Here is a 72,089-nt window from a genome sequence, read left to right as displayed (position 1 = left end):
CGTTAACACTGGCACTGCCTTATGCACTTGGGAGAACTTGTGGACAACGATGTTTCTGCGTTGCAAAGCTTTCGGAAGTCCATTTGGCGTTCTTCTGTGTGGTTTGGCGATGAGCCATGCCTGCATGTTTCTTTTTCCCTGCATAATGCAGATGGGTTCTTTGAGGGGTCGTCTTGTCATCCTTGAAAAGCGCGAAGGGGGTCTTGACCCCTTACAAATTTTCAGAAGGTACCTTTCTATGCAGGATACTATTTTTCCACACTTCCTGATTTGTGGCTCGGCGAGACAGGAAAACTACCTGCACGCTCCTGGTTTATTTTGCGTCTCTGTTCGGGTGGTGATCTTGATCCAGCGCACACTGGTCGCTCAGCCTTCCATGCACATGGCATGGATCACTTAATCTAACAAATCCAACAAATTTTGGGTGAATGATACCTCTTTCTATTGAAATTAAGAACTAGTCATGTAGAAGATGTGAACTGAGGAGAGGAAAGAGAAAAATGGCGCGAGGTGGCTTTGGGGCAATCCTTCATGGAAATGCCCATGTGTAAGATGTACAGTCCGATGGACTCAATGGATGGTCCACAGCATACCAAGAAACAAGAATTTCAACACTTTCTTCACCACCATCCTCCCCTCCCCCATCCTAAGCTAGGGCTATCGGTTACGGCTCGCCCTTGCCCTTTGTGTCCTGCAAATCAGCATTCTGCGCCAGCCCATGTTGGGCCATGTCCACTACATTGGTCGGAACAGATTAGGTCTCAGTGTGAAGCGGAATTGGTAGGGAATATATTGAGAATGTTATCGTGAAAGTTCTTCTGCATCCCACCCTGATCATGGATCACTCGGTGTATATGATGGGTCCCCCTCCTGAAATCTGCTCGGAGCTGTTCATCACGCTCAGCTGCTGGCCTCTGGATCTAGTTTGGACTCGGACAGAGTTACGATTCCCAGAAACATTGGGTGTTGTATTGACCCTCATAATCGCATTGCCAGCATTATTGATGGATACGAGGCCCAAGGACCACTTACGAGGTAAGAAATCAGCTAATAATACACAAGGAAATGGTGCGGAAGAACAGGTGAGGGGGACTAGGCACCAAATCAGCCGCACGCCTATACTGGACGACGGAGCAGCGAGCAACTTCCGAACAGTACGTTCGGACACTCCCGAGGCCTCAGCAATCTCTTGTTGGGTCAAGATGTCTTTTGCGCTGCGCTCAAGATGTTTTCCCGTGTCAGCTAGACAGAGTTAACAGTTTGTTGATGCAAGGGCAATGAGTTTGGGCGCTTAAGCACCACATTCAGGGGGAGTTCTACGGTGCCATTGGGGTTTCCATTCAAATCCTGATTTTGGTAGCGGGTGACTCCACCCCAGATCGCTTCCGTCAAAATCGAAACCGGCAGATTTTTTTGCACTTCGCTGTAATGTAATTGAACATGATGCCCCACAACGCCGCCGTCCCATCGGGTTACATGTGCGGCTTCGGCTGTTACGTGCACTCGGTGCGGAGTCCATACATTCTTCTTAATTCAATCCAGACGAAGAGACTCCCCTCTCGCATCTTTGTCCCAGGCCCTCTGCGTCATTACCTAGGGCTTGCAACCCCACTTGAACTAGGGTTGTCCTCGTACAGTACGTGTACGTTTCCTTTTTTTCTTATGCTTTGCGCATGTGTTTAGTCTTCTATTGCTTTTCCGCAGGCCTGAACGATTCAACAATCAGATCGTTGGCATAGAGTTCCAAGTCCGCATCGCTCGCTTCTCACCCAACTTACCCACAATGTGCGCTGCTAGGAAAAATGCAACGACCGTTGCAACTATATCAACTATATCTTCTCCCAGACTTGCGTCAAGATTTCCCCATCCTCCTCGTTTCCACCTGCTGTTTAGGTAGCCGTCACCATTGACGCTGCATGCTTGCAATCAAGCCACTCAAGCTCGCCCAAGCTTTGCTTCGGGCTGCTATCAGGTGAACCACGCGTAAAATTAAAAGAGCCGAGGGGGAGCGGCAAAGAGTGGTGCCGAGCCCAAGTTCAGCTAAAGCCTATATTAGTCTCGTGAAATGAGAACAATTAATTTGCATCTGGAAATTTACCTCATTTCCATGTTTTTGATTGGTTAAAAAACGTGGCCATTTTTAACTAATAAATCTTTTTATGGTAAAAATACAGTGAAAAATGACGCCACTTCTAGTGGATTGAGTAAAGGCTGGGAGATGGTTGAGGATTGAGCAGCGATGAAAAGAGGTTCATATCCCAGTATACGGGTGCTGTAGACTCAGAGATAGCTGGCATCGATGTTTTCGTGACCAGGATGACACCAATATCATCGCTTGTCATCTTTGTTGCTCCCTGGAATAGAAAGTCAATGAAGTGGAAAAAAAAAAAAGGGGGGGGGGGAATAGTAGGCGTACTTTTCGGTTGGATAATACCCCAGTAGCGTGTGTAGTAGGTGCTTCCGGTTGAGCGCGAGCGGAGGATGGATGGGGCTTGCGGGTGCGTCCTAGGGACCAGGGGAGGTGGGATGGTACAGGCCCCCGAGAAGCGGGGACGGCCATCAGGCCAGTTGGACATCCTTCCGTGGCAGCGGCCAGCTGGTATGAGTGTGTCATCGATGCCCGGGACCCAGTTGGCGCTGCACCACCACGACTCCGGGCGTGTTGGGCAACAGGTAAAGTCCTCCCGGTGAGCATTGCCCGTATGGTTTCCCGGTCTTGGGCCTGTTGCCTTTCATACGACACTGTGAACATAGGATCAGGCTCTTGTGACTGAGGAGACCGGTAAAGTGTGCGGCGATTGATCCCCGAGCCTGGAGGATAGAGGTTCTGAAACCTATAGTGTCAGCCATGACAGGGGGCGTGGGTGCCAGTTGGCTCTTCACCTTGTTTCGTGCCTTGGAACAAACTGTACCTCTACAAATCTTGCAGTGGTTGTTCTCCATTCGGGACGGGACTGCCGTGCAGGGATGGGCTGTGGGAAGTTGTGGATTTGAGTAGTTGAAACGCTGCCACAAACACGGCTTTCTCCCTCAGCTCTTGCCGTCAGAGTACTCACAGTGCAATATCAGTCGCCTAATTCCCTTACCGACTTTCCACTTTCCATGCTGAGCTTCTGACGCCCGCTTTTAACATCCCAACCCCGAGTGTAAACTTGACGGTTCCTCATGCAGTGTGATGCTATCGGCTTTCATCTGTATGACTGACAGTATTTGTGACACGGATCGGTGTTCATTGCGTTTCCATGCCAGTATACGGAAGAACCTCATGGTGGCATCTTACGTTGTTACAGTGCAACAGTTACAAACCGCCTTCTCAGGAAGGAGCCTGCCTAAATGCTGTGTCGGTAATTTTGCGTTCCTTGTCGTTTCTAATGTCTACCCCAAATGCTGGCCGCGTCACTACCCCCACTCTAGGCGATGTGCCGAACGTACTCGTCAGTCGTCACCTACTGTATATTTGTACGGATGCAGCAAAAGTTGTGTGTCGGGTTATAGTTGGCACAACGTCACCAGACACGCTCATGTTGTGCTCCAGAATCTAAGCGCCACCTGGATCACCCAAAGTCCCAGCATTGGAGTGCTGCTCAGCCACACCAATCTTCTCTTCGCAACACTTAAACCGGCATCCTTGCCGCGGTTGAATCATCATTCTCACCTGGAGCACCGGCCTCGCTTCTGCCTGCTGAGACTCTACCACACCCGGCGATCCTCGAAGTCTCGTTCAACATATTAATATTATTACGGTACAATGTTCAGGTGTGCTTTTGGTTGCTTAATCATTTTACCGGTTGACAACAATTCGATGATGTGCCCTGACAAGATGGATAGGAAAGGAACATACAGCGGTGCAATTCCTTGCAACTCACTTCATTTCAGGAATGTCGACCCATGACGGAGCGACAGCATCTTTTTCCTTCTTCCCTCGTGCTTCGTCTATTCCATTACTGCCCACTTTTTTCTCCGATCCAGCAATCTGGTTTTTCTCCCCCCTTCATTTATAGACTTACACCCATTCACCTTTCTCGATCCTCATTAAATCCTTACCTTTGAACACTTGGAAGGGAAAGCAGGCAAAAGAATTTGCTGTGATGTTGAGTTGTCGCTGGTATGGTCATGGCTCTTAGGCTGTCATGCTCTCCCAACCATTGCGCTTCGTTGAACGTTTCACTTCCATCTGTGTCGCCACCAGCTACGGGACGACAGCGTCTGATCCACTCCATACCGAATAATGGTGATACCGAGACCGGCTCGACTATTACACTTGGCCACATGTGTAACATGAAGGAGGGACGCGAGAAGGAAGCTCGCAAACTGGAATGAGATAAGGAGGTTCCACATACAGGAGAACACACCCCCGATAGGAAGACCTAGCTCGGTGCCATCCATGCACTAGGTTAATAGGTACAAGAACAGTGTTTTCCCAATACAGAAAATACGGCGGCACGGTCTCTGCTAGAACCCTCTGATAGGACTGCAGATGCTGGGATCCAACTTGTCATAATACACGGGCCAGAATATAGGAATGACGAGATACTAACAAGTGGTGCGGCTTTCTACTTTATAGCTTCAGAGAAGAGCGAGCCAGAGAACGAAGAGATGGCATGTATGAGAAAAGAACTATTTACTGTTGATGCGTTGCGATCTGCTGAGTCATGGGTGGCTGAGAACCAGAGAATGGTACATGCCATTGAGAGCCGGTGCTCTAGAATGGTTGACCTGTTGCTTGCTATCCCTTAGGCTGCCACCATCCGAGAATTAGAGTCCCGATGCGGGTCTCAAGAGGATCGCTACCTTGCCATGCACTCTGTCCGTATCTAATACCTTTACGTTAAAGGAAATGTGTCAAGAACTGGACAGTCTCAGAACGGCTGTGCCAGGCTCTGGGGGTGTCGACCTACCCCAGATGCTGGACGATATCGCTCAACTTCGAAGACAGTCATCTGATGCTCAGACTTGTGAGTATTATTACAGTGCTTCTCTTACGATCAGGCCTAATTACTGGACACCTCAAAGTCGTCAAATCTCTTTTCGACACCGATGGAAATTACCGCTTCAAATTGCGTGACGTTCGACAACTCTTGAAAGAAGCGCAGGATGAGATTGAAATCCTGAGCCAAGATAACAATAATAATACGTCAAAACCCAAATGTTACACATTAATAAACTGCATCGATAACTTCCTCAAAGAAACTGAGGTGTTGAAGGTGGTTCGAGATACGTTGGAAACTGCAACTGGAGAACTCGTGGAACAGAAGGAACGCACCAATCAGCTCGAGGCTCTGAATGCACGCAACCCTGAGAATATTCAAGCTCTGTCGGAGAACTTTGTGCAGGCTCACTGCTGCAAAGTTGGATTACGCTGATTTGACAATCAGCGATCTACGAGTGCAGCATTCTGATCTCAAGGCTCATAATGCTTCCCTAGCATCAGACCTGACGTTCCTTAACGCAAGGGAGTCTGAAACAAACTCGATTATTCGCTCGATAGTCATTGCAAAAGACGAGATTCGAGAGAAGCTAGCGGAACGCAACCCAGCCATCAGCCAGTGCCACACCAATATCGCTCGATTGACAAGTCAACTAGAAGAGTCACAGAGCAAGATGGAAGAATACCGAGAGACGGTGCGTTTGGTCCCAGATCTTCAGAGATGCATATCAGATTCTCAGTACCAACTCGACACATTTGCGTCCCGATATCGGGCTGGCAAGGAATTGGTTGGTGTTTCGTTGGTACTTTGGTTCCAATGACTACCCCCTAGATCGAGTATAGCTAAAAACATCGTCACTACGGCGCAACGCGTGCAGCTCACTCTCCTTCTGCATTATGTACTCAATGTATACTTAATTTCTACTTCCTCAGCCGTTCCCGCTACACTTTGCTGTCCGTGATTAGTAGTTTCGGATAGACCTCGGCAAATCGAGAGCGACTCGCATTTGGTCTGTAAAACGTAAAAGGTTCCCCTTCCCAATCCTTTCAACTTTGGATAAGTTTCTCATTCCAACGGTAGGCACAGCTATTACTTAAGTCACCGTCGGTATGCCGATACAACTTCCGTTGGTTTGTTTCTATTTGGCATGGAAGTAAAGAGGCATGGAAACACACACAACATTGAAGTAAAGGGAGAGAATAATGTTAGGCGGAATGAGAAATAAGTGAAAATCATTAGGCCACCGAGGAAATGTGCTGAATGTGCCGAATGTACCGCAACATCTCCAGAGCTTCAGACAGCTCGACTGCAATTTGGCTCAGTCATGAGCGAAATCAATTCAGGTTCTCGAAAGAGAAGCCCCCACACATGGTCTATGGCACCAGATGAATGAAGAACCCATGCACAGGTTGCATGCAGGGCAATAAGACGTGGGTCAGGAGGGTGGATGACCTGACCATCTTCGGTCTTAGCCTCTTTGAAATTGGCAATTGGTCGAATCCCAAATTCGTTTAGCATATTACGTCCTCATCATCCTAGATAACAACAAGTCAATCCAAGAAATAAGGGCAAAAAAGTGGCAAAGAAACGTACTAGAGCTGGCACTAACCACAGGTCGAGGCTGTCGAACTGCTTGTGCGGTGTATCCGATGCTGTGAACGCATTCAATGGACTGTTCAGACGATGATCTAGATGGAGGAAAAACCTCCAAACCGCTCGATCAATGCCGCTGCCTTCTTTGCCCACTCGAGCTGAATTAAACATAAGGAGATACAGAGACCATGAGGCACGGAAAAAACCGACCTTTGCCTTTCCCGATTCTGGCTGGCAATCGATGTCCTCCGATAGTGACTTACTGACGATGTGAGCGACATGTGCCTCACTGGCCTTGGGTTTTGTCCCCTGCACACCCATTTCCATTTTAGCCACATTGACTCGCTGTCCTGCCACTTTGCGTTCCCCCGGTGTATGATGCACAAAGGACTTATCCAAAAGATACTCACGAGCGGCCTCAACCTGCTATCGGGGATCGAGGACCGGTGGAGCATAGGAGCCGCCCTCTCCTCTGCTTGCTCGAAGGAATCTCTGGGACTGACTCATTGACAGTGTGGGTGTGGGGACTTTGGGATTGCAAACTAGAAATAGCAACTTAGAGGCTGCTGGTGTACCGAGTTCACTCGAGCAGAGTAGTTGTGATCGAAGCGATCCCATTGGTCCGCCCCAGATTCTCGCGCTTTCTCCCACGCTTTTACGCCTGGCTTTATCACTGGTTCATTCCAAAGCGTGTCCGCTTTCCTCTCAACGACTCTTGCAACTGCCATGGTCTTGCCATACCGTCTACTTCCCTTTCAACTCAAGTTGCGTGGGGGTTGTGCATGCTTATGCACACATGCGTTTCGTGATTCGTTCATTGCCACAACGATTCTGACTGCACACGGGTCCCCTTGCCTTTCTCGCTCACTCATTCCGATTTCGGTGCTCCTCGTTCGCTGGGTTTTCGGCGGACTTTGACGACGATTGCAACGGCACACTGTGCACTCCTGAACCGTTCAATGTAGGGGAGTCGTCTCCGCGATCAGAGATCACAGCAGTAACTAACTTCACATTGGTGGCCACTCCACGCACTTCGACGATGATTCTGACAGCTCCTCAGTGTATTCATCCATATTCTGCCTCTCTGCACATGTATGTCAACCTAAGTTACGATGCTGTGTTAGCCACTTCATTCACTCATCTGGCGTCGCCTCAGAACCATTTTATCTTGCCCACTTGCTTCACATCAGCGGCCTCTCACTTGGCTTTGACTTCAGACCGGAGTTTGGCAGCTTGACGCCAATCTGACGTCCATCAGAACCATTTAAGTGCGTCCCAGCAGCAATGGAATATGACCGTCCCCACCAAATGCTGCCACCCCAGAGCCTGTCACTCCTTCCCTCGAGTCCCGAATCATATGCAGTTGTCCCTCCTAATACTTGAATGGTCAACGTTAATGCACGATAGCACTATTCCAGCGAATGCCCCCAGCAAACCTGATGAGTTCCCCATCAGGTGCGGACGTTTCTAACAGCATGCTCAGTCACTGACATGCCGCTCAAATGCATCGAACCATCACGGCTGCACAGCGCTGTCAAGAATATAAAGTCAGAATTATGCCATGCTGCCCATTCAAAACGACAAAGAGTCCGTAGCTAACATCGGGTTCTCATGCCTGCAATGCCAGAGGGTGATGATTGAGAGGAAACGGGAGGCCGAAGGTTCCTCTGGGATTTCAATCTTTATATTCACTCGTGTGGTCCAACCTGAATTGCTCATATTTTCCTTGCATTTTCAGTCGATCTCTCTCCGAATGTCAACATACCTCTTCCTCGTCTCGCAGACCGCCACGGATCCTCTCCGGCTTCTTTTTAATAAGCTCATGTCATGTAGAGGCTGCACCCGTCCCTCCCGGCCCGAAGTCCACACCACTGCTCTTTCGATCAAAGAGGCTCCAAACTCCCGATCCATTCGTCCTCGTCCGAGGATTCTTCCAGAAATGGAAAAGTATGGCACTATTTATACCGTCCAAAACCCAAGCAGTCAAATTTGTCGAAGGCTTGGGCGGCGCTAAACAGAGAATTACTCGACAAGACAGCCGCCAACACTGTTATTGCTAGTCTGAAATCACTTCCACCACCGTTCATCACCGTAGCACTCCTAAGCCTACAAAAACAACTGAGGCCACTACGACTCCTTTCTCCACTTCGATCAATCTTGTTTCTAAACCACCTAATCATCAGCCTGCAGCGATTGCCTCGACAACTGTGCATTCCGTTTGCCTTGAGTACAATGATGAAGATGCGAATGATAAGATATTCTCATTGTGGAAACCCTCAGATGACAGGACGGCCATCAATTCGTCATCCCCTCCACCGAGCTCAGGTTCTATACTATCTTCGCTCAATCGTATCGTCAATCCACTCTCGCGTGGCAGCATCGCCATTGTCCCATTGTCTTGGATAGCAATTCCCGGTTTCGGACTCCGCGCTTCAGTGAAAAAATATGTAGAACTCCATATAATTGCTCCACAATCTATACTATTCAACAATGTGGGCCTTGACGTGACGCTGATGGGAGCTATACCATCCCCTCAAACGATATTGGGAGGTATGAATGACGTATCGGCTCAACTCCTGGCGATGGGCTTGGGTGGACCGTCGGAGTCTCCGGGAGATGTGGCCTTCCAAGGATTATTGCCCAATCATAAAGGAATCTATCCTCCAACTGACAGGTTGTCGGTATTCACTTGTGACTTCCCTCACCCAAAAGTTCCGCGATAGTTATCACCTCGCTCATCAAACTTCGTTTGGACAGATTGGTACATTGATCTTTTGCAGATTATTTTTTTCTGCGTGACTTCGGGTCCCAATCCAGCTGGGGATATAAACTGGTGCTACCAGAACCTGCGATTCAATATTTATCAGTTGCGTTTAATGGGCGCCGGCGTGATGTTAACGTTCCAGAGTAACTGACCAACTTTCCTTTTCACAAGCGCCGAATCTATTGCAAACGTCATCATCTACATCCTCGCGTCTCGCTTTCGCCATAGGTGTCCAAGAGATTTTACCGTTCATCAAGTTCTTCACGACTCAGAATGGGGTTTCACTCAGCCCAAAGCGTGCCGTTTTGCGGTATATTTTTGACGCCTGACAGCCATTTCATTACACCCCCTCCCCATCTTAGGATCGCAAGGGGGTCGTCTGCGCTGCAACATGGGTGTTGCATATAGCACTGGTTCCACGCCCTTGGGACTTCCCGGACCCCCCTAGTGCCTCTAATGGCACCTCTCCATCGAGCGACCAACCCCCTTCCCCCTATTCTCGATAAAACCCAAGGGCCAGGTGCTGCAGTTCGTGGAACCTAGTCTATCGGTTTTGGGAATCATAAGCACCTCCCGCTTTATATATTTTAACTCATGTATCTTATCAGAGTCTGAGACTTACACGACATAGTCCTTATTCTAATAGTCCCCGTTTCACCTCAATGGTAGTGTCTGGGGAATATTCATGACAAGGATGTGTCGCGAGCGCGCTGCCTGGAACCAAGCCTAACCAAAAACACTCCATATCTTCGCAACCGGATGGGTTGAATGGTTGCGGTTTTTTGGGAAAGGTTCGTACTTTAACCCTTCAGACATCTCTCTAACCGATAACCATGGCTCTCATTTTTTATAAATATAGGTTTGACATGTCCCCCTAGGCAGGTTACCAGCCTCCATTAGTATGTCCAACGACGGGGTGGAATGGGTTCTCACATATATCGAAAACCCTTTTTTGGTTATCTAATTAGGTGTGTGTTCATCATGGTGCTCAGCGCCGTCCCCCCACTTTTCTCAACACAACTGAGTGAAATGGGATGAAATTCGGCAGTAAGTAAGCTATCGCGCCTATCTCGGGCCTTTTTAAATCGGGTCGTGTGCTCATCACAGTGCCCAATGTAGGTTTGACACTGTCCCCCCATGGGAAGAAATGAGTAAAATTAGCCATCACATGTGTCTCGAACCCCCCCCCCCCCCCTTTTTTTTTTTTAGTTAGGTTGCATTTGTCACGATGTTCAATGTAGGATTAGCACTGTCCCCCGACTTTTAATGGCTGGGTGGAACAGGATGAAATTTGGGTGGTGAGTAGTTATCATGTTTATCTCGAACCCATTTTTTTAATCGATAGGATTCTTTTTGCTCTCTAATTTAGGGGAAATCGCTTGCTGAGCGTGTATGTTTTGGGTGTTCTACAAACACAACAGTATTCGTCACAAATTGCGCTTTTCAGCCATGCCAACCTCCGACGCATTCGAACCAACCTGCGAGTACATGCCAAATATAAAGGCTCGTTTGGATTACGGGGAAGCATCGTCGTCGTCGAGGAGCCCTTACTGCGAAAGGCCAGCCTACAATGGCTATGGATCGCGTCACAAACACCTTAATTTTGTTGGCAAAAGGTTCACTTTAAACACCTTATTCGTCCCTCGCTGGGTCACTGTTCATATTTGAATACTTGTTACTCGGAACTGTCGCCTTCAATTCACACGCTTCCTGCCATCGCCCGAACATCGAACGCGGCTTTGCCATCGGGTCTTGGCGCAGGCGGAAAAGGGCTCCGTGTCGTTGCCTTCACTTGGAAGTCGACTATGACGAAGCAGCAGACGCCAAGGCCCAAGCTCAAGTCGTCAAGCCACCCAGAAAAAGGATGTTGGACATTGGGAACGACTATCTCAGTCTTCAGTGAGCGAACGGGCCTTCCTTACACTCGCTAAGTCCCTCAAAGCTTCCTCCCCAGTGGATTAACTGTGATTTGCGGAAATTCGATGCATCCGTCCTCGGAAATTTTCATGCCATCATGGCGGACCCTCCTTGGGATATTCACATGAGTGTATATAACGTAGATTTTTGGGGAGGGTATTTCAAATCATCCTGTCCGGCAGCTGCCATACTGTACAATGCATGATATTAACCTGTTAGCATAGGCCCAAGGCCAAGGAAACTCACACGGCAAATGTCGTTCCATTTGGCGACTAGCTGTTGCTTCAGGGAACGCTGACAGGTCTCCATCACGTCCTTCACAACAGCACGCTCTGCTTCGCTTTTGTACTAATGGACATCAGTCACTGGAACCAAAGTGTCAACGAAACATCAACCAATTCCTTTCCAGCCCGATATCGGGATGCAAATGTGTCGAGTTGGTGCTGAGAATCTGATATGCATCTCTGAAGATCTGGAATCAAATGCGCCGTCGCTCGGTATTCTTCCATATTACTGTGTGACTCTTCTAGCTGACTTGTCAATCGAGCGATATCGGTGCGCTGAGTTGCGTTCCACCAGCTTCTCTTTAATCTCATCTTTTGCAACGGCTATTGAGCGAAGAGCCGAGTTTGTTTCGGACGTCAGTTCTGATGCCAGTGAAGCATTCTGAGCCTTGAGACCAGTATGTTGCTCTCGTAGATCGCTGATCGTCAAATCAGCGGAATCCAACTTTGCAGCAGTGACAGCCGACAATTTCTCAGCATCAGCTGGTTTGGATTGGACAGAGGCTAGTTCGCTTTCGACCTTTAACATTGCTTTGGCCGCCTACGATGAGAAAGGATAGACGAGAGGCAAGCCTCACTTTGTCAATCTCATGACTGAAACTTGCTATGATCTCTTCTTTGCGGTCGACTTCCGTCTTCGACTGCGAGATGGTGTTTTGGTACACCTGTTTAGTTGAACGATATCGGAGACAAATCGAGTTACGAACAACATACTCTTTTTCTTTGCGTGCCAGTTCAGCCGCTTGCTGCTGGATCTCTTGTTCCAATAACTGCAACGCTCCATTGAGTATCACCCTCGGGATCGATGCGGATTTTGACAGGAACCTGAATTCTTGTCATACGGTAGAGGGATGCAAGATTGTACGAAAAGATCGCGGACCTCTCCTGATTTGCAATGGTGGTGCTCTCAACCTGAGCCACTAACTTTTCGGCTTCACTTTCCTTCAACGTAGTGCACTGTTTCGCCTTCTCCTGTCCCAATAATAAACTAGTCTGGAGCGCCTTCACCAGGTCATCGAGGTTGGCTATCTGTCCATTTGCTGGAGCAAATTGCAGTTCGACTCCCCGAAGACGACCAAGATCTGTGTAAATAGCTCTAATTCAGTCTTGAACGATGTCTTGGAACCAAGAAGCTCTTCGATTCGAACTCGAAGAGAAGGAATGCAAGCATTTTCAGCCTTGGTGATTCGAAGCTGCATGACCTCGGCCTCATATTCAGTTAACAACTGAATCTTGTGCTTCAGACTTGACTCGGATTCGCGCGAGGCATCGAGTTGGACGCTGACTTCGTCGCATGATTGCGAGCGGCTTTGAAGTTGGGTCTTCGTCGCAGTCAAACTGAAAGGGTGAAGGACAAAACGGGAACTCGGGAGACTCAAGCGTACTGCTGCTGGAGTTCTGACGCCCGAGCGAGCACTTTTTCCAATTCTTATTTCTCTTTATTTTCGAGCCTGATCTTCAAGTCGTCTGCCCTAACAGAGAGCTAGCTTAGCATAGTACCATGACATGCTCATCATTGCACAGCGGCACTCACATGCCCTCAGTATCGTCCAGTTGGTGCTCCAGAGTACCAACCCGCGTCCGCAAGGCTACTAGGTCATCATTGGCTGATTTGGCCAGGGAAAAGTCTGCGCCTGGGATAGCGGAGCACGAATTGGGATTTCAGTTCCAGAGATTCAATGGCCAACTCCAGTAGAATCTCGAGCTGATTGGTGCATTCCTTCTACTCCACGAGCCCCCTAGTTGCAGTTTTCAACCTATCTCGAACCATCTTCAACACCTCAGTTTCTTCGAGGAAGTTATCGATGCAGGTTATTAATGTGTAACATTTTCGTTTTGACGTGCTATTATTATTATCTCGGCTCAGGACTTCAATCTCATCCTGCGCTTCTTTCAAGAGTTGTCGAACGTCACGCAATTTGAAGTGGCAGTTTCCATCAGTGTCGAAAAGAGATTTGACGACTTTGAGGTGTCCAGTAATGTAAGCGAAGCACTGTAACAATAATCACGACTCTGAACATCCGCTGACTGTCTTCGAAGTTGAGCGATATCGTCCAGCATTGTTTTTTGCGCTTCAGATGAAGCCTAAATGGCCTATTTCACTGTGGATATCCCCGCTTTGGCTACCAAAACTCTATGCCTGCCTTTCCTTATTATTTTTCGATACTATTTTTTGGGCGCAGCCACACACTAGTGGGATAGTCCTTGGGCAAGTGCTCGTGATCACCACGAAGTTGGGATTTAGTCCTTCTCCCCCTCGCGTCCGCTGCATGCTTCAGGAAATCTGTACATATATCCTCTCGTACGCCATACCGGCCGAAGGCTCTTCACATACTGATCATCTGTGTATGGTCAGTTTTGCAGGTCTAATAGTCTTTCAATTCCTAGGCCATATTCGGTACGTTGACTTGCAGTATTCCTTTTTTCTTGCGTCCGCTGTACGCTTCGGCCTCTTGCCACCTTCTCTCCTCTCTCTTGCATCTGCTGCACGCATTGGGTCCCTGTGCCTTTCCTTTCCACTACTTTAGCATCCGCCGTACGCCTTGGCAATGTCACATACGCATTTAAATGTGCCTCTCAACGGAGTTCCAATGTCTGCTCACGAAAACTTAAGAAAAAACTACATATTCGATAGATTGTGGTGGGTGCGATAGGTGTGAGCTGCATCCATCTTCTACGGAATAATTTTCTTGACTCCATGAATACCTCGAATGTTTGTTGAATCGGAGAGGTTGTTCACCCAGTCCTTCTATTTGATGTCAACCAAAACTTTCTAACTTGATCGAAACGCAAAGTTGGTGGGGGTGTTCCAATGTCTTGCATGCTCGTTGCGCCCCCTAAATCTTCTCTAAGCTCCTCCCAACTCTATTCGCGATCGTCCACAGCATTGGACTGTTCCTTTGACTGAATCATATGGATGGACTTTTGAAGGAATCAAGGACTCCTCTACTACCAGCCTGATTCCCTTCACAGGATACTTTTGCCATGAACATATTCGAGCCAAATAATATTTGGGATCTCGCCCACTTACTTCCAACACGACAAAGCCATTGTGTACCCACTCGATCTCAAACCCAGCAACACGAGCACAACCAAAAAAAACCGTCGACAAGAGCCGCTTTCAAGCTAATTGTGTTGCCGGATTTTATGCAAACAGACCCTTTCAAATTAACGCGTTCTGCGATTTACTTGCTGTATAAGACTGCTGCCCCCCACCTGAACTTCCTGTAACATGGCTCCGCGCGACTATTCTTGTACCATAGCTTCGAGAATGTAGAGTGAAATAAAGAATGGAATCGCATGGCTGTTCCGAAACTCATTATACAGGGTGATTCGTCGAATTTGTATATCGGCCATTGCTCCCCTGAACTATTAGTGAATTGCAACAGAGTCGGCAATCATGCACGATTTCCACGCACCGTTTGATAGTGCATCCAGCCAAGGATCATCAAATGGATCCCTCAATGGTATCAGACACCTTGTGGATATGTGTGATTCTGGCATGGTGCGTCGTTGTGAGAGAGTTTCGAAGAAGTCAGACGGCAGAGTGTATGAAGGCACAACCATGCAAGAGTGGAGGCAAACTATTCCCGCTACTCCATAGCGGGTCCTGCAAATTTAGGCCCCACGCTGTGCACAGCATCAGCAAAAAATTGTTATGCTCCTGAGTGCTCCAGAGTATCGAGAGCACTGGGAGAATCAGGAGGAGATTGGCCGGTCCAGGAACAGCCCATTTCCTCCGGAGTTGGCTAGGTACTCCAGGGCACTCCCAGGAGGGCCTGGAGCATTGCTTTGTGCACAAACATATCCAGTAAATACAATTTAAATGCTTCAAAGTGTATAGGGGTGAGAAGCTTCTGGGAGCTCCTGGAGCATTTGAAAATGAAAAGGAAAAAAAGAGGGAAGATCCCCCATGAATACCTCCTACCACAAGACTAACACAACAAGACACTGCTTAACATTTAGATCAAACACTATACTATATATCAAGGACACTGAGACTCACCAATACACAATCAAAATTTATGGCCTGATATATGATTAATCTGGCAACTTAATCACTTTCCGGCTGGCAGAATATGGGGGAGAATGAGGGGGGGAAATGAGGGGGAAATGAGGGGGAGAATGAGGGGAGAATGAGGGGGAGAATGAGGGGGAGAATGAGGGGGGGAGAATGAGGGGGGGAGAATGAGGGGGAGAATGAGGGGGGGAGAATGAGGGGGGGGAATGAGGGGGGGAATGAAGGGTGGGGAATGAGGGGGGAATGAGGGGGGAATGAGGGGGGGATATAGAGGGAAATGAGGAAAATTTGAAAAATAGGGACTTCTAAAAAGTTGAAAAAAATAATTAGGGAAAAAATCAAAAAAATTCAGGAACTGTAGTGCCTTTGAAGTGCTTTCAGGATATATAATTATTTGCAAAATTGAGGAAGAAATGATGGAGAAAAATGGAAAATACTTTCGGAGACCCGAGAAATAATGAGAACTGAATTGATGGGAAAGTCTGAGAATTGAATAGGAAAGTGAGGGGAAGCCTTGTAGCATTATTATTTTCTGCTGTTCTAATTTTTCCTGATTGTTCTTGGTCTCACTCCCAGCTGCTACTGGATACTCCTGGATACTCCTGGAAGCTCCTGGGAGGGTCCAGGAGCAGCTAATGGAAAATACTTTTGGAGACCCAAGAACTGAATTGATGGGAAAGTCTGAAAATTGAATAGGAAAGTGAGGGGAAGCCTTGTAGCATTGTTATTTTCTGCTGTTCTGATTTTTCCCAATTCTTCTTGGTCTCATTCCCAGCTGCTCCTCAATACTCCTAGAAGCTCCTGAAAGCTCCTGGGAGGGTCCAGGAGCAGCTGGGAGTGAGACCAAGAACAATCAGGAAAAATCAGAACAGCAGAAAATAACAATGCTTACAAGGCTTCCCCTCACTTTCCTATTCAATTTTCAGACTTTCCCATCAATTCAGTTCTCATTATTTCTCGGGTCTCCGAAAGTATTTTCCATTTTTCTCCATCATTTCTTCCTCAATTTTGCAAATAATTATATGTCCTGAAAGCACTTTAAAGGCACTATAGTTCCTGATTTTTTTTTTTTGATTTTTCCCGAAATTTTTTTTTTCAACTTTTTAGAGACCAAAATTTTCCTCCCACTGCTCCTGGCACATTACATACTCCTCACCACTCCCAGCTGCTCCTGAACCCCTCCCAGGAGAACACTATTGGCTCCAGGAGTGCCCAATCTGCTGTTTTGTCTCCCACATGCTCCAGCCACTCTTGATGCTCCGGAGCATAACGGACTTTTGCTGATGAGGGTCCTCCATAACCTAAGGTCCTCTTTTCCCATTATGACAATGACAATATAATTCACTCCCCCACCGTAAGTATGACTTCTGCATGGAAAATACGGTTGTGAAGAATGTACTGAAGACAGTAGGGGAAGAGTATTCTGAAAGGTGGTAATGCAAAGAGCAAAGACACAATGTCATATCCATAAATCCAAAACCAAACATCGAAAGGCAGTTGTGAGGAGAGTGGCGGGCAAGTCGGATGGCAAAGTGCATGAATGCACAGCCATGCAAGAGCAGAGGCAAACTATCAACTTGATTTTCCGTCCAAAAAACACCTATTACTCATCACGGGATCAATGTAACTAGGTATCGTAGTCAGGGGGGGTTCCGATACCTCTAGGGGTCCGGGTGGATTGGATAGGATCGGATTAGGATCAGAAATCCCAGATTGGGACAACCTCCCAATGGCCAATCCGGATCCGCCGGATGAAAATCCTGGATGATCCTGGATGATCCTGGATAATAACATCATAAGATTTCTTTGTATTTTAACATGTATTTACCTGAATTCCGATCATACAATAAATTTGGAAGCTATTCAAATGGGCTATTCATCAATGTAAAGTGTGTTGACACTGTGGGAAACAGTCCTGACACCCCTTTACACAGTGGTCAGCATGAGTACAGACATTGAGTTACCCCAAAAGACTCGTGTCCAAAAAAGTATTTTGCATTTTTCTCGATAATTTACTGGTCAATTTAGTCTCAAATTGTATATTCTGGAAGCTATTCAAATGGGCTATCCATTGGTGTAAAGTGTGTTGACACCATGGGAAACAGCCCTGACACCCCTCTGGACAGTGGCCAGCATTGTGCACAGACAGTGAGTTTGGACAGCCACAAGTATTTGCAGACTCACGTCCAAAAAAGTATTTTGCATTTTTCTCGATAATTTATTGGTCAATTCACTCTCAAATTGTATATTCTGGAAGCTATTCAATAGGGCTATCCAACTATGTAAAGTGTGTCTAGACCGTGGGAAACAGTCTTGACACCCCTCTGGACAGCAGCCAGCAATGTGCACAGACAATGAGTCAGGAGTTAAAATATCTCGGATGACTTTGCTACAATACAATAATTTCGGAGGGGGGCCGTTAGTTGCATGCTAGCAATGGGACTCCATCCTGGATCATCTGGGATCATCCCGGATGCCAATCCCGGATCAAGAATACATCCTGACCCCCAATCCTAATCCGGCATCCGGGATTGAAAATTCCGGATCATCTGGGATAATCCGATCCACCCGGAGCCCTAGATACCTCCTTAGATACCAAACCACCTTTTCCGAGCATGCTCTGCGTGCTCTCAGAATCCTAGCCATATATAGATACTTCATACACTCTCAATATGGAATCACCTGTGCTCTGAATGCTCTCTGAATCCCTTGTATATATAAGGTGCTTCATACATTTTCTATATGAAAATTGCGTGCTCTGAATGCTCCCAGAATCCCAGCACACTGTATACTGTGTGTGTGTGTGTCAATTATACTAATTATACTAATAGACAAATAGTGCTGGCATCTAAACCATTTCATGACGTGTCTCTTCTCAGGTGTTGTCATCATCGTTGCCAATGCCAACTGTGCCCACGATGCCAAAGTGGAAAACTAGGCTTGTTAACACAAATTTCGTGACTGGTACACTGAATACAACCAAATCCAGGCTCATCATGTGCAAGACAGCTTGGAAGAGGTTCCAAGATGTGCAGTCCTCAATTCTCGAAGGTGACATGGCCTGTGGATAACGTGTGTAAGGTCATAATCGTCATCTTAGGTGTCTCCCCAGCCGTTTCTTCACTGGTAGATGATGTTAGAAATGAAGTTGACCTTACTGGAAGCAATGATTGGAGTGTCAGCCTCGATGAGCCTGTGATCGACTATTCCCTAGACGTGACTTGTGAAGAGCTCGCTGATGTAGTGACACTACTCCAGCCAAAGCAGTAAGTATCATGTTGTTTCTGTTTTAACTGTTACTCCATCTTGCATCTGTTTAGACGAACCAAAGGACTCTCATGGCGAAATAGAATCCAGGCATTGTAGGGGTGGTGGTCACAGACACCCCAGAACAGGTGATATATCGGGTCTCACATGCAGGATAAAATGTTAGAAAATCCTACAGTGGAAGGTTGGCTAGGAATTAGGTGATGAGGTTATAGTATGAATGGTAGAGAATATCGAGGCGATTCCAACGCACGTTACGCGAGGAGAATCGGTGAGATATTGACAGAGATATGCAGATTTCAGTTGTGTATCGTGATGCATGTCACATGTTCATTGCTCACACATGGGAAATGGGGTGCACAGATGGTCCCTGGCATCCCTCAGGCTTCATAAAAATAGGGATAAATATCCATTGTTTATGATATGACTGGTCGGGAGGATGTGCCAATTTTGGGACCATGGTGACATGTGGTTGGAAAGTTAGGAAAATGTGCCGGATATTCCCCACCTCAACGCTATCTCACTCAATTCTCCATCAAATTGGATGCGGTTTGTTGCGTTGGATAGCTGTAGTCTATGCGAGTTGGTTGACATAAAGGGAGCGCAGTTGTGTCGAGTGGTTTAGGCTGGAGATGCAGGTTAGGTTTTCCGCGGCCACTTTCTATTGTTTTTATATTGTGTTGCTTGTGATATTGTGTATCCTATTCTATTTTCTCTTGCGACATGACCAGACGAGTCATATGGAACATGCTGGAAGCTCGCAGATGCGTTTGCAGGGTTGTTTGTATATAATATTGGTTAGTTACATTTTGATACAGAGATTTCCTGTGAGGTCTGGGGGTAGCTCAGCACACAGAGCTGTAAGTGATACAAATGTGTGTATTTTACGGTAGTGTGTAAGCAGTTACCCGGAGGTTCCCGCTTACCCATGTGACTATATGTATCTAATTACATGTGGCTCGGGGTTCGGGGCTATTGCCCTGACATTCTCCCCCCTTGCATTGCATTTGTGACGCATACAAGGTTGATGGTGAAGAAAATAAAGTTTTAAGAATTGATTTACATTGAGTTTAAATTATCAATGAGTGTTTTGTTGTCACCACTTTAAAGTGGGTGATTTTTGTACATGTTGGTGAAGGAGAGAGATAGGGTTTAGGGAATAAGTGAGTGTGGGCCTGTCAGGGCACAAGCCCTGGGCCCCCATTACATGTAGTCCTGTTGTAGATTAGTGTCACGTGACAGGCAACAGGTTGAAACCTATCCCTTATCACCCTGTAATACCCACACCTTTGTGACACTTACGGCCTGGTGACCTGAGCGAGCCCCACAGACCTCACAGGGCCGTCACTTTGAAGTGAATGGCGATACATGGGTATTGCAGGGAGAAAAGTAGTGGAATTTGTCGAAAATGAATTTCGACCCAAAGGTTGTATGTCTTTGGTGTTCCTCACTTGTTCCATGAGGGTTTGTGTGTAAGTGGTGTTTACACATGAGCGGTGGTGGATGTGGGTCTTTTGATGGAGTAGAGATTTCCGCAATTGTTACTTGTGGTTCCTCGCATACAGTATTGTGTGTGGGGCCTCGAGTTGGGGGAAGGTGGTTTCACGGGCGCCTCGATGGCATATTACCATGTCACTTTCCCTTTCCTCAAGGGTGGAGTCATTGCCCCGGAGCTCCGGGTTATTCATCTGGACATCCGATTGCTGCGTCGGATGTGATGACATAGCCTGGGCTACATTGTCGGGCTGTGGGCTCGACGAAATGGGTGCTCCCTGGGTGGGAGCGGGTTGTTGTGTTCCTGAGCTACTTGGCTCAGGTGTGGAGTACGGTAGGTCTACTGTTCTTCCCATGGGGAAGGGTGGTCGTTGGGCTGGTTGTCCAGTGCAGAGACTTGCATCTCTTTCCCGGTATTTGGAAGCTTTCGCTTCCCACTCCACAGTTCTTGTGGCACGTTCCTCAGGAGTCCTGAGTGGTTTGAACTGGGACTTTAGATAGGCAGCTTTGCCTAGACTTTCCCAGGAGATTTTTCCCTTGTTCTCCAGGGAATTATACTCCTCTGCGAGTCTTGCAATACTTGGGAGTCCCAAGAAGTATTTCTTGGTTTCCTTCGCTTTTTCGCAAAGGGTTCTGTGTACCTTGCCGCTTTTGAAGGCGGCTTCAGCCTGTTCGTACCAGTGTACGAATTCTTTCCCACTCATGCTTGTCCACCAAGCGTATGTGGTGTCATGCACCGCTTCTGACCCCGCTATTCTCCTCATGGGAAAGTTGGGGTCGATTGTTACATCGACTGGAGCTTTGACTTTGCCGAACTCGTTGAGTTCAGCGGTCTCATATAGCATGTGGACACTTCCCTGCAGGGTAGCTTGCCCATAGGGTGCTGAGGTACTCAGCAGCCCGCTGCCTCTGGCAGTGGTCCCCGTTTTAGGGTCTGCCGTTGGTTGCCTACCACTCTCCCTCTTCCCCTCGATGTGGGTTTGCCCTTCTGAGGGCGGGCCCTCATGCAACCCAGACAGGGTCGCCTGCCCACGGGGTGGTGGGATAGTCGGTGCCCCACCCCTTGGTGCGCTAGCCCCATGTGGGGTCGCACCTCATGAGGCCCGGAACCGTATCCCCTCCCCCTGACCTGGGAGGCCCCTGTCATAATGGGTTTGGCAGTGAGGTCTGCCAGTGCGCATGCCTCTCTGAGCTCGCGTTTCAGTAATTTGATCTCCAAGAGGTTATCCCACCTCCGGCTCCGACACCACCTTTGGTCTGACTCCGGAACATTCCGGGTCCGACCTCAACCTCGACACCTTCCAGACGAGTATGCAACACCTATGCTCCCAACTCTGGACCTCCACTCCAGAATCCCATTCATGTCTCTGTCTCCGGAACCTCCGGTCTTAGCTCCGACCTCGGACTTTGACCCCACCTCCGCTTGTACCCATTGTATTGGTTAGCTCATTCCATTTAATTACGTTTCCAATATTCTGGAGTTTAACTTCCAAGTTTGGACTTTCCAGACTTACTTCGGACCTTGCAACTATTGCATTGCTCCATTTAATTCCACTATTCTCCCTCATTCCTATTTGGGCTACTGCTTCCTTTCTATTCAGTCAGCTGGCCATTCCCCACTCCCATCCTCCTTCCTTCCTCCTTGGGCCTTGGCCCTTCACTCCTCCTTTGGGAAACACCATTGAGTCAAACCCTTGACCCTTGGTGTTGTTCCTCCTTTCAGCTCCCTTTGTCTCCTTTCGGAGTACCCTTGCTCCTTTTGATTCCGGACCCCTCCTTATATACAATGTACATAGTAACTTGTAACCTCAGTCCGAAATCGACCTGAAATGCCCCCAAGAGACTTTCCCTCTGCTAGATCCAAAATTAGGGACCCCTGGGACAACCAGCAATGGCACAGCGCTCCACCTGAGTTGCTGAGGCTGAGGTCCTTCCACGCTAAGTCTCCAATTCCACTCTGGAGTCATTCGAATCCGCCTGTTCTAACAACCCATGTCAAATCCTTCCCCTCATGAAAAGTTGGGAAGCTGAGCCCAAACAAAGTCCCTACACATCACAGGCAGGTGATTTCAGTGGATATGGTGGGAGAACTCCCAGAGTCCAAGGGCTATAATGCCATCCTGGTGGTAGTGGACCATCTGTCCAAACGTATCCACGTGGTCCCCACTGTGATGACCATAGACTCGGAGGGTATCGCGTGGCTCTTCCTAGAGCACATCTGGAAGCACCACAGGCTCCTGGAAGAGATCCTCAGTGACAGAGAGAGTGCTTTCGTCTCCTGCTTCTCGAAGGAGCTTGCAGACCTCCTAGGTGTCAAACTGACCCCTACTGCCCCCAGACGGACAGACAGACTGAGCGGGTCAACCAAGAGACCGAAGCCTACCTTCGGGTCTTCATCAACCAACAACTGGGCAGATTGGCTCCCACTAGTGGATTTCTCCTACAACAACTGCATCCACTCATCCACCCACTGAACCCCTTTTGAACTCGACACCAGCCAGTACCCCAGAATGGGAACGGAACCCACACATATGTCCGAAGTGGAAGCCGCTGACATGTTTTTGTCAAGGATGATGAAAATGCAGGAGGAGGCAAAGGCTGCACTGGAACATGCAGCAGACAAGATGGCCTGTTACTATGACCGAGACCATGAAACGACCCTGTCAGAGACCAGGTTGAGATGAAGGAATGTCTCCATGGCGGAGGGCTTCGGCCTCAGCGACTTATGCCAGGAGCGCTGTGCCAAGTTACACGTCCGTGCCCTAATTTAACTTACTGGCAATGAGAACTAAAGGGGGGTCAACTCTAGTCGATTTTATTACTGAGGTGTAACCTATGGGACTGGGCAACTCAGGTTGTGTCCGTGTACCGCTTATGTAATCAGATTTGGGCAAAACATGGCCTCGCAAATGTTCCATCGATAACTCGTGAAACTGTATTCCAAGTCCCAACAAAAACCTAGAGAGTGTGAATATACAATGTAAAGTATGTACTGAGTGCTCAATCAGAAAAATCCACGCATTATAAAATGAGCATGTAAACAGACCAGTTATGGTACCTCAGATAGCAGATCCTGGCGACTCTACAGATCGTGCATTATAGCGTTTTACAATATCTTGGAGTAGTGCCTTCCGGGGCCCAACTCGTACCTTATTGACTGCTGTTCAATTAGGAATAAAGGTGCCCTTAGGGGCCAGCCAACGAGCTTGTTGATCTGTTCAATTAGCTTTTCCCCCATCATTGCAGCAATCACTGTAGCACCCAACTGGAGTATAGTACACTCTAGTTTCTCCTCCTCCACTCTCTTCTTCTCATCTCGTGCCTTCTGGGCTTCACGGCTGGCAGCGGCTTTTGCTGCCTCAACTTTGTCCATAGTTTCCTCTCAAGATTCTGTGTGTTCTCAATGCCGAGCTTCCTTCCTGAGGAATGGATGATGGGCTTCACTGAAATTTTCCCTTACGAAGCCCTCAGTGTTGTTACAGCTATACATCGCCAATGAATTAAATGGGCAGTTGATTTTGATTGTTTTGTATGCAACGAATTTTCCGTAATACTAATACCAATCGCTGAAAATGTAAAAGGGTATAAGGAGCATGGTAGGAAGTTGTTCTAAAGTCAGAAGAGCATCAATTGAGCTGAGTGTGCCCCAGGCATCTCCAGAATGCGCTATTGAGTGCGACGACGTACACACGAATAAATAAATGATCACCCAACAATTTCAGGCTCGTCACACAGCAGCTAAGCATGTAGAAATTCTCCTGGATGTGTAGAGGGTCTTTTTCTATAATTCGGACTGTTGGATTTTTATAAAACGCACTGGTTGTCGAGAACGGTTGTAGAGCCATGAGAACTCATTTTTTTTACAATTCCTCAGTCCAATTATCAGCTTTTACAATTCCAAGTAACTTTTGATTCAACTTTTTGTTGCATGAGACATTTGTGATGAGTTATAAAACTATACTTCCACAGGCTGCTCTGCGGCCAGTCTAGCTTACATAAGCAGTCCCGTGGGCAAGCTTCGCTTGCCCACCCCCATAACCTATTTACAAGTCAAGTATATAGTTACAGTGGGGGGTGGGCCCGTAAACAATGGGGCCGAGCAGAGCGGAGCTAACGGGGTTAAGCATTAGCCGATTGAATATTACCAACAAGTCGGGTTATGGGGTTAGCAGAATGGTAGGCAATAACCCAGAAATGGAAAGGAGGGATAGGCCTGAAGGTGGGCTTGCAGGGCAAGCGAATGTATTGCCCAGCGGAAGTGGGGGTGCACTGGAAGTTGATGGCTGTGGATGGATATGACACTTGAGAGTTCTCTGTCATATCCTGAATCTTCCACCTCCCTTTGCCCTATCACTACATGACTCCTATGACCTCCACCAGCCCTCCCAATCTCTCTCTGCTGCCTCCGGTTGATGCCAATGGCCCTAGGACTACCTCCTCTGACTCTCTCTGACTCTACAACAACAACATACCAGGCACAGCACTCCATTCCGAGTCGCTGAAGCTGAGTCCCTTCAACACCCCATCACCCTTGGAGCTCCGCCCCACCTCCAGTCTGTCTCCGACCCACCGTCAGACAACCCAGAACACCGAGCTCCACCCGACAGTGTCACCTGGATAGTGATCGGACCTATCCAAGGAACGTCTTCTTGACAGTATGCAGCTGATAGGCTGTCTGCACATCCTCAGCAATGAGCAGTGGGACCATCATTCCTTAAGAATGTAAGCTTCTACATTCCACAGCAGGACATGCCCCAGCTGTGATGGCAGGTAAAGATCTATGATTGTGTATCCTTGACACTTGGCCTTTCCTGTCAGTTGAACCAGATTCAACTTCATGACCTGCTGGAGTTGGGATCCTTCACTTTTGATATGATTGAATAATTCAGCTGACATCAGTGTGCATGCTGAAAGGAAGGTCAGTTGGGAGGTTCTAATGAGACCACCACCAATCTGTTCCCTGGTTCTTTAGCTTGGATGGGGAAGTGCACAAGTAGATTTGTTGTAAATATAGTACTAATCCAAGTGTTTTGGCTAAATTTCTCAATTTATCTAGGTATAATTTTGTGTAGGATCGTTAAATTTGGAATTTTAACCTGAAATAAATCTTCTACTTGGTGAATTTTCAAAGGTTTTACTCCATGAATGGGTTTGATTGTATCTGAAGTGTTCCTTGGCCTTTTCTTAATTTTGTCCTATTTTTATTGCTTGCTTTAACAGTAGCAAAATAACTGTTTTGTTTACACTTTTGAAGTCTGGAATGTTAACCAGCTCTCCTGTTGAAATATTTCCTTAATATTTTTCTCCCTGATTGCTGCCTTTTACTACAGTGTCAATCTTAACTGTATTTCACTTTTTCACACTGGAGTGATAACCAGAAATTCTTGAGAAAAATAATACTCTATTTTCTAACTTCTGTGTAAAGTTGCAGAAAGGGTCTCCCTTTTATACTCCTTGGGTTGCCTTCCTTTTTCACACTCTACCTTGTATTTTCAGGATTTATTTACAGTGTATTTTCCCCAAACTGAATAAAAAATGAACTTTTCACACTGTAGTTCCACTGCACTCAGCTGTGGTCAGACTGTGCCTAGAATTCTCATTGTCCTTCCTCACCTAAGCTATGTTAATGTTTTAATCAGAACTTGACTGCATCGCATTTGTCACAGTTTTTACCATTAAGTTTGCTATGACTTGGTCATTCTGAATTCAGACTGTGTGTTAGACACTGGTCCGGGGTCGGCACCGAGGGTCGCCTATGCGGGCTGCTATAGGCCGCGATGGCCGTGATGCCGTGACAAGGCCCGAGGGTAGGGCATTCGGCCTCAGCAACTCTAAAGGGAGTGCTGTGCCCCCTAGCTGTCTCTTGGCCCTCATTTCAGACTCACTGGGGTTGCCTTGTTGGGGTCAGGACTTAGGGGTCGTGGTCAAATCGATATTAGAGCTAAGGTACTATAATGTAGTATACAAGATATATATAGGAGGAAGAAATGAATGGAAGCGGACCCGGGCCGAAGGCCGAAGGGTCCGGAAGCAAACAAGGATAAGGAGCGGGGTTGGCCGCTGAAGGAGCGGAACTGAGAGTGCAGTTTTCCCTGTTCCTGGTTGTGGGGGAGTGTACCTGTTGAGTACGGTGCTGTGTTAGTGTTTTGGTTGCTTTTTCAACAGTTTAGTATGCTATAGAAAAATCAAACAATCAAACACCCTGCAGAGCTGTTCAAATAATTCTGTCTGTCTGAGCCGACTCTGTTCTGTTCAGCTCTCAGTCAGAATTCACCTAATTCTACCACTTTTTAGTTTAGGAAGTGATTACTCCTATGTGTGGAGAGATACTACTATTTTCTCCCTTCACACTGTCACTTTTTGTTCAGTAGTAACAAACTGCTTCTAAGTGTCTTACTTAGACGCCTATAAATCTCCTACCTCACTTATCACACTGTTGTTGCCTTTTGTACAGTGGCAAACTTAACTGTCTTATCACTTTTTCACACTGGAGTGAGAACCAGAAGTGCTTGAGAGAAATATTACTCTATTTTCTTACTTCTCTGAGGGGCTGCAAAGTGAGCGAAATCATGGTCCTTTTATACCTTTCAAGACCTTTCTTTCCCATGCTTTGCACTATTTACATGCAATAGAGTATTTACAAGCTTTTGTTCTAGAAAGCCCTAATGACTTGCCCAGATGACTTAGTCAGATATGACTCAACCAAAATGACTTGGTTAGATGTGATGGGGCTGTGTATGACTCAGTCTGAATTGGTTTCAGGCTGTGCATTTCTATTTTCAAGAAATGACTCAACCATATTATGACTCAACCAAAGTGACTTGGTCAAAAATGACTCAGCTGGAAATGACTCCATCAGAAATGACTCAGTCAGGGTGTCATATAGTTCTGTCTAGAAAATATTTCTAGGTAGTTGTTCATAGGTTCATATAATCCATATAGTGTAAGCATGTGAGGAAATGTTCTTCAAAGTATGTTTTAACATAAACAGTCCAAAAAAAAATGTCATAAAAATGTAATGCATGTCGGATCCCCCTTGTTCCACAGCCATGGGAACATCTGGTGAATGTCTGTGCACAGGGAAACTTGTGCCAAGACTGAGGCTGAAGTGTGGTCACCTTACCAGTTAAAGTGTTTAACTTGTCACATGACCTTCAACATGGTGTCGAATCCAAGTGATACACACAACCTTGATTGACTCCTTCAATTACTCTTTCCTCCCATTCCAACTTGCTATCATACAAGGGTCAAGTGTCCATGCATGTGAGGTCATTCTTTAGTTGTTGATGATGTCCTCGGAACTTTCCCTACACCGCATAGTGGCCGGCAATGACCGAGGGTCAAAACAAACAATAACAGATAAATAAAGGAAAGAGCGTAGGGCCACGATAGCGGTGATGGTATCATAGCGGCGCTGGACTCGGAGTTGGGCCGGAGTCGGGCACAGGGATGATAGTGGCCCTGTAGGGGCCAAGTGGGCGGGGTAGGGGAGTCGCGCTGGGCACGGTGCCGGAGGCGGACTCAGGGTGGGAAGGTTGGCGTGGCTGTGGGGAGTCGGCCAGGTGCAGGGGAGCCTAGGGGCAAGCAGGGGAGTGAGCAGGGAGTCCTCAGGGAGGATAGGGCGGAGGTTGGGGCTCGCGCTCACGCTCGCATAGCGGGAACGGGCTCGTGCGGCATCGGGACAGGCGGGGAACGGGCCGGAATGCATGGCCGTGACACTGTGCGTTACTGTGCATACAGCTGTGCTATGACTTTCAGCTGATTTATTCTATTTTTATCCAGTGACATTTAGTGGTTTTTTGTCCATTTCCCCTTGTTCCCATTTGTATTCTTGCATCCTAATCCCCCATAGGTATTGTTTATTGTTATACTAAGTCGTCCACAATGATCACATATTTTTATGAATTTTATTCAAGGCTTGGGACCTCTAGAAGTGACATCTTCAGGTTACCAACTTCATGTCCTTATATCTCACTCATTTCTTAATGGTTTTTCACATTCTTAGCACTATAAATTTAAATTTATTCCAACCTTTCTAACAATACAAAGGTCGTACTCTAACTCTCATTGTTCACCAAGTTGGCAAAAGTTCACACACACAGTGTCAGAGATGGGTGGGATTCTGTCTGAGTCGAGGTCAGTACTGGCAGAGGTCTGTCGGAGTGCACATGTGTGGATGTGTGGGTGGAAATATGCGGCACTGTGAGGTCTCAGTGGGTAGCTCAGCACACAGAGCTGTAAGTGATACAATGGTGTGTAAGCAGTTAACCTGGAGGTTACCGCTTACCCACGTGACTATATGTATCTTTAATTACATATGGCTCGGGGTTCAGGGCTATTGCCCTGACATTCTCCCCCCTTGCATTGCATTTGCGATGCATACAAGGTTAATGATGAAGAGAATGAAATTTAAAAAATGAGTTACATTGAGTTTGAAATTATCAATGAGTGTTTTATTGTCGCCACTTTAAAGTGGGTGATTTGTACATGTCAGTGAAAGAGAAAAAAAATTTTTGGGAATAAATGAGTGTGGGGCCATCACTTCGAAGTGAACAGTGATACATGGGTATCGCAGAGAGGAAAGTAATGGAGTTTTTCGAAAATGAATTTCAACCCAAAGGTTGTATGTCTTTGGTGTTCCTCACTTGTTCCGTGAGGATTCGTGTGTAAATGGTGTTTACACATGAGCGGTGGTGGATGTGGGTTTTTTTGACGAAGTAGAGATTTCTGCAAACTTGTGGTTCCTCACATACAATATTGTGTGTGGGGCCTCGAGTTGGGGGAAGGTGTTTTCACGGGCGCCTCAATGTTGTATTACTGTGTCACTTTCCCTTTCCTCAAGGGTAGAGTTATTGCCCTGGAGGAGGGTTTTCCTCCGGGTTGTTCATCTGGACATCCAATTGCTGCATCGGATGTGATGACATAGCCTGGGCTACATTGTCAAGCTGTGGGCTCGACAAAGTGGGCGCTCCCTGGGTGGGAGCAGGTTGTTGCATTCCTGAGCTACTTGGCTCAGGTGTAGAGTATGGTAGGTCTACTTGTCATATCCGTGCATACCTGACCCCGACCTGACTTCCGGACCTCCACCCTCTTCACCTCCGGAGTCATAACCTACCGCTGCCGTTCCGATACTCACCTTCGGTCTTGGCAACACACCCCTCCTCTTACCTCTCCGACCCCTTCTCCGTCCGCTCCGATACTCATCTCGGACCGAACATCGCCCCACTCGCCACCCTTCCTACAACTCCGCTCCCCCCTCACAACACCTCCACCCTCCCGTCATCCCCCTACGCTTCCCCCGTCCGTTCCGATACTCACCTTCGGACCTGACTACTCTTCCTTACCTGTCCCCTCTCTCCTTCTTCCGTCACTCCTCCGCCACCCTTCTGCCAAGTTACGACCGTCCACCGCTGTTCCGTACTTCACACTCGGACACCGTTCGTACCTTACTCCAAGCCTCCGTCATAGTCCCTACCTCGGACTTTGACTCCACCTCGGTCTTAGTCCATTGCATTGGTGACCTCATACTACGTAAACACCATTGCCAATATTCCTCGGACTTCCAACCCCGCCTCCGTAACCTCCGTAAGCTCCGCAACCCCCGAGCTTCGCGGACCGCCTCCGGCACTCTCGCCGTTTGTAATGTATTTCTCGCAATTCCCCCCTCATCCCTATTTGGACTACTGCTTCTTTCTATTCTAGCCAGTTAGTCATCACCCCCACTTCCCCTCATCCTCCTGCCCCTCTGGGCCTCGCCCTCTCTACCTCCTTTCGGACGTATCACAGGTCTTGCCCTATGACCTTCGGTACCGCTCCGCTCCCTCTACCCTTTGTTCCCGTTCGGACGTCTTCGTTCCGATTCGGTCACCCTTTGTTCTCCTTGTGCTTTTGCCCCTTCTTTATATATCGGCGCTTGTACATACTCGTCTGGTTTCAGTCCGAAATCGACCTGAAATGCCCCCAAGAGACTTCCTGCTCACCTACTGTGAAATTAAGGACCAAATGGACAAACAGCAATGGCACAGCGCTCCGCTTGAGTCGCTGAGGCCAAGGTCCCTCCACGCTAAGTCTCCGATTCCACTCCGGAGTCGTCCGTTCTCGCCTCGTTCTAACACTACTGTTCTTCCCATGGGGAAGGGTGGTCGCTGGCCTGGTTGTCCAGTGCGGAGACTTGTGTCTCTTTCCCGGTATTTGGAAGCTTTCGCTTCCCGCTCCGCAGTTCTTGCGGCACGTTCCTCAGGAGTCCTGAGTGGTTTGAACTGGGACTTTATATAGGCAGCTTTGCCTAGACTTTCCCAGGAGATTTTTCCCTTGTTCTCCAGGGAATTGTACTCCTCTGCGAGTCTTGCAATACCTGGGAGTCCCAAGAAGTATTTCTTGGTTTCCTTCGCTTTTTTGCAAAGGACTCTATGTACCTTGCCACTTTTGAAGGTGGCTTCGGCCTGTTCATACCAGTGTACAGATTCTCTTCCACTCACCTTGTCCACCAAGCATATGCAGTGTCGTGTGCCGCTTCTGACCCCGCTATTCTCCTCATGGGGAAGTTGGGGTCAATTGTTACATTGACTGGAGCTTCGACTTTGCCGAACTCATTTAGTTTGGTGGTCTTGTATAACATGTGGACACTTCCCTGCAGGGTAGCTTGCCCATAGGGTGCTGAGGCACTCAGCAGCCTGCCGCCTCTGGCAGTGGTCCCTGTTTTGGGGTCTGCCATGAGTTGCCTACCACTCTCCCTCTTCCCCTTGACATGGGTTTGCCCTTCTGAGGGCAGGCCCTTATGCAACCTGGACAGGGTCCCCTGCCCATGGGGTGGCAGGATAGTTGGTGCCCTGGCACCGTATCCCCTCCCCCTGACCTGGGAGGCCCCCATCATGATGGGTTTGGCAGCAAGGTCTGCCAGTGCGTGTGCCTCTTTGAGCTTGCGTTTTAGTAATTTGATCTCCCTCTTTTGGAGATCGACTTCTCTCTCTGTGTCTTTCAGAGAGGTGAAGATGCCCTCAGCATCTCTTTGTGCTCTGTTGTCTTCACACCTCCAATGGGCACAATTGTCGCAGGTGTCATCTGACGCCCTCGAGTTATCAGACCGTGACTGTTTGGACAGTCTGGACGAGGAGCTGCTGTCACTCCCTCGTCTCCCTCCTACGAGGGACTTCATCTCTTTCAGCTCCTGGTGGAGCTGACCTGTCTGAGCAGCTACTGCTGATGCGATGGCTGATTCCCAGCCTGCATTTGGCTGAGGTGTTGTTGGACCTGGGCTGAATTGGCCGATCCAGGGGTTGATCTGGCCAGGGAAGTTCCCTGGGGAGTATGCCTGGGGCTGCAGCAGCAAATGCTGCCCCTGGAATGGCACTTGTTGTGCCATCGGTGCAGTTTGCACCACGTATGGTTGGAAGCCCCTTTGGGGAGGCTGGGGGTATGCGGTGCCTGTTGACAACATGGATGGTTGTTGGTTTGTGGCACTCATTTGTGCCACATGCATCGTGTAGTCCATGGCGCTTATCTGCGCCTCCTGTTGTTGTTGTTCCGGGGAGCCTTGCTCCCCAGGTTGTTGTATCTCGATGTCTGGCAGCTTGTCTAGGTCAAATCGAGGGTTGCCTCCCCCGGAGAATGACATTTTCGTTGTTTTGTTTCTCGGGGTAGTGGGAGGAGTTTAGGTTCTTGCATGTGTGGGATTCACTGCAAGTGTGTGTGGTTTTACACGTGAGCCTGTGGTTCACGTGATCTAGGTAGGTTACTCCTAGCCCATGTGATGTCTAGCACATGGTGTGGCTGTCCAGGCAAGTTGCTCGCCCAGAATTTTCCCACACTCCTGGCTGTGGGCAATTGCCCCTTGGCTTTACTTCTTCTGCCTCCATTTTTGGAGGCATAGTGATGCCAAGAGTTCCCTATCTTCTTTGATAGGGAGGTTTTCTGGTTCCCTCACATTTTGTAATGTGAGGTACTTGTCCAGGTGGACAAGGTCATTGCAATTTCCTAGGGGTTCCCATGTGGTGTCCCCCCAGCTCCCATTTAACCCTAATCCAGAGGTTGTCATGATCCCATGCATGGTTTAAGATTTTGCGAACTACTGCTTCGTGATCGGGGTCTTCCACGAAATCATAAAATATGTTTACTTCCCTATTTGGGAAGATTTCTTGGTCATTCAGCTCGTGAGGCGCAAGCTGGGATATGTGGAATCTTGGGTGGATTCCACATTGTTCAAGTTGTGGTGGCAACTTGAGGATGTAGTTTGACGTCTCTGGAAATGTTTCCAGAATTTCATAAGGCCCTATAGACAGTTTGCCTGCCCTCCCTTTGGGTAGGTTCAGCTTATCCATGGATAAGTATGCAAGCTTGCCTTTCTCAAAGGCGGGTCCAGGCGTCTTTTCTTATTTGCCTGGATTGTTTGAGCAGCGTGATTGTGTATTATCACATCATGTGCTGCCATGAGGTTTTCCTTTGCCTTTTGGGCGAAGTCCTTTACTCCCAGGTAGTCCAAGGGTGGTGCTGTTAGGCACATCTTTGGCATGTGGCCACAGATTAATTCAAACAGGGAAAATCCTGTCGATGTGTTTGAGCTTGCATTGATCGTGAATTCTGCCATTGATAGCTTCACTGCCCAGTCACGTTGATCTGGTCTGACCATTGCGCATAGTATCTGTACTACTTTTTGTATCATTCTTTCCACTTGGCTGTCGCCTTGCAGGTGGAATGCAGTTGTGAATTTCAACTGCACACTGAGTATTCAGTGTAGTTCGCACCAAAATTTTGACGTGAATTTCGAGTCTTGATCTGATATGATTGAATGTGGTAGACCATGAAGTCTTACAACTTCACGAAGGAATACGAACACTAGTTCTAATGCATTCATTTTTGTTTTTATTGGAATTAAGTGGATGTTGGATGTCAACCTGCAGATGATTACCCAGAGGTAATCATATCCCAAGCTTGTTGGGAATGGACTTGCGAAGTCCATGGCTATTGATGACCATGGTGTTTCCAGGGTCAGGAGTGGGTGAAGCAGTCCGGGATTTCTCCTGGTGCTTTTCTTTGTTGTTTGACAAGTTCTGCAAGACCTGCAGAACTTGTGGGTGTCCTTCCTCATCAAGTTCCACCAGAAGTATCGATGGAGGGTTTCCATTGTTTTCTTGGATCCTAAGTGTCCAAGTGTTTCATGGATGTTTTTGAGGATTATTCCTCGAATGGACTTCCTTTTGTAATTCCCTTTCGGGACTACTATTTGTGTCGTTCCTCCTTCTCCAAGTCGGGTTATCAGCCCATCTTTTATGGAGAAGTTTTTGAAATTCCCCAGGTTCTCTAGGATTTCCTGGTGGATCTGGCTTTGCGAGTATCCAGATTTCATTGCCTCAATGAGGTCTTTTCCTTTGAATTGTTTTTGAAGGTTCTCTTCTGGAATTATGATTTCTTCCAGGTTTTGGGTGCTCCCCCCTAGAGTTTCCTCTAGGTTATCGCTCCCCCCTAGAGCTTCCTCTAGGGTATTTCTCATGCATATTGCTGCGAGTCTCTTTTTCTCTGAGTTTTTACTCAGGGCACTGCTTAGCAGCAGTTCCTCGTATTCCTCGATTCTGTCGGGGATAGTATCTTCTGCATTTTTGTCCAGATGGATGTCCGCCGACACATAGTCATCGAAATGCAGATCCTTGTCAGTTGACGAGTCATGGTACCATGAAAGTGCATCTGCCACTTTGTTCTTGTGGCCTTCCACGTATTTTATTTCGCAATTGAAGCTTGTGAAGAAGGCTTGCCATCTCAGGTGTCTTCCTGAGTTGTGGTTTTTCGCTTTGAAATATTCCAAAGCTTTGTGGTCCGTGATTACTGTGAATTCACGGCCTCCCATGAGGTTGTCTTGCCTTCTTTGCAGTGGTCCTGTGTAGCCACTGACATTTGGCATGAATATTGATAGATATTCCACCACTCCCAGGAATCTTAGGACTCCTGTGTGTTGGCTCTTGCCAGTTGCGGATTTTTTCCATTTTATCTGCTTGAGCATGGATGCCTTGTTCGTCCATGCAGCTTCCTAGAACGTCTAGGATTGGAGCAAATGGCCGGAATTTTTTCCACCTTATGTAAAAACTTCACCCCCTTGAGGCGAGTGAACAACCACAATAATGTTTTATTGTGGTTCTCCACTGAGCTTGTGCTGGTGAATATATTGTTGAACCAGATGTGTAGGCATCTGCCTACTTCTCCTCGTAGTTCCCAGGTCAGCACGTGCTGGAAAGTACAGGGAGTGTTGCAGTCTCCTTGCTGCATCATGTTTGAGTTGTACGTCCTGTAGGGCATAGAGAATGTCATCCTATGGATGTCATCTGGATCCATGCATATTTGTTTGTACGCATCCAACATATCGATCTTGGATCGGTATGTTGCTCTGGTGACTGATTCTTGGATCAGTTGCATGTCTGGTGTCATATCCATACAATTCCGACCTCCGCTCCGGGCTCCCGGAACTCCGAACCTGACTTCCGGAGTCTTACTTCCCTTCCGTCACCTCCTCCTTGCCAACTCCCAAGAGGTTATCCCACCTCCGGCTCTGACACCACCTTCGGTCCGACTCGGGAACATTCCGGGTCTGACCCCAACCTCGACACCTTCCAGACGAGTACGCAAAACCTATGCTCCTGACTCCAGACCTCCACTCCAGAATCCCGTTCGCGTCTCCGTCTCCGGAACCTCCGGTCTTAGCTCCGACCTCGGACTTTGACCCCACCTCCACTTATACCCATTGTATTGGTTAGCTCATTCCATTTAATTACGTTGCCAATATTCCGGAGTTTAACTTCCGAGTTCGGACTTTCGGGACTTACCTCGGACCTTGCAACTATTGCATTGTCCTATTCAATTCCGCTATTCTCCCTCATTCCTATTTGGGCTGCTGCTTCCTTTCTATTCAGTCAGCTGGCCATTCCCCACTCCCAACCTCCTTCCTTCCTCCTTGGGCCTTGGCCCTTCATTCCTCCGTTGAGAAACACCATTGAGTCAAACCCTTGACCCTCGGTGTTGTTCCTCTTTCCATCTCCCTTTGTCTCCTTTCGTCCTACCCTTGTTCCTTTTGATTCCGGACCCCTCCTTATATACAATGTACCTAGTAACTTGTAACCTCAGTCCGAAATCGACCTGAATTCCCCCCAAGAGACTTTCCCTCTGCTAGATCCAAAATTAGGGACCCCCAGGACAACCAGCAATGGCACAGCGCTCCACCTGAGTCGCTGAGGCTGAGGTCCTTCCACGCTAAGTCTCCGATTCCACTCCGGAGTCGTCCGAATCCCCTGATTCTAACATCTGGCATTTGTGTGACATCGATGATCATGTTTGAGTTACGATTCCTTGCATCTATTACTGTGCGCAAAGATCCATCTGCTTTGTGGATACACAGTAGCAGGCATGCTTGCTCACTGTTTGCAGGATACCACCATCCTGCTTTTACATAGCAATCTATTTTGGTCGCTAGTGCTTCCTGCAGTGCTGCAGGACATCTCAGGGTGTTTTCCCCAAATTTCTTGTTTGGATCCTTCAACAGGATTCGATGGGGAGGCATTTCTAATGGCACTGGCACCATTATGGTTTCAAATTTCTCTCTCCACCACTCCCTGAGTATTTCGAACTCGGGGTTGTTCATGGAGAGACCTTCCAGATGTGGTACATTGTAACGGGTCTATCACCTAGACTCGAGACAGAGAGAAGGGGGAGGGTGGTAGTGTGTGCAGGTGTGGTTCGTGGAGCCAGGTTTTGGTCCTGGGGCGCTACTGAGTCTGCAAAAACCTCAAACAAACACTCACCTACGTCTCTCTTGGATGTCAAGGCTGAGTGTCAGAGACCAGGTTGAGATGAGGGAATGTCTCCATGGCAGAGGGCTTCAGCCTCAGCGACTTATGCCAGGAGCGCTGTGCCAAGTAACATGTCCGTGCCCTAACTTACTAAACTGGCAACCAGAACTGAAGGGGGTAAACTCTAGTCGATTTTATTACTGAGGTGTAAACTATGTACAAGTTGAGTATATATATAGTTACAACAAGGGCAGGTCCGCAAATGGTGGAGCCAAGCAGAGCAGAGCTAACGGGTTTAGACATTAGCCAATTGAATATTACCGACGAGTCGGGTTACGGGGTTAATGGAAAGGTAGGCGATAACCCAGAAATGGAAAGGAGGGATAGGCCCAAAGGTGGGCTTTGCAGGGCAAGCGAGTGTATTGCCCAGCGGAGGCAGGGGTGCACTAGCGGATGTCAGAGCTGTCCGGAAGTCTTTGGGGCTCTGTACTTAGGGAGGTGTAGGTAATAAATTGAAAGGAGGGGGTGGTGACCATCAAGGGGTACCGAGGGGATTGCAGAATATGGGAGCTCCAAGGTTAGTGGAGAAGGAGCGGAGGTAGACTGGAGGGATCAGAGGGATCGGGAGTCGATGGCCGGGGATGGATATGACACTGAGTATTATGATGTGAGGGGTCTTAGACGTGAGCAACTAGCTCAGAGGGGGCGTTAGAGTTGTGGATGGCGTCTTTGCCCCTTGGATGCAACTTCTGCTTGTCCCTTCATGGGTCTATTCAATACTAACTTGTTATGTACAAGCTGTTATTTAGTTTATATATGTTTGAAATGGAATGAATGGCATGGGGGAATGTAAACGGGCCGTTAGGCAACCGTAAATGATGAATATCCAATTGGGAACAAAGAAACAATAAAAGAAATATGAATGAATGGGGAAAATGTGACAACGGGTCCGAAATGGGAATTGTGAAAATTCACTCCGCAACAGTTCGCCACAGCGCCCGCCTATCCTCCCGTCAGCAACCTCCTCGTCTCCAGCTTCCCAACGAGCCCCTATTCGTTCCATTTGGTGCAGTACTTCTTGAGATGTGGCCATTGACAGGTGCTGTCAAGACCACATGAGAGTATACTCCGTGCTGAACCATCCGGGTATGGGATTGCCATTCTGGAAAATGCTCTGGGGGTGAAGAAGGGTGGTAGAGCATCACTATCGGGTGGAAAAACGGCTGGGTTGTGAGTGTGGGTATGGAGGTCTGGAGAGGGGGTGAAATTGGCAGCATGGTTGGGCATGGGAATTTTGCTTGGGGTTGTCGGGAATGATGGGGAAAATATGGAAAAATATGGAGTGAGTGTATGGAGTGTTGGATAGTGATAGAATGAGTATCGGGAGCGTCAGCGGATATGTACTGCGTGTTGGTGACCAAATTCCGCAGAATCCGACTTTTTGCGGTACACGGAGTTGTCCCCACAACATATAGGCCTTGCTCTTGATCGTGGTCCCTCACGATATCCTCAACATCCTTAATGTATAAATAAAACGAGTCACGCCGGATAGGGCAAAGGAATGTGCATGTCGCATCGGCAACGGATAAATAGATGAGGGTACGCGGACGCCCCTTCTTTGGAATGGACTCCTTCTTACGGCTAACCTTCGCCTCTAGCGTCGTGTTTGAGATTGGCAGGGAGCGCTGGGGACAATTCTGAATTTATGGTATCATTGACAAACCATTCAACAGCGTTGGAGAAAGCTCTGATGCATTTACTTCCATTCACAACGGGTTCAAGGTCCGAGGATTCAGCTTGTGATGCAAGTTTAAGGTCCAATGAATCTATCGATACTGCGTTGGCCGCTAACCCCATGAACCGCTTCACTGCTTCTTCAGCGCCGTGCATCCACTTGAATTCGTTGCGAAACATCATTCCGAGAAATCCTTGCACTTTGGACGGGTTTCTAAGCTTGACGGGTTTGGCAGTAACACCGTGGAATACATGCATGCCATTAATGGAGATTATAGCGCCCAGCATGGCCAGTTGTGGTCTGGCGAGTACCATTCTAGTACCAGAGACTTCCATTACAATGTCTAGTTCTCGGTATGCTAACGGTTCATGTGGATTTTTCGCATATTCCCACTCAAATCGACGAATCGGGGGGATTTCTTGCGAGAACTGATTGATATAATGGGATCCATTGAGTACACAGTCATCGATGGAGACATCGGCCATGTGTCTGGCGTCAAAGGTGGCCAAATCTCTTGAGGGAACGACTAAAGCGTAGTTATCTTGATCAAATACACTGTAAATTGAGGGTTCGGCTAAGGAATTGAGCACTCGGGGCATGGACATAATCTCCTTGTCCTGAACTTGTGGAATTTGTGGCGGCTCTACTTGCCAAGGGGTATGGAGTGCGAGCTGGTAGGCGACGGGCGACTTCTGTGGTTCCACATCGACTTCCTTTCTGTCAGCGGTGATGTCTGCGAAGGGTTCCCAGATGGCCATTTGATTGGAAGGGGAAGTGGGCGTTGCAGTCCGCTTATCGGGTGGTTTCTTCCTGTGAGGGAGCTCTGGCTTGTGCGATTTCGATGTCTCAGGCATGTTACTGTGGTCGATGAACATGTTGGCAGGTAGGGATCTGATCGGAGCAAGCTCTTCCCTTGAGATCGACTTGAGGGCGCATGGCCGATGCAGTGTACTGGGACTAGCGCTGCAAGGAACAGCTTGATTATCGATCTCTGGCTCTGGTTGCAGGATGGAAGATCGACGATGAGCACATTGGTCAGAAACACTATTGTCATAACTGTTGCAGCTAAGCCCTCGGGATCGGCATGGATAATGCCCGTGGCTCCTACTAGGGCGTTCGCAGTTTTCTGGCGGGCGTATGACTTCAGTGACTTCGGCGTGGACAACGGGCTTCTCTTGTGCAGTCAAGAAGTTGGCAAGAAAACAGATTTCAAGTCCAGTGAAAGACTTTGGCGCTATGCGAGCTATCATCGCGGCTTCCGTTGATTCAGGCTTGACAGCGGCGCATCCAGTCTCTGAGTTCTGAACAATCACAGGCGACGACTCCACAGCAACGGGCTCATAATGTATGTGCGGGAAATCTTGAGCTGTAGCCATTCCCTTAGCGGTACCGGCGTGCTCGACAAATCCCGTGGAATTCGGACCAGATAAAGCCAAAGAACCTCCAGCAGCTCCTGAATCCTCAGTATGGGCTGCTTTCTGATCTTCTAGCACATAGTCAAGGCCGTCAGGCCTTGGCTCTTTAAGCTTTTGCTCCGGCAGTCCAGAATCGCACATGGAGAATGGAGGGAATTCCATTGCAGTGGGCGTATAACAAGCGGCTGTGGTGTTGCGTATGAAGGTCTCCGACGTTTCCTTAGCTGGGACTGAAACATAGCTGAGGCTGTCAGGCCTTAGCTCTTTAAGCTTAGTGTCTGGTGCGGTGAATGTTGACATAACATGACTTAGAAATTCTGACGGCAAGGAAGCCTGAAGGTCCGTTCCAGGCTCAACGACGTTTATGTCGCATCTAATAGCAGGGGTGTTGTAATGTAGGGATTCCTGATAAGGCAATCCGCTTGCTTCAGCGGTTATACTCGCGAGACCAGAGGTAAGCTAGAAAACTTTCTGATGATTCTGCTCAACGCACGTCTGTGCGTATTTATAGATACACGAAATGTATTACAATGATATTATAGGTAAAATAAGTAACTGCGCAAGCGCGCGTATGCAAGCACAGACTAAGCGGGAATATTCTAGCGATTTCCCACAATAATCCAGAATGCCCCGGAAGGTTCCGGTGACTCGTGGCTTCAACACTCCCCCTCAAGTCATGTATCCTGTACAATAACGGATGCAAACTTAGTGAATAGGGCTTCGGGAAGTGGCTTTGTAAAAATGTCAGCCAAGTTGTTGGATGAGCAGACATGATGAATTCTGAGATCGCCGTGTTCGATTAATTCCCGAATAAAGTGATGCCGTATGTCAATATGTTTGCTCTGGCCGTGAAATTGGGGGTCATGAGTTAATGCAATAGCCCCACGGTTATCGTTGTTGAGATTGAATGGGCGCTCCGCATCGAATCCGAGTTCCCGGATGAGCATTTGGTGCCATAGTATATGGCGTGATGCGTGACTTAAGGAAGCATACTTGGCTTCCATGGTTGATAGGGCAATAGTCCCTTGCTTCTTAGCGCTCCAGGTGACAGCTCCCCCTGACATGATGAATAGGTTACCAGAAATAGATTTCCGGTCCTTTTGTTCTGCCCAATCCGCGTCTGCATCCCCAATTGCCGTTAATCCGGAATCCGATTTTGAATAGGTAATTCCGTGATTGATTGCCCCCTTTAGATATCAAAAATCCATTTGACTCCAGAAATATGTTCTGGACCACAAGAATTATTGAATTGTGCAAAGTGATGAACGGCAAAGGCAATATCTGGGCGCGTGCATAATGCAGCCCACATAAGCGATCCGATCATTGTTGAATAGGGGTAATCTGGGCGCGGGCCTGAGAACTTTTCATAGGCCTGTTTCGGGTGCATTGGGGTAGGCACTGGATTGGAATCAATCATTCCGGCACGTTCAATTATGTCACGAATGTATTGTTCTTGCGAGATCGTGATTGAATTGTTGCTCCGGTCTCGGGAAATTTTAATCCAAACAAAGTGATTTAATTCTCCAAGATCACGGGTGTCGAATTTTGACTTGAGTTCATTTTTAACGAATTCAATATGATCTGCAGGGGCAAATATGGTGGAGTCATCGACGTGGAAGGTGATAATTGATATTTTCCCGTTTTGGTGATGCATGTAAACACAGGTGTCAGTGAATAAGTGCATGTAACTTAATTCGGTTAATGCCTTATGTAGTCGTCGGTTCCACACCCGCCCCGCCTGTTTAAGGCCATACAGAGTCTTGTTTAGGTGAAGGACCCTGTTCGTGCCATCCTCGTACTTCGGGATTTGCTTCATGTATATTTCCTCCTCCAATTCTCCATTCAGATACGCCCCAACAACATCCATTTGATGTATTTCGAGGTCCAATTGAATTGTGATAGCCAATAAAACCCTGAATGACTCTAGTTGCATCACTGGTGAGAAGGTTTCATCAAAATCCATTCCTGGAATTTGAGAAAATCCCTGCATGACAAGCCGGGCCTTGTATTTGATTATTTCCCCTTCTGTATTTCTTTTTGTGGTTAAGACCCATCGGCAACTGATAATTCTACGATCTGCTGGCAGAGGGACCAATTCAAAGGTGTTCAACTTTTGAAGTTGGGCCACTTCGGCATCCATTGCTGAGCACCAATCCTCAGCATCATAGCGCTGTAATGCTTCACGGATATCCGGGCTATTGGATTCTGTTGCAGCCATTGCATGCACAAGGGAATTTTGATTTTCGGTTCTGACCGGTCCATGATCTGTCCTAATTTGGACTAATGGGGATTGAATTCGTTTCAATTGGCTTCTCGTTCGGATTCCCATGTATTCATTTCGGCTAAGCGATGAATTGGCTTCCGTTGCTTCCACAGATCCCGCTTCTTTTGAATTGCCAGGCACCTGTTCTGCTTCTTTCTCCTGGTTTTCCACGTCCGTCTGCGGATCATTTGACTGAGGCTCCCCCTCAGGTGGACTGGAAATGGGAATGGGAATTTCGACATTGGGGTGGGGGTTATGGGGATGGGGAAAAATAACATTCCTTGATTTTGCAATTACTCCACTTTCTGGCTTGTAGTAGTAAATTGCGCATGTATTATCGGTTAATCCAATAAACCTATACTTGTTGGAACGCGGGTCCAGTTTCCCCTTTTGGTCTTGGTCCAGCACCCAAACATCCGACCCAAATATGTGAATTGAATTAATGTTTGGCCTCGCATTGAAAAACATCTCATAGGGAGTTTTTCCATCGAGTGCGCGCATGGGAGAGCAATTTTTTAAATAGCATGCATAAGCGATTGAATATGTCCACAATGTTTTTGGTAATTTAGAATCAAACAACATTGCGCGAGCATGATCCAATAATGTGCGGTTTAACCGCTCTGCAATGCCATTTTGGGAAGAGGAATGTGGAGCAGTGGTTTGATGGAGTGTTCCCTGGTTGCGTAAATGGGTAATGAATCTGTTGTTCAGGAATTCCGTGCTGCTGTCGAATCGAATGCATTTGATTTTGCGACTGTATTGAGTCCATAATCGGGATTCGAATTGTTTGTATGCCTCGAATGCATCGGATTTCTCCTTAAGGAAATCAACTACTGAGAAACGTGTTGCGGCATCCGTGAATGAAATAAAATAATTGACTCCCCCTTTTCCCATGACTTGCACTGGTCCCCAGAGGTCGGTAACTGTTACGGATACGGAGTCTCCAACGACCATATCCGTCACATGGTCAAAGACTTCTCCTCTCTATCGTTCCTCCCCTCTTTCTCCCTTCTGTCCTCTATCCCAATACCCTATCCTCCTTACCTGTTCTACCCCTTTCCCCCCCCTCGTGCAAAGCTTTCCCCAATTGGGGTTTTGGTGCTGGCCGAGGTTATTTGTGTTTCGCAGGATTTCCCGCGACCTTACCATTTGTAGATAGTCACGCACCTTGTACGGAAACCGCCGAAGGCGGTTCCCGCTAACTAACAACTGCTCTACAACTGTCTCGTGTACCGTCTTCTGTAACAACTCTCTCTGTGACTCAACTGAACCCGTGTGATTGTACAACTCTCAATATGTCTTATATGTCTGGTTATATTGAGTCCTCTAACGGCCCTCACCGTGAGAACTCAAGGTCGCGAGTCGAAGACTCTCGACCTGAATTTCGTCCTTTGGAATATGTACCCTATGGGTCCTCTTCACTACGCTCTCCCCCCAGTACTCGACACACGATGTCCCGTCATGATCATGGAGATCGTGAACACTCTGAGGCCCACTTACCCGTGATGCCGGCACGTTCGCTACGCGAACGCCAAGTAGCTGCCCATCCACCATCTGTTTCTTCCTTCGCCAGTCATCATGTTTCCCTGCCAACGGTACGTTCCCTTTGGGAACGCCAAGTCACTGAAGGCCCTAATAGTCAGTCCTCATTGCACGCCTATGATATCAACCTGCTACCAGTACGTTCGCACTGCGAATGCCAAGTACCCGATGGCAACTACACGAAGTTCTCACCCATCTCACAAGTCGTGACCTCGCACACGGTACGCTCCATTGAGGAGCGCCAAGTACCCGTGGCTGACCCGTCTGTCCTGGTATCTCCGACTACCTATCATCAATCCCTTAATAGCTCACTACATCACCAATCGCGATCGATGGGAATTCGATCGTCCGCTCCCAGGCAAGACTGGGATCACTCATCGATTACATATCCCGTTATGGTACAGACTAGACATGACCCTTGTCATCCCACTATAAGAACGGATCGAGGAATGGGGAATTTCCCCCATCCCCGTAACAGTAACGATAAGTTCCCTGATTTCCTGGTACTTTGTATTGGATTCCCAGGGCACCGGTTGCGCTGTGGATTTGCCTTGAATGCATGCTTCACATTCAAAGTTTAATGGGGATGGGATTATTTTCATTCCATCAACATTTCCCTGTTCCATCATTGTTTTGAGGGACTGGGGCGTGATGTGCCCCATTGCCCTGTGCCACTCCTCCCATGTTCTTCCTTCCTTATCCCCTCCTGTAGTTCCTGCCATCGCAATCGGCTTCTTTAGAATAGACATATTCATTTTATACAATGAATTGCCATTTGCTTGTCCTGTGCATAATTCTGAACCGTCTGGTGTGAACAATTTGATTTGGTCGGACTTAATTTGGATTGTTCCGCCTGTGTGGTCAAAACATCGCAAGGATAATAGGTTACCATCATTTGATGGGATATGGTAACAGTCCCTAAGCGTGGCTGTATGGGATCCTGAGTCCGATTGCAAGGTAACGAGAACGGTTCCGTGGCCTTGGATTGGAGTTCTAATTCCTCCAACTCCATTTAAGAATTGGCCTGAAATGGGATGGTATTCATTGAATGAATCGCTATCCCGAACTATATGGTGATTTGCGCCGGAATCACCAATCCAAGAATTCCCGAAGTGCGTATTCGCTCCAGCAAAGGCAAATGATTGCGTATCATTTCCATTGTTGGACACGATATTTGCATTTTTCTCTCCACCCTTCCTCTTTTCATCTGCAATCCTTTTTCGGCACTCCTGTATCCAATGTCCCTTCTTGTGACAGTACCAGCACTCCGAGTTAGATTTATCCAGCTTTGTTTTAGGATTTCTTGTGTTGGAATTGGTTGAATTGAAGGCTGTAGGCATGGTAGAATTGTTTTGTGATTTGCGCCAATTGGATTCCCCCCTGATTCTGGAGATAATCGAATTAACTGCTGCCATTCTCTTTTTATCATCCATTTCCGCCAGATCTGTGAAATCAATTGAGGTGATAAAGTTGTCCCAAGATGATGGAAGCGATGTAATAAGAGCCATAGCAAATTCCGATTCCGGGAGCGTGTCCCCGGCAACTCGGGGATCCTGATATATTTGGCACAGTTTTAAATGGTGGGTATTTAGATCATCTTCTGACATCTGCATGCTATAGAATTGCCGCCGAAGATAAATGCGTGCAATACTCCTGGAATCTTCATATTCGTTCCGGAGTATTTCCCAGGCTTCTTTTGCATTGCGGACCGACTCAATATATGTTTGAACATATTGATCGCATTGGATTCGCATATTCATGATAGCCTGCTTATTGGATTTCTTGATTTTCTCCTCGTCAGTTTGATTGGCAGCAACAAGGTCATCAAGCGATTTTTCTATGTGAGGTAATAAGTCCATATCCTCCAGAATATCCTTGATGTTGCTCTTCCAAGAACGGTAATTATCCTTGCCGGTTAGGGCCAGGATTTTATATCCGCCGAGAGAAATTCCTTCTTCTTTAGTTGAGGCCATAATGAATATTTGAGAAGTTAGATATCTTTATTGAGAAGTCAAGCAAAGATCCGAGTATATAGAGTTAACTAGGTATGACCCTTAGGCTGGGCTCATAACCATAAAGGAGAATGGGGAGGACTTAGTCAAAGTCCGAAATGACAAATGGGGAAACACCGAAAGGTACCGAGAGGTACCGAAAGGTCCCGAACGATATCTTTAACGGGGAACCGAGGTGTCGGGCCAAGGAGGGTGGAGTTGGAGGCCGGAAAAGGAATGGGGAAGACAAATGGACAAAGGGGGTTAGCCGACTGAATGAAAGGAAAAAGGTAGTCATGCTAAGAATAGAAGGTGACTAATAAGTGATAACGTGAGGGAGATCACCGAGGGATGCGGGTAGCCCCGAAAGCGGAGTTGCGTATCCAAAGGATGTTAGGTGACTCAAATAAATGAAATGGGTGGGGGAGAGGTTGAAGGGCATGTCACGGGATGTCGGAGGTCCATCGGGATATTGGAGCAAATCCGGGGTCTCCGAATGTTCCGACTCAGGACCGAGCTTCCGGGATGGAAGTGGCCAAGGTTCGGTGGGCCGCAACCAGACCGGAGCTGAGACAGTCAGGAGGGAAGGTGACTTGGGGAGTGGGGAGACATGGTGTAGGGGATGGTGAAGTTGTTAGGAAGGTGTGGTGTGGTGGGAGTGCACGGGGTTGGGATTCCGGGATATGACAGTTACCCTTCTTCTCAACTCATTCCATGTGAAGCCCAGGGCAAGTCCCCTCAGCAACCTTGAGGAACTAGTGGCTGGAGAAGACTCTCCAGTGCCACTCCCAGACCTCCTGTCAGAGATGGGCTGGGTTCTGTCAGAGTCGGGGTCGGAGGTGATGCAGAGGTCTGTTGGAGCGTGCACATGCGGATATGCAGGCAGAAATATGCAGTGCATTGAAAGAGGGCTCATGGCTCTTGATGCCGACTAAGCTTGTGGGGCCAAACTCTCCAAAATCCTACTTTCTTGACTAAACTTTGCTATGCTCGATCCTTAACTCTGCGGTGGGTTCTCCAGGATTTCCGCAAGGTCCAGGCTCAGCGTCCACTACTCACTCGTTGTGAGCTAGACAGCTGCCCTTATTCCTACTGTTGGAATTCCACTCACTCACACCCACTCTAGCACGTCCTAGCACCTTAGAGAAAATTGGGGGAGGGGAGAACTTCTATTCCAGAATCCGGTATGTACAGGATACAAGGAACAATTATTTTTAAAATAATTGATGGGAAATATTAGTACCATATGGCACCTGCATACCTTATTAGGCGAAATAATTGAAAAGGGTAACGGCAGCAATAAAAGAATATCAATCAATAACTGAAATGATGGTGAAATATAAAAATAAAAGAAAATAAGCGATTTCTCAGCGGATTTATGGAATTAAGGGCCGAAATTGGGGATGAAGCCGGAGATAACTCTCACGCAGTCAATAAGCATTTTTACCAATTTATTAGACGCCGTGGGAATGAGTGAGGCTGGAATTCTGGGTTGCTGCTTGAGATTCCCACGCCTGCACATGCCCGTGCCTAACTTGCCAACATAGAACTCCGTCAATTCTCCACCGATTGGGACGTTTTTGATACCGTCAGAATCGTACAAATTAGCACTATTTTTAGGTATCAAATCCGTACCAAGTCATCGCGTGAATAGAAGTGGTTTTCTAATCATGGAAGCAGGTATCCAAGCTGGCTCTGCACGTGGGCGATTATCCCACCTACAGCGTCCGGAAGCACTGTTCAGGGTTAGCAGAGTGGGATCACAGCCTCAGCAACTCAAGTGGAGCGCTGTGCCCTGAGCTTGGCATCTGGGGGAGATCCCTTATTTATGACTCACAATTACAGCGGACTTCAAACAAGACTTGCAGGTGGAGCGGGCCCATAGGAGGAGCACGGACTCTGCGAGCATGGACTCAGAAGGGGGGAACAGAAGGAGGGACTCAGACCAGACAGGGGGGGGTACTCTAGTTGATTTCAGACTGAGGTCCCCGAAAGTATTTACAAGGTATAAGTAGGTAAAAGAAATCATAAGACGGACCGGTTGGTCCGGTGCAGAAATGAGCAGGGACTTGTCAAACTAAACCAAGGACAAGAACCCAGGAAATGGGAGGCAAGGAATGAATAAAGTCAAAGTGGATCAAGTACCAATATTGACAGATTAAATGAATGAATTGGAAGGTGCAATAACACACGGATCAAATGCCAATATTGGCAATGAAATGGGTGAACAAAATAGGCACTCGGCAAGGAATGAATGATATGATGCCAAGTGGCAAAAGGCCAAAGGGAAAGCAGGGCCGGCATGCGGCACTGACACAAGTCCGCGAAATGGGGCATGGGAATCAGCGTGGTGCTGATCAGTCCGCAGACAGAGGGTGGTCCATCAGTGCTGTCACAAACAAGGACAGCATGATGGCCAGCAAAGGTATGGAGTGTTGACCTGACCACAGGGTGTGGAGGGCAACCAGGAGCGGCAGAGGTGCAGGGGTGCAGAGGTGGGCAGAGGTCCGGATGTGGGGAAGGTCTGGATGCAGTGCATGGCTGTGACCACATAGCAGAGGATGGGTGTGGTTCAGATGGAGACGAGGCAAGGGGAACTAGAGGGACTGGTGTCAGGGCACATACCCTGACTTAGCCCGGACCTGGACCCGTGTCCGGACCCGCTCCACTTCCCACGCACTTCCTGCGCCGCATGCTCCGTGCGCCACATGATCCGACCCCGGATCCCACCTCATGTGACTTCCGGGTATCCCCGGAAGTTTTCACCATATTGGGCCACTGTGGGAAAGTGAGAAGTTAACCTTCTTCTCACTTTCTTACCCACAGTAGGCAAGTGTATCTTACTTGCCCTTTATCTTATACACTTTCTTACCCACAGTAGCTATGCCCTGAGATGGGCTGTGTTTACAGGCCAGACTGTGGACTGTAGAGAGGGGTCATGGGGACCCGGGGTCCATCCCCTGACAACTGGATGCCAGGAGCACCAAGGGCTTGGGAACTGGAGGTAAGGTCGGAATGCCAGCAGGGTCCAGGGTCTGATTGTTGGCCAAGTCTCACACAATAGGGCAGTGGGGCCAGACATCGGATTGAGGGCTGGTTAGATTGGGTTTCAGGTCAGCAGATTCGCCTATCGGCATTGATTCGCCACTGACGGAGCCCTGGGATTTGTCAGTTGTGACACCTCCTCACTATGTCCCCTTGGACAAGGGATGGACCCTGACACTTATCAGCTTCACAACCAGCCAAAGGCAGTTCAACTAGTTGGTATAAAAATGCAGGTATTTTACAAGAGTGATGGACTCATCAGGTGCTGCGCCCAGCAGCTGCCAAACTAGCAAGAAAGTGAGCTTCTGTGTTGCAGCAACCAAAATCTAACATCAAAGTATCACGAAATGCATCCTCATCAAAACTAGTGGTCTGCGATAGGCAAATGATGACCGCAATTTTGAATGGTTCTAGGTATGCAGTCAAACCCACACATGAGGGCATCCCCAATGAGTCGGTTACCTGCACCGACTTTGCTGGTGATTTATCACTCATCTCCCTTTGATCTATTGCAACAGTGTTCAGGTCAGTACAGGCAATCTCCAGAGCAGCAACAGGCACTAGTGCCTACAGCTCACCAGTCACGTTCTCAGCAATCCATGCTTTGATCATCCGACACATCTCAATCACAAAGATATGTCCAGGAACATGAAAATTGTTTTTAATTCTGGCTGTCCGAGGATTGGTTCCCAATCTAGCGTGACATCAACTTTGTGAATATCGGCTTATGAAATACTTAACTTGCCTTGGTGGGTGTAGGGTTCAATAAAGGCAGAGACAAATGATTTACTGACCTCCCGATTCCATGGTGAGACTCCTATATTGCTATAGCTACCCAGGATAAAAGCATCGAAGATTCTTTGGGTGTTCAGGCGCCATTCTTCCAAGGCTTGGTCTGGACCACCGAAAAAATAAGTTGCCTGGAACTATAAGATCACCATTCACTAACCATCGAATATCATGTATGATAACTGGAAGGCGTTGGGAGTCAACTTCCAAAATTTAGAGCATGGGTCGCCTCAAACTCAACGGCGGAACGAGCCGAGGTTGATCTGAGCTCTTGAGTGCAACAACGACAATGCAGAGCAATCATGAAACCGAAATTCGGCAATATCTGTACGGTGCCCTGGAGAAGTACATGAATGAACACATTCTAATTGGCCATGTCACTGAGGTGGGAGTGCTCCGAGGTGTGGCAACGCGTCTAATGAGTTCCCACTTCCTCTAGCTTCTCTCTCAATGCCTTCCACTTGCGTCTTCGGGCTTCCGGAGATACCCATGACTAGACTATTTCATGTTTGCAATGTGGTGGAGATCCAGCCACCTGCTGTTGAGCAATGGACTATGGATTCTGATGATCAACGGTATCTGCGCGACCATCTAAAGTGGAGGGCCTCTTTTCAGAGTTCAAAACGGAGTCCATGCGTATAATAATAAAGTGTGATCCAGGTGCGGTGTTATCAATGGCATCTTATCCAGAATGCGAAACTGATGATAGAAGGCCCCTATCTCCTCCTTTGGTATCGAGGCAGATGGTGCGGAACATGAGGAAGGCTTGCTCCTTGAAGCCTCTCGGAGTGGCTGCCATACTGGACGATGACACTTTGATGAAGAGTTGTTAGTTACCATTTCTTCTGGATCCAAGGATTCGTCGTTCAACTCGAACACTTCATGGTCAGGAGTCGGGAAGTTGATCACGACCCAGAAGAAACTCGGTACACGGAGCCGTTTCAGACCCCATTGCCAAACATCACCTGAACTGGGATACCTGGAGGCTCGATTCCGCTTGCTGTCCGAGATTCCCTTTTCCACCCAGACTCACCTCCCACCATGGCGCCTCGCCCAATCACCCCTCCTCTGTTTCTGCGGGACAGTGATCCTCTTCGAAAGCGATGTCGAGTACCTCATTCATCTCCACTGTCAGCCTCAGTCCGGGCGCTGGGTTTATCAGAAAGACCCCGAAACTTGGAATCACCTGCGCACCAATCGCACGCCGTTTCTGCATTTTCGGAACCGAGTGGGAAGTTCATTCCTCGTATCAAGTTAGAAGACCCTGAGACCAATCTCACAAGAGAGAACACGGCAGCTGTGGATGGGTGGAGTAACTCTTATTTTGTTTGGTGGGTATCTCATCCTGTTTCATTAGTTGCGTATGTTCCCGCCGCTGCTGACTTCGTCACCTCAGATCAACCTGTACCTTCTCTAATTGCTGACCAGAGCGCAGATGACCCCGGGAGTGATAATATCGATGGAATATTATGGGAACAATCGCCCGAGCCAGAAAGGCACTCTTTTTAACAATCATTGTTGAGTCCCGCATGGTCCGTCAAATTGCACACGGAACGATGTCTCCTTTAGTTCAATCATTGAAAAGGAGGAAGAAGGAAGAGGCAGCGGTGAGGAAGGTGAGTAGTAATGGCAGTCTGTCATCCATTTGGCGGAAAAACGCTGACTGATTTTATTATTATTTTTGATTAGTATAATCTGCTGCAATGTTGACACCGTCGACAAGTGATTGGCCCCCTGCATGCAGGCGGTGCCTTACTTGCAAACTCGAGTGCCGACCAGGTGGGGAAGGATCAGGCAAGTCGTCGTGTGTGGCATGTCATGCCACCAAGGTACACTGTGACTGAGTACTACAACATGCCGAGGTCGCATTGACCTATCGTCCTGAGAAGCGTGTGAGGGTGGAGGAAGAGGTGGAGGAGGATACGCTGCAGAAGGTGAGTGTCTGCGGTTTTGATGAGGGATGCCATGGGGTGGCTTGCTGAGATCAGCGAGCAGCTCCGAGTGCATAACACCCTGCTGAGCAGCACTTTGGCCGGCAGGTTGATGAAGGGGTCCAGTGATTCGGCCATTGTCGAGGCAGTTATAGGGGGGGTTTGGGGAAGGATCTGGAGGATGAGTTGGAGAATTGGATTGTGGGTTGGGGGTCTCAGTGTAGCTCATGCTTCACCCAGCACTACCAACCCCTCGTCCATTCAATCTTAACTACCCTCTTGTGTGTGAGCAAATGCGACAAGAATAGCGTGGCCTTGATTTGAAGCGAGCCGGTAAATACAGAGATAAGCAAACAGGAGGCAATGGGCCAGGTGGAGGGTAACAATGAAGACGAGTGAGAATAACAACGGGGATTCAGACAGGAGGGAAGAAGTCAAGTTATAAAACAAAGGAATCAGCCGAAAGGAAGGGCCACCGTAAACACCCGGGATCCAACTTGCAAAGGAAAACCGAGGCTATACTGCCTTAACCAATGCAAAACCGGACATTCAACGGCAACCTAACCAGAACTGAAAAGAGAATTAGTTAAATAATAAACGACGAAGTCATAGAAAAAATCTAGCATGCGCGGATGCAAGAAAGTGTGTTTTGTAGCGTGCAGCGGATGCAAGAATGTAGTGGCTGAGAAGCCTAAGCGTACTGTGGATGCAAAAGAGAAGGCACGGAGGCTGAAGCGTACCGCAGACACGCATCAAGAAGAAAAAGATAAATTGACGTACCGATCATGCAGCAGAAATAAGAACCAGACGTGCAAAATCAAGAAAAAGTAAACTGAACATCACGGATGATCAGCCTAGAGGCATCAGGCATTGAGTAATGTGTACAGAAGATGAGGTGTAGCCAAGGGCACGGTGGATACCCAAGAAAACGACTGAGGCACTGAGGCCGGTGCACACAAGTCCTATTTAATCTCATTCCTCCATTAAATTTAAAGTTGTACATTGTTCTTCTCTTTCTTTTTTTTTGATTACCAAATGACATCCCCCCCCATCTGTACCGTGCATCCTGAGTGAATTTGAGAATAAGGTGCAAAGGTGGAAGGTGTCCCTAACTGGCTCTAAGGGAGCAATATGGTGGAAAGTAAACAAGGGTTGTATCCAATGGAGCCTCAAGCATATGACCTTGGAAGTGATCATGAATGCTGAGATGAACAAACAGTGTCCAGAAGATCCACAAGAGGTGGGGAAATGAGCCTTGAGAGTCGTAATAGGAAGAGTGGAATCATGGGGAATTCAGGGGTGTCAAGTGAGGTTGGTGGATAACCAGTGGTTCCAGGAATTCCGGAGTGATGATACTAGGAGGGGTCCAAATGTTCCCATTCATCAAAATACTCTGAGTGTGTGAACTTTTGCTGGGGATCTGCAAGAGTCCCAGTCACATACTGATTCAAAGCAAATTTAATCTAAAATTGCACACATAGAGTCAGAAACCCGTGAAGTATCACCAACCAAAACTTACCATTGTCAGTGCATATGCGAATGTTGCAAGGCTAAGACATTGCGATTCTTCAACTCGGTATGGGCCACTGGAAAACTGTGAGGTCTCAGTGGGGTTGCTCAGCACATGAGGCTGTAAGTGATACGATGATGTGTATTTTACAGTGTGTGTAAGTGGTTAACAGATGTTCCCGCTTACCCATGTGACTTTATGTACATCATGATTACATATGGCTTGGGGTTCGGGGCTATTGCCCTGACATTCTCCCCCCTTGTGTTGCATGTGTGACGCATACATGGTTAAAGAGGAAGAAAAAAAAGGAAAGAAAAGAGGAAATTACATTGAATTTGAAATTATCCCTGAGTGTTTTGTTATCACCACTTTAAAGTGGGTGATTTGTACATGTCAGCGAGAGAAATTGAAGGAGTGAATGAGTGTGAGGCTGTCACTTTGAAGTGAATGGCAATACATGGGTATCGTGAAAGGGAAAAGTAATAAAAGAAGAAGAAAGTTTCAAAAATAGATTTCAACCCAAAGATTATACATCTTTGGTATTCCTCACTTGTTCTGTGAGGATTCATGTGTAAATGGTGTTTACACATGAGTGGTGGTGGATGTGGGTTAGATGGAGTAGAAGTTTCTGCAATTGTTACTTGCAGTTCCTTGCATACAATATTGTGTGCAGGGCCTCAAGTTGGGGGAAGGTGTTTTCATGGGCACCTCAGTGGCATATTACCATGTGTCAGGGCCCAGCCTCGGACTCGGAGGCTCCCTGACCTCAACCCCCATCTAACCTGTCCTCACACTATGTAGGGCATGAGATGTATAGTAAAAAGGAAAGATAATATATACACTTGCCTATGCAGGGTGTGAGATGAGAAGAAGGGTAAAGGTCTCATCTCCCCGCATGGTTGCTATATAAAGGAATGGGTCACATGCCCACAACTATACAGCTCCTAGAGTTGTGCAGTGTGACCCGGAGGGAACATCCAGGTGGCAGTGCCCAGTAAGCGTGGGAACATTCTGGGCGAGTTGCTCACCCAGAACTGTGGCTGTGACCCGTGGGAACATTCTGGGCGAGCTGCTCACTCAGAATGTTCCCACGCTATCCCGTGCGCGCGCGTGTACACAATGCACAAAGGCAACAACAAGGCAACAGTCAAAGAATAAAAGGGGGTAAAGTAGGTGGGGAGTCCGGGGCACCCTAAGGCAGGGTGCTGAACCCTGACACCATGTCACTTTCCCTTTTTTCGAGGGTAGAGTTATTGCCCTGGAGGAGGGTTTTCCACTGGTTTGTTCATCTGGACATCTGATTGCTGCATCAGATGCGATGATGTAGCCTGGGCTATGGTGTCGAGCTGTGGACTCAATGAGGTGGGTGCTTCCTGGGTGGGAGCAGGTTGTTGTGTTCCTGAGCCACTTGGCTCAGGTGTAGAATACAGTAAGTTTACCGTTCTTCCCATGGGGAAGGATGGTCGCTGGCTTGTTTGTCCAGCACGGAGACTTGCGTCTCTCTCTCAGTACTTGGAAGCTTTCACTTCCTGCCCTGCAGCTTTTGTGGCACGTTCCTCAGGAGTCCTGAGTGGTTTGAACTGGGACTTCACATAAGCAGCTTTGCCTAGACTTTCCCAGGAGATTTGTCCCCTGTTCTCTGGGGAATTGTAATCCTCCACAAGTTTTGCAATACTCGGGAGTTCCAAGAAATATTTCTTGGTTTCCTTCACTTTTTTGCAAAGGATTTTGTGTACCTTGCCACTTTTAAAGGTGGCTTCAGCCTGTTCCTACCATTGTACAAATGCTTTTCCACTCATGCTTGTCCACCAAGCATATGTGGCATCATGCGCCACTTCTGACCCCACTGTTCTCCTCATGGGGAAGTTGGGGTCGATTGTTATGTCAATGGGAGCTTTGACTTTGCCAAACTTGTTGAGTTCGGTGGTCTCTGTCAGAGACCAGGTTGAGACGAGGGAAAGTCTCCATGGCGGAGGGCTTCGGCCTCAGCGACTTATGCCAGGAGCGCTGTGCCAAGTAACACGTCCGTGCCCTAACTTACTAACTGGCAACCAGAACTGAAGGGGGGTAAACTCTAGTCGATTTTATTACTGAAGTGTAACCTATGTACAAGTTGGATATATATATAGTTACAGCAAAGACGGGTCCGCAAATGGCAGAGCCGAGCAGAGCAGAACTAACGGGGTTAAACATTAGCTGACTGAATATTACCGACGAGTCAGGTTACAGGGTTAACGGAAAGGCAGGCGATAGCCCAGAAACGGAAAGGAGGGATAGGCCCGAAGGTGGGCTCTGCAGGGCAGGCGAGTGTATTGCCCAGTGGAGGCGGGAGTGCGCTAGTGGATGTCAGAGCTGTCCGGAAGTCTTCGGGGCTCCATACTTAGGGAGGCATAGGTAATAAATTGAAAGGAGGGGGTGGTGACCATTGAGGGGTACCGAGGGGATTGTGGAATACGCGAGCTCCGAGGTTAGTGAAGAAGGAGCGGAGGTAGACCGGAGGGATCGGAGGGACCGGGAGTCGTTGGCTGGAATACAGTGTCTGTGAGAATAAAAGCAAGTGGATATCCTCACTTGCTTAAATCCTCCTATGCACCTGCCTTTTCTATTCAATCCTACTATGACAATAGTGCAAGTGGACATCTTCACTTGCTAGCCATGAGAAAAAAAGCAAGTAGACATTGTCACTTGCTAGCCATGAGAAAAAAAGCAAGTGAACATCTTCACTTGCTGCCATGAGAAAAAAAGCAAGTGGACATCTTCACTTGCTGCCATGAGAAAAAAGCAAGTGGACATCTCCACTTGCCTGCCATTGTAACTGGGCAAAAGAGCTGCCCAGGCAAGAGAGTAGGGACCTGGGGGTAGTGTCTGAGTCGGGTTGGAAGATGGGAAAGGATGGGTGGCAACAGTGCCGATACTGTGCCGTGGTCTGGGTGCTAGAAAATAATCAATAAAATCTCACTAATCATGTACTCACTCCTGGTCCTTCTTGGACAGTCGTCAGGAGGCTCTTTAACGTATGGAGGGATCGCTCAACACCACATTCTTTGTAGCACAGAAGAGGGGTCCAACCATGTAAATACAAGATAAACTGGGCATATTTATAGAAAAAAAGGGAAATCAGAACAAAAAATAAGAGAAATAGGCGATAGATGGTGGCAATGGGAACAGGAAGAATGTTAGCAGCTTGGATAAAGAACAATAAGGCAAAAGAAGTGGACACAAGGTGACAATGAAATTAATAAATGAACCCATGACATCAATATCAACCATTAATCTCGCTTCTCCACCGCGTATCTGTCGTCCTAACTCCCGTCCTGTCATTCCATCCTCTTCTCCCGATCCGTCGCTGTCCATCGAGCTCAAAATCATGTGAATTGGTAGAGATTTGGGGGAGATATGGGGAAAATGGTTGATAACCATGGATTTTGGGGAAGTGGCAATATGAGTCTTGAGAAAAAAGCATGGAAAAAATTGGAAAAAAAAGTTAAAATGTGTTGTGGGTGTTGGGATTGTGTTGTATGCTTGAGGGTGCTCGTTGGAGCCTCGAAAAATGTGTTTCTGGCCTTGTTTGTGTGGTACTTGCTGTGCCCTCCTACACTGTGAGAAAAAAAGCAAGTGGACATCTTCACTTGCTTGCCGTGAGAAAAAAGCAAGTGGACATCCTCACTTGCTAGCGGTGAGAAAAAAATCCTACTATGCCATTCAATCCTACTATGATGGTAGTCGAGCCACTTGACTTTCAGAACCAATTCAGTCCTTTCCATTCAATCCTACTATGCCGTGGGAATTTTAAAATCAATTCAGATCATAGTAGACCTACTATCTCCTACCCTTTGCCCGTCCACTCTGATACTCACCTTTCCTCTCCTCCACACCTTTCCTCTTTCCTCTTTCCTCTCTCTTCCCTCTGGCCCTCTTCCGCTGACCTCCTGCCAAGTTATGACCTTCCACCACTGTCCCATACCTTGTACTTGGACACCGCTCGTACCTTCGCTCCAAGTCTCCATCATAGTTCCTACCTTGGACTTTGACTCCACCTCGGCTTTAGTCCATTGCATTGGTGACCTCATACTACGTAAACACCATTGCCAATATTCCTCGGACTTTCAACCCCGCCTCCATAACCTCTGTAAGCTCCGCAACCTCTGAGCTCCATGGATCATCTTTGGCACTTTCACCGTTTGTAATGTATCTTTCATGTTTTCCCCTCATCCCTATTTGGACTGCTGCTTCTTCCCATTCTAGCCAGTTAGTCATCATCCCCACTTCCCCTCATCCTCCTTGTCATATCCATCCCCGGCCATCGACTTCCGGTCCCTCCAATCCCTCCCGTCTACCTCTGCTCCTTCCTCACTAAACCTCAGAGCTCCCGTATTCCGCAATCCTCTCGGTACCCCTCGATGGTCACCACCCCCTCCTTTCAATTTATTCCCTAAGTACGGAGCCCCGAAGACTTCCGGACAGCTCCGACGTTGAAAGAGGGCTCGCGGCTCTCTATGCCGACTAAGCTCGTGCGGGAAACTCTCCACTAAAACCCTTTTCTCCACTGGCCTCGATCCAAAAACTCCTGGAAATTCTCCGGAAATTCCGCAAGGTCCGGGCTCAGTATCCACACTCTTTGTGGGCTAGACAACTGCCCTTACTCCTACTGTAGGAATTCCACACACACTCACACTAACTCTGACGCGTCCTAGCGCCTTAGAGAAAATTAGGGAGGGGAGAACTTAATTTTTCAATCCCGGTATGTACAGGATTATAAGGAATAAACATTTTTAGAAATGATTGATGGGAAATATTGGCGCCATATGGCTCCTGGACCCCATCGTAAGCGAAATATTTGAAAAGGGCATCAAAGGAATGAAAGAATATCATCCAATATATCAAAATGATGGTAAAAATGTGAAAATATGAAGAAAATCGAGAATTTATCAATGATTTCACAAAATTAGTACCCGAAACTGGAAATGTGGTTGGGAATAACCTTTACGTGGCTAAAGAACATTTTTCCCAATTTATTTGATGCCTTGGGAATGTGTGAAGCATGCTTTTCTGACTTCCCGCTTGCCTAAATTGAACTTCCCACGCCCGCACATGACCAGATCCCGTGACCCGCGCCGTGGCCAACCTCCCCAACACTTAACTCCACCAAATCTCCACCGATTGGGACGATCTTGACATCGACGGATTCGTAGGAATTAGGAGTATTTTTAGGTACCAAGTTTGTATCGAATTATAGAACGAATGAAGATGATTTTTGAATGGTGTAAATGGATATCCGAGCCGGCTCTGTGTGTGGGCGATTATCCCACCTACAACGTCCGCTAGCGCACTCCCGCCTCCATTGGGCAATACACTCGCCTGCCCTGCAGAGCCCACCTTCGGGCCTATCCCTCCTTTCCATTTCTGGGTTATCGCCTGCCTTTCCGCTAACCCCGAATGTTTAACCCCGTTAACTCCGCTCCGTTCGGCTCCACCATTTGCGGACCCGTCTTCGCTGTAACCATATATATATCCAACTTGTACCTAGGTTACACTCCAGTAATAAAATGGACTAGAGTTACCCCCCTTCAGTTCTGATTGCCAGTCAGTAAGTTAGGGCACGGACGTGTCACTAGGCACAGCGCTCTTGGCATAAGTCGCTGAGGCCAAAGCCCTCCGCCATGGAGACTCTCCCTCGTCTCGAATCTGGTCTCTGACACTCCTGCCCCTCTGGGCTTCACCCTCCTTACCTCCTTTTGGATGTACCACAGGTTCTGCCCTATGACCTTCAGTACCGCTCCACTTCTGTCATCCCTTTGTTCCCATTGGAACCCCCTTTGTTTCCCTGTGCTTTCACCCTCTCCATTATATATATCGGTGCTTGTACATACTCGTTTTAAGCCTTAGTCTAAAATTGACCTGAAATGCCCCCTAGAGACTTCCTGCTTGCCTACTAAATTAAGGACCGCTTCTAACAGATGCTAAGCTTGAAGTATTTTTCTTAATTTTCTATCTTGGCATTTGTTTATGTAGTCATGAAAATTCATAAAATTTGTTAAAATTCATTAAAATTCAAACTCTGCTATCCTTTCATTTCTACTTGTCATACAGGGGTTTTGTAATTTTCTGGCATATTACCATGATGTGGTTTCATAGAGTGACCATTATTTCTCCTACAATGGTGGGAATGGAAGTGAAGTGGATGAGTGGGATGGGCTTGGATGGCCTATAGCAATGTCTGTGGTAGTGGTGTGGTAATCCAGGGTCAGGATTCCCAGATGTGACACTAATTGTCATATCCATCTATGGCCATCGTCCTCCACTACCTCGATCCTTCCAGATTACCTCCACTCCTTTGTCACTAACCTTGGAGCCTCCATATTCTGCAATCACCTCCGACTCCCTCCATGGTCACCACCCTGTCAATTCAATATATTACCTACACCTCCCTAAGTATGGAACCCCAAAGGCCTACAGACAGCTCCAATGTCCACTAGTGCACTCCCACCCCCACTGGGCAATTCACTTGCTTGCCCTGCAAGCCTACCTTTGGGCCTATCCCTCCTTTCCGTTTCTGGGTTATAGCCTGCCCCTCTGCTAACCCCATAACCTCACTTGTCAGTAATATTCAGTCAGCTAACATTTAACTCCATTAGCTCCACTCTGCTCCACTCCACCTCCACTCCACTCCACCCTGCCATTCATGGGCCTGCCCTCACTGTAACTATATATACATAACTTGTAGATAGGTTACACCCTAGTGATAAAATCTACTAGAGTTATTCCCCCTTTTTAGTTCTCACTGCCAGTAAGTAAATTAGGGCACAGATGTGTAACTTGGCACAGCACTCCTGGTCTGAGTCGCTGAGGCTCTGCCATGGAGACATATCCTTTGTCTAGCATCCAGTCTCTAACACTAATCTCCCTTACAGTATTGCTTGCAAAGGGAAACTGATTTATTTGACAGTGGAAACAGAATTATGAGACAAGGAGAAAAGAACAGGAGTTATCAAACAAAGAGAAAGTCGACCATCTGAAGAAGTGGAACAATCCTTACAGTTTGCGTCTACATTTTGCAGCAGGCAACTGTGTTTCCTGGTCCATGCTACCATCAACAGAGTGCTTCCTCTTCAACCTCTGCATTGCTGCCCTGCTGCTTCCTGTCTTCCCCTTCCTCTGGTCATTAGATATTGGCTGGCTGCCAGAAGCTGTGGAAGTAGAAATGGGTGTTAAGGATGAGGGGCAATGTGTAGCCTGGAATGAAGAATGGGCTTTGCCATATATGGGCTCCAGATCTTGAGGGCGAGTCTCACAGTCTTGATAGAAGACACCTTTGTCAGAGAACATTGCAAATACCATCCTACCATCACCTTCCCAACCCCCAGCATCATGTTCAAAGGCAGCCCCTCTGATAAAGAAGAGGTCACTGGGATGAGAGGGAAAGGAATAACCCAGCTCAGGAAAATGAAGCTCTCCACCCTCATATTTGCCAAACACAGCAATGGCATCAAAGCAAGACCAACAAGATTCTTGATCCTTAGCATCAGCAAAAAATTGTTATGCTCCTGAGTGCTCCGGAGTATCGAGAGCACTGGGAGAATCAGGAGGAGATTGGCCGGTCCAGGAACAGCCCATTTCCTCCGGAGTTGGCTAGGTACTCCAGGGCACTCCCAGGAGGACCTGAAGCATTGCTTTGTGCACAAACATATCCAGTAAATACAATTTAAATGCTTCAAAGTGTATAGGGGTGAGAAGCTTCTGGGAGCTCCTGGAGCATTTGAAAATGAAAAGGAAAAAAAGAGGGAAGATCCCCCATGAATACCTCCTACCACAAGACTAACACAACAAGACACTGCTTAACATTTAGATCAAACACTATACTATATATCAAGGACACTGAGACTCACCAATACACAATCAAAATTTATGGCCTGATATATGATTAATCTGGCAACTTAATCACTTTCAGGCTGGCAGAATATGGGGGAGGGGGAAATGGGGGAAAATGAGGGGGGGAAATGAGGGGGAAATGAGGGGGAAATGAGGGGGAGAATGAGGGGGGAATGAGGGGGGGAATGAGGGGGGAATGAGGGGGGGATATAGAGGGAAATGAGGAAAATTTGAAAAATAGGGACTTCTAAAAAGTTGAAAAAAATAATTAGGGAAAAAATCAAAAAAATTCAGGAACTGTAGTGCCTTTGAAGTGCTTTCAGGATATATAATTATTTGCAAAATCGAGGAAGAAATGATGGAGAAAAATGGAAAATACTTTCGGAGACCCAAGAAATAATGAGAAATTGATGGGAAAGTCTGAAAATTGAATAGGGAAGCCTTCTAGCATTGTTATTTTCTGCTGTTCTAATTTTTCCTGATTCTTCTTGGTCTCACTCCCAGCTGCTACTGGATACTCCTGGATACTCCTGGAAGCTCCTGGGAGGGTCCAGGAGCAGCTAATGGAAAATACTTTTGGAGACCCAAGAACTGAATTGATGGGAAAGTCTGAAAATTGAATAGGAAAGTGAGGGGAAGCCTTGTAGCATTGTTATTTTCTGCTGTTCTGATTTTTCCCGATTCTTCTTGGTCTCATTCCCAGCTGCTCCTCAATACTCCAGGAAGCTCCTGAAAGCTCCTGGGAGGGTCCAGGAGCAGCTGGGAGTGAGACCAAGAACAATCAGGAAAAATCAGAACAGCAGAAAATAACAATGCTTACAAGGCTTCCCCTCACTTTCCTATTCAATTTTCAGACTTTCCCATCAATTCAGTTCTCATTATTTCTCGGGTCTCCGAAAGTATTTTCCAGTTTTCTCCATCATTTCTTCCTCAATTTTGCAAATAATTATATGTCCTGAAAGCACTTTAAAGGCACTATAGTTCCTGAATTTTTTTTGATTTTTCCCTAAATTTTTTTTTTTCAACTTTTTAGAGACCAAAATTTTCCTCCCACTGCTCCTGGCACATTACATACTCCTCACCACTCCCAGCTGCTCCTGAACCCCCTCCCAGGAGAACACTATTGGCTCCAGGAGTGCCCAATCTGCTGTTTTGTCTCCCACATGCTCCAGCCACTCTTGATGCTCCGGAGCATAACAGACTTTTGCTGATGTATGGTACTGTGTGTCAGAGTTAAAATGCACAGCATGGCTGAAAAAATGGCTTTTGACACGGCTGAGGTACCCATCAGGGTCTCTGAAGTCCCTAACAGATTGCCAAATCTTCCTGCTTTGCTTGCAAAGATTTGGTGCTATTCTCTCCGAATAAAGATTGAGAATATGATAAAGGGGTTCACATTTGTCATGAAACTCCCTGATGGTTTTCAGAAATTTCTTTGAGTCCCTGCTCACAACTGGATGCAGATCCTACATACATTCATCAGCTATATGAGTGTGACACATGAGAAAGACTAACCTTCCTACCAAGGCCTTGCCAGTAAGCAAAGTGGGCTTGGCCACTTTTGAACAGTTTAGAAACATCTTCCTTGAAATTGGTGCGGTATTTTGAAGTGGGAAAGCCATATTGATGACTGAATTTAGCCCCTGCATCCGTAATTTTGTCCTGGATAAAGCAAGATGGAGGTAAAATTTAATATTGATCAACTCCAATAATTCAAACATACATGAATGAATTCAAATACTCCTGGGAGACGAATTGCCAGGAGTACTCCATTCCTGTCCTCTATAGCAGCTCCATGACGATTGTCCAGCAATATTTTCTCAATTGGGGGGGTGGGGAATTCAATATCCCTCATGTTGGTCTGTGTCCCTTGTTTGTTGGTAGCCTTATCGTTATGACTTGCCACATCTCTGTAGTCTATGTCAATGCGAACTGGAAATACTGTTGAGTCATTAGCAAAAAATGCAATAGAATGATGCTACCTGTATTTTTGAGTGCAGCAAATATGGCTGCCTCAACTTCCCTCTCAGCAAGGGTTATTGCTTCCCCCACCCAGGGATCTTTAACACCCCTTACCCTCTCTTGGTGGTCATTCAATGCAGTTTTCCTAAGATTTAGTTGAGTGAAGTCATCTGATATGCACGTTCCCGAGAGGCTTACATGTCTTTCACTCTAAAGGGTGGTGACACAATTCCGGTCTTTTGATAGTAGTTTCTCATCTTACGTGACCTCCCACGAGGTTGCTTGGGTGGGGGTGGTGGAATGGATTCCATTGAAGTGTGTGTGTATGGTGTGTAGAGTGTTGTGTGGCTGGTGTGTCTGCTTGCGCTTGCGTGTTCACAACAAATCCGGTCAGGTGATCTTATAGCGGAGTTGGACGAAAAACTGCTGTTGCAAGTACCAACTCAGACATACTAATATAACTGACAAGCACCACCTGAAGCAGCAATACCTGCCACTCAACCCACTCACAAGCCAACAGTGGCCATGAGAAGTCAATCAACTAAGATCCGCTATCTGTAGCAGGAATGTGCAGGAATTTCGCTCACTTGTTTAACCTTGCCTTTAAACAAAGGACAACAACGTGTAAGGTCCATTGTACCGCATAGAGACAAAGATATGGGTTTTATACAATTTGAAAAAAAAAGTGGGGAGCACGGAAGGGGGGAAAGGTAAAAACAAGTGAAAGGGGATGGTCGATATACAAGACAACAAAAGGCATGCATGGTGATGGAGGCTGCGAGTTCACAATGAGAAGCTAGAGTGACTGACAACATGTATCCAAAAACCCAAGGCCTACAACATCAAAAAAAGTCATTAGCCACAAAAATCGAGAGACATGACGAAAAACAAAACTTACCTGAAGCGCAAAGTCCATCCTCCAGTGTCTAGATTTGAAGACGGTGGGGAATAAGTACGAGAATATTAGGCAGAGGAGATGAACATACCAAGTCAGGGATTCATGAGTCAAGACATCCAGCATCGTCGACAACCAACCGATAAATTACATTACTGTGCCAAGAACGGGTCAAGACAAAGTCGAGGGAACAAACCGATTTTCTTTATCCCCAAAAGGGCTTCCATGAAGCGTAAAGCTCCAAACAGAAATGCATCCAAAGCAAGCAGTCACCCATGAAGAATTAGCTAATGGCACTAAGCCGGATATATCTGTAACACGGCATACCCAGGTGGTATAAACAGCGGAAGGATTCAGGGAGGTATGACAATGTGGGGACAGCGCAAGGATGTTAGTATGTGAACGTCGGCATGAGAGGCATGGCAAGATGCGGGTTGCGATAGGAATGCTGAAGTGGGAAAGTGGGGGTATCGACCTCTCTCTAGCTAGTAGTAAGCAAACGAGTAAGAGACAATACGTAACGCAGATCCAACAGCTAAAGGGTCGGCACTGTGGTGACGTGCGCAGCCACAGGTACAGTTGGAGCAGTGGACAGTATACTCTGTTGCCGAGCCTGCAGGATGTCATTGATCTGGAAAGCTGTGTATTGGATCCGTCATTAGCATCACATTTCTTACTCTCAGCTCGTGAAAACGCACCCACCTGTCAGTGGAAAAACGGTCTCGAGAAGGCGCATCTGTGAGATAATGATATCAATCTTGTGGTCCAATGCCGAAGCCTCTGATGCAGTCAGGACCCGAGACCGCTGCTCAATTAGGACATCGCAGGTGTGTTTCCAGCAATACTAAATGAAGAATGAGCTTCAATCATTTCATCTTACGAAGTATGAACGTGGATCGTACCCCTATCAGCATGTCGAACTCCCCAAAGTCGGCCTCAGAGTTAGTTAACTCGCTCACAACTGAGACAACGGCCTCAGCAGCCTTCAAACGTTTATCGTAGCTGAGAGGCTCTTCAAGTGCTGCGGTATTATGTAATCAAATCATCGCCATCAATGCAAGCATGTGGACGAATTGCGTGTTAACCGGATCATCGGCTGAGGTAGGTGGCACCTAGCCAACAGATGCACTCGAGGAGGATGATGCTGATGGGTTGATGTCAAACACCTCAAGCGAGGTGGAGGTGGAGGCGGAGTTGTATTGAAGAGGGAAGGATGAGGAGGCTGCTGACGGGGGTCGAGTGGAAACAACGTTATTGGATCGGGAGACACAGTCCTTGTGCCAAAACTAGGAATAGAGAGAGGATCAGAGCCAAACACGAAACCTTGCGGTTGTGGGAAGTCAACAGCAGGATCGCCAAACAGATGATTATTGTAAGAGTCGCAAGACGAATGGGGGGAAGATTGTAAGACAAGACTGTCGGTATGATTTGGAGTCATTCCAGAATCGGTTGAGGATATGGATCGAGCGTGGATGCGTTCGCGCCCAGGAGTTGACGAAGCGCCCAAACCCCCTGTATGAAAAAGTACAAGGCAAAGGGACAAACGTTCGCAGCGAATTGACTGGAAAACACGCGTTTGGAGCCAACGACATAGAAAGAGTCAAGGAAGACAGTGATGATGGAGGCGGAAGCCGACAGAAAGGGACTTTGAGGTTTGAGGCTGCGGTTTCGGTGAACTTGAGGCGGTCCAAATCGGTGTGGGGGTAGCGTTCCCTGACGAGATCGACGACGTAGTGAGCAGGAGTGCAAAACGTGACGTGGTTGGACATTCCCCTGGGCATGCCGGAATCCAAGATCGCGACCATCTTGCCTTTGGCGCCGAAGACGCATGCGCCAGTCGCGATGGTCAGAAAAGTTGCCGTGCTTTCTGGTAAAGTTGAGGACAGTGACATCCCACGAATCGTGCTCGAACTCGTCACATGTGTAAGCTTCCAACTCGGAGAAGCGACCAAAGTAAGATCGGTCGTCTGCCCATTCTTGGCCACGATGAAGCACGGGTTACCTTGCTCGTCCCAGAAGTAGGGGTTCGCCAGGCCTGCGGCGTCGACGTAACCCAAATTCTGAAGAGATGATCTTTTGGGTACTCGAAGGATGGTGGGTTGGTGGCATTGGGGTAGAAGAACGAGACAATCTCATCGCGGGTGGACTTTCCGGCTAATGATTCATGTTTGCATTGGACGAAAAAAGGAAGAGAGATACAAGCAGAATGCACCGAGCTAGACATAGTTGCCTTTGAAGTTCTTCAGGAACTTGTCCTCCTTAAGCGCGATGTCGAGATCGTTAGCAATTTTGGGTGCCCAATCGAGCCACCCGACGATTCGCTGGTAGACGTCACTCCATGTAGAGTCGATGAGCTTGAGAAAGTCGTCCAGGATACTAACGTCCACCTTCGCCCTCTTCAAATCCTCCTCTTTCCTCTCCAAGTCCAACTTGTCTTCTGCTGCCTCCTCGTCGTCAGATGCCGGTTTGGCCAACAGTGCCGCAAGCTGCTTGGCGAAGAGTTTGGCGCCACCGAGCTTCGTAGCAATCAGCGCGCGCGCCTCGTTGACCACCTGCTCGAAACGACGACAACTGCAGTTACGCATGTACTGACGAGGTGCACCGGGGCAGCGCTACACATCGACCTAACAATGGCTGCCGTTGCGCGTCTCATGGACAAACTCATGTCAGGACTCGGATACGGATCTAGTTACGTTGTTCAAGGTGGTGACATCGGCAGTTTTATGATGGCCGTCAGATATCATGGATGCAAAGGTACGCCAAGCTCAAAAAAAAACTTACCTTTGTTCACCAAGTTCCATTATTATTCCTCTCATTCAAACCCCGAGGATCACTATCACCCGACGATACCCTCATGTACGCCACGGTGTACAGATGGGACAGCCGCACTGCCACGTCATCACGAGGCCGCGGGGTATTAAGATAGACTTATCTTTATCATCATCATTACACCTTAACTTCAACCACCCCTCACGGAGGCGGAGCAAAAAGGATTACAACGGGCAAACAAGTCTTGTCAAGCGGGACCACTTATGCCACAATACAATCGACCAACCTGAGTACGATGGGAGCCGTGATGAGCTGCTCTCCAGGAGCGAGCTTGGCGTGGTAAGTCGAAGTTTGCCCAACTCATTTTCATGTCATGCCATAGCAAATGTAGTACCCTTATGCTTCCCTCCCCCTCCCCACCACCATACAGGACAGGCGAGAAACTTTAGAACAAAACATGCACTTGACATGATTCTAACGACCCTTACACTGTACTGGTTCACTCAGACCTATGCAAGAAGCATTCACGCTTACCGGGAGGTACGAGCCTTTTCTTTTCTTTTTACCTTTTCCAACCTGCTATCTATCGACAAAGCTAAAAAAAGAAAATGATTCAATATAGTTATTTCCCGGTGGCGCATCGACGCCAACGCTCCCGACCGATGATCCGTCGCTTTACATCCATAAACCCTTCGGTTACAGTTATTTCCCACATGGTACGTAGGTTACGACTACTACATATCATTAATGCAGCCGCTAACAAATGAACCTGAAAATTGATTGACCATACAACTATGTAACTTTTTTCCGCGCTTTCTTTCTTTCTTTTTCTTTTCTTCTTTTTGTTCCCTCGTTTTTATAGAAGTAATTCCCGTTCCAGCATGTTGGGTCGCAACCACAGGAAAACTCAGTTTCGTTTTTTCTTTTCCCTTCCCCCCCCTTCAACTGTACTGACATCAACGGGACAATCCATTTCTCTCTCACCATTCGATAGGGTGGCCACTTCGCGGCGCAACTCTCGCCAGCAGAATTCGCCAATGACCTCATTGAGTTTTTTGGACCCATGAAAAACACCCTCGCTACCGTTCCTCCATCTCCTGCCGCGTCCAACGCCAGTTTCGATAGAGATACGCATTTAATGACTGAACTTACAAAAAATGGAAGCGCAAGGTTGCTTGCTCCCTCGATTCGATTCGACTGTTCGAAATTTCCAGATAAATTCCCTTCTTTTTTTTTTTCCACACACATCATTTCTTTGGGGCATCGATGAACCTTGAGTCTCTTCTGTCTTCTGTTGTTCTGCTTTACAATCAACAATGAATCTAATAAGTTTCATCATTTCGACCATCCTATATATAACACAATCATCCTGTACATCGAGATATTCTCACAGGGTCTCCTCGGGAGATGGGACCCTGGAATAATCTGAATAAGCTCTTCCGATCCTTTGCTGCGCTTCGGGAGCTACTGCCGCCGTCAGCATTGTCGCCGTTAGCATTGGGCCCCGTGCCTGGCTTCCTCCTTACATCCGCAAAGGACGCGGAGAAAAAGGCTCAGGATCTCAACTAAAATGAAAGTTAAAAACCCACTCACAGTGTCCCGCTGAGCGACAATACTAGACGGCGGCAGATTCTCTCCCTCCTGTGCCCAACCCCAAATGCACAACGGCAAATTTATATCCCACTTGTCCACGCTGTCAGAGGAACTAGGACTACACTCCGCAACCGAGCCTCCGTTACCAGCATCTTCATGTAGTCGAAGCGAGCTTTCAACTTCTCAAGAGATTTTTGCGTTTCTTCTTTCGCAAGCTTGAGGTGTTTCTGCCGATTCTTCGCAACGCGCTGGACATCCTTGGCATATCTCTTATCCCACAATGCCTGACCGGAGAGGTAACGCTTCGTGCCGGTCTTGTTCACTTTCCCGATCTTTTCGAAGGGATGTATGCAGCCAGCAACTTGGGAGGAGGGTTCCAGCTCTCAAAGCTCACCCTTCGTCGAGACCCGCTCCCGAATCATGTGGTCTTTGAATGGTGACATGTTGGGATCCTGTTATGAAGAAAACGCTCAACATTATGCAAACCAAAAAAGAAAATTAGTAGACTTGCATCTGTTTTGTAAACATTGGCATGGCCAGCATAACCAGGTCCAGACTTGGACTGGCGCGGCGCGAATATTGGCCCCACCTCCTCCCATTCTTCCGATTTTTCCGATGTTGGAGATGCGACTACCGGCCACCGTAGGGAGCTCCTAGATTTCATAGAAATGTGATGAAAGAGACTTTGAGAAGTTGGCGTGGTCAACACTGTACTCGTAGTCACGCCCCCGGAGGCAACGCAGCTGTTCGTAAGCGCCTTGTTGCCCTGCCGGTCCTTGCCCTCGTGGGAGTATACGCCGAGGGAGCCTTGCGCATCCTTGATTCAAGCCCTGGATGATGAAAGCGCGTGATGCCGAGTTTATTGAAACTGGCAATGGCAAGCAAGTTGGGGGTGCATGGATGATAGGAGAAGCCCAAGGGGGAGTAGAAAGAGAATCTAAGGCTGTTGCAGAATGTCAGAATGGCGATAAAGGTGTGAAAGCGAAAGAATACAGCAAGCGCACCAAAAATCACCCAATCGACCAAAAATTGCCAAAATCGACACCAGGGGCTCGCATGAAGCAGCCCCTCACCAAGAACTTCACTCCTCATTGATCAAATGGCTCAAATGCCAGCGCATTGTCCATTAACTCAGAATCGGCAATTTCCGGCCATGGGTTCTTAAAGCCGAAGGGCATCAAAAACCCTCTTTCCTTTGCCCAAGTATGACCCATGAACTATGAGGGATGAAGTGGTAGGGTGGCCACCCAGCCTGCATCTCAATAATGGATGTCATTGTATATGACTGCCTGATTCGCCCATCATGATGGCAGGCACGCCGGCTGTCTGTCCCTCTGTGAGCAGCTACAAGGTATCCGGGTCAGAAAGGTGCCATGATGGGGATAGCTGGAGAGCAGTTTGAGGAGTTTCACAACTGACTAGCCTTTTTCTGGTCTGTCTTTCATGAAACCTTCTAGGCTTATGAATGAAGCTGCGACAAGGAGGAAAATTGTAAGTATCACAACACAGTAAGGCATGATTTCACTATGATCCTTTCCTCTCTCAGCTTGGTACTCAGAAACTGGATTCATGAAGCAGGCTTGACCATGTAAGGAGGAATTAAGAACTGTAAAGGTAAGTCTGTATGATCACTGTGGAGCTGCTTCTGCTTACATACTAGCTAGCTTCATAAAGTCCTCAGCCCCTATGCCACGGAGATGATTGGCAAGATGGCTCCAACCATGATGAAGGTAATGTGTGTCTCCCCTGATGGAGTGAGGGCTAACAGAGTGTTTCAGTGTTAACTTTATTCCATGTTCCTTTGCCCTGTGTTCTTTGTGATCTTCTCTTCTTCTCCTTTTTTTTGTGTTTTTTGTTTCTTTTTTCGTTTTTGTTTTTGTTTCTTTTTTTGTTTATTTTTATTTTTTTTTATTTTTTATTTTTTTTATTTTTTTGTTTTTTTTTTATTTTTTTGTTTTTGTTTTTTTTTTTTGTTTTTTTTTTTTGTTTTCAGTTTTTTTGTTTTTGTTTTTGTTTTGTTTTTTTTTGTTTTGTTTTGTTTTTGTTTTGTTTTTTTTTCATTTTTCATTTTTTGTTTTTCGAGATGAAGGCCCCTTGGACATCCCAGATGGATCATGTTGGATTTGGATTTGGATAAAAATCCCAAGGGTAAGGCTGGATGGAAGAGGTGTTTGAAGGGATCTGGAGGAAGGTTGGATTCTGTCTGGAGGGATTTAGCCAGCATGTATTGGTGTGAACAGTGTGGAGCCACTCAAACATGTCTAGCACCTTATGAAACACATTATGAAATTGTTCATGCCATATCTATATTGGAAACATAAAAATGGCATTGAAAATATCTAAAATCAGGATACAGTGGTTTGAAAAGTTTCAGGCCAATTGGCCCAGCTGTTGTGAGGCAGCCGTGCCCTTGTTAAGAGAATGGGGAGGAATTCTCCCTTCTTGACCTATTCTTAAAGTGGCATAATCCATGGGAGTGCTGGGAGGCATGTGAATGCCAAAACAGTCCCCACAGGGTGCAGCCAGGTTTCCCAGCTAGTGGCAAGCAGAAGCGGGAACCTGAGATCAGCTGATGGTAAGTTGCTATCCCATGATTAGTCTCATGAAATGGAGACATTAAACAACAATAAAATACCTTCACTTTGACAATGATTAGAATAGTATTTTACCATTAAGACTATGGTCCTTCACTGAGTTCCCATTACCATGCTAACGAGGATAAAAGACCTATTTTTTCGTAGTTTTCTACCATCTTAATGATGGTAAATGACAGTCACTTTACGATGGTTGTATTTGGTATTTTACCTCACAGGTCTGGTAATTTACGATGATTGTGGATGGTAAAATACATAATGGTTCATGGTTATTTGGGGCTATGAACATGGTAACAACAGTGAAAACGACATTGCATCTACCAGATTAGGGATGAGCGCAGAAGAAACTAAAAATAGTGGGCATACTCCGGGGCCAGACAACACCCTGCTGAGCGGATGCTCGGGCTCTCTCTTCATGGATGGTGGGTTGAGGTGACACAGTGGCTGGAGAGTGGGCAGATAAGAGGGTATCGCTTGGGGGTGTGATATGGGAGGTGCCTATCGCACAACTTTCCACTTGCAATGCTAAACTGGACAGGTGTTGAAGCATGTATATAGACGTGAAAAACAAACCAAGGCCTAACTACACGTGTCATAGCAGCCAGGCATGGATCCAATGCATATGGTGAGTGTACGGTGAGAGAGAAGAGGAAGTTCGGTAGGTCCGGGAATTTCCGTTCAGTTCGACTTTGACTTGAGATCATTTCTGACGAGTAAAGATGGCAATGAAATGCCACATAAGGTTGCATCCAATACTGGCTTATCTTTGTGAGGTGTTGTGAAAATGGCCTTCAAGGGTGGGATTGAGGCATGTACTGCCCACGGTACCGAGGGTGACGTATTAACGCCCCGTGCTCCGACTCCCCAATCAGACTTCCTGGTGGTCTTATCTTCTTTGTATGCCCTGATAAGCGCATGCTGATAGAATACATCTTGGGACTCAGTTTGTAGTGACAATGAGGTGAAAATATGATGATTTTATGCACCTGCACAAGTTACCGTGGTACATGTTGTAAAATACTTGCCATGAAAAGTCGGTTCCTTGACTTGCAATTTCGATTTGGTAAAATACTAGACTCCAAAAACCATCGAAATGGTCAATTACCAGAGTAATTGTGGTCATTTATGGAGAAATATTTCCCACAGTGTGGACACAGCCCACGTTGCTTGCAAGAAAAGAAATACAACGGCCAAGGGCGAGCCGGTACAATAAGATGACAACGAGATAACAGTACCAGTCACAAAGGTGGAGTTGGGGAAGGTGGAGGGTAGGCAGAAGAGAGAGCAGTGCAAGTGAGGTTGGAACAAGAGCTGAGAGCAAGCAATCACGATAAAGAGAACAAGAGAGAAGATATGCTTACAGAGAACAGTAAGAAGGAAGTGGAAAAGCAATAACTATGCAATAACCAGAGGGGGTACTGGCAAGCGAGCGTGAGTTACAAGCCCTGCTGCGCTGGGGAAACATACCAGTAACTCCGAGCACAAGCGTGAAGGCAAGCGAGCAGGTGGGGGAAAGGAGCAAACCTCCCCCTTCCTCAGCAACTTAACCTCAGCCATGCTAGAGGCAAGTTAGGACCTGGGCAGTTGGTCACCCATCACGATCCATCAGCACTGCGGCAGTGCAGAACGAGACAGACTGCTCCAGGTCGCACGTGCCTATGGGGACCGGCAACATCACATTAACTTTGTAGTACCACGTGATCTAATCTGCACGCAGAAAGTGGCAAAAAATCTTTCCCCCACCCATCATCTCAACAACACTTTTGACCATCAGAAAACATGTAGATAGTCTCTAATTTTCAATACCTCTTAGGTTCTGGCAGTTGGCATTCCTGATCTCATATCCTCTATCGGTGTTGTTATCTGCGACTGGACCATCCTCTTCAGGACCGATCAGCGTATCGATTGCACGTTTGATGGCTGCAACTAGGGCCACCTCTTTCTCTGCTTTCCTGGTTGTTCGGATCTTCAGGGGGATTCGTTTATCGAGCCGCCTACGAGCATCTAGTTGCTCATCCAATATCTTGCCAGTTACCTTCTTTCCCACAACATGCCCCATTTTTCCCACTCCAGATCATCCCATAGAACCACTGCACCTAGAATATCTTCCTTGCGCCTGGCTGTCAGGGCAATAGCCCCGAACCCCGAGTC

General features: G+C 47.4%; 3 protein-coding genes across 3 annotated transcripts; all 3 read right to left on the bottom strand.

Moving 5' to 3' along the window:
* Positions 1–61,262: 61,262 nt before the first annotated feature.
* EI90DRAFT_3295770 (uncharacterized protein) lies at positions 61,263–62,614 on the bottom strand (the record flags this gene model as incomplete). Its single annotated transcript, XM_039067462.1, has 6 exons — positions 61,263–61,591; positions 61,641–61,787; positions 61,849–62,057; positions 62,108–62,232; positions 62,286–62,444; positions 62,598–62,614. Coding segments are annotated over 6 exons (984 nt in total), but the record flags the coding sequence as incomplete, so codon positions are not given.
* Positions 62,615–63,517: 903 nt separating this feature from the next.
* EI90DRAFT_3024167 (uncharacterized protein) lies at positions 63,518–65,783 on the bottom strand (the record flags this gene model as incomplete). Its single annotated transcript, XM_039057888.1, has 7 exons — positions 63,518–63,621; positions 63,685–63,826; positions 63,885–64,003; positions 64,213–64,494; positions 64,619–65,042; positions 65,205–65,553; positions 65,764–65,783. 7 exons carry the CDS (start codon positions 65,781–65,783, stop codon positions 63,518–63,520), a joined length of 1,440 nt encoding a protein of 479 aa, XP_038907671.1.
* A 1,641-nt stretch (positions 65,784–67,424) lies between these two features.
* EI90DRAFT_3024166 (uncharacterized protein) lies at positions 67,425–68,436 on the bottom strand (the record flags this gene model as incomplete). The annotated part of the gene is made up of 5 exons (XM_039057887.1): positions 67,425–67,705; positions 67,739–67,796; positions 67,871–67,997; positions 68,029–68,287; positions 68,349–68,436. The coding sequence occupies 5 exons, from the start codon at positions 68,434–68,436 to the stop codon at positions 67,425–67,427; spliced, it is 813 nt and encodes a 270-aa protein (XP_038907670.1).
* Positions 68,437–72,089: the final 3,653 nt, after the last annotated feature.

The sequence above is a fragment of the Cantharellus anzutake genome (genome assembly GCF_015039405.1).
Source record: "Cantharellus anzutake strain C23 chromosome Unknown EI90scaffold_260, whole genome shotgun sequence".
NCBI classification, from domain to species: Eukaryota; Fungi; Basidiomycota; class Agaricomycetes; order Cantharellales; family Hydnaceae; genus Cantharellus; species Cantharellus anzutake.
The sequence above is the reverse complement of the archived record's forward strand: the minus strand, read 5'-3'. Positions and strand labels throughout refer to the sequence as shown.